Source organism: Camelus bactrianus, chromosome 2 (assembly GCF_048773025.1).
Source record: "Camelus bactrianus isolate YW-2024 breed Bactrian camel chromosome 2, ASM4877302v1, whole genome shotgun sequence".
NCBI classification, from domain to species: Eukaryota; Metazoa; Chordata; class Mammalia; order Artiodactyla; family Camelidae; genus Camelus; species Camelus bactrianus.
Genome location: NC_133540.1, coordinates 63,840,314 through 63,900,063, shown reverse-complemented (window position 1 = coordinate 63,900,063; position 59,750 = coordinate 63,840,314). Strand labels below are relative to the sequence as shown.

General features: G+C 36.1%; 1 protein-coding gene and 1 long non-coding RNA gene across 13 annotated transcripts; one reads left to right on the top strand and one right to left on the bottom strand.

Annotated features, from left to right (window-relative positions):
* Positions 1–2,070: 2,070 nt before the first annotated feature.
* On the bottom strand, positions 2,071–29,998 carry UBE2D3 (ubiquitin conjugating enzyme E2 D3). Of its 7 annotated transcripts, none has more exons than XM_074343097.1 (9): positions 29,879–29,998; positions 28,461–28,615; positions 15,621–15,684; positions 15,504–15,535; positions 9,446–9,523; positions 8,196–8,301; positions 5,639–5,732; positions 5,155–5,204; positions 2,071–3,570 (listed from the first exon to the last, which is right to left on the bottom strand). In XM_074343097.1, the coding sequence occupies exons 2-8, from the start codon at positions 28,482–28,484 to the stop codon at positions 5,156–5,158; spliced, it is 447 nt and encodes a 148-aa protein (XP_074199198.1). In that variant the 5' UTR covers positions 28,485–28,615; positions 29,879–29,998; the 3' UTR covers positions 2,071–3,570; position 5,155. The 7 variants fall into 7 exon arrangements, with proteins under 7 accessions (XP_074199198.1, XP_010951898.1, XP_074199193.1 ...); XM_010953596.3 differs by lacking the exon at positions 29,879–29,998 and adding an exon at positions 29,680–29,819; XM_074343092.1 differs by lacking the exon at positions 29,879–29,998 and adding an exon at positions 29,536–29,673.
* On the top strand, positions 29,869–59,476 carry LOC123616484 (uncharacterized). 6 transcript variants are annotated; one of them, XR_006724483.2, is made up of 4 exons: positions 29,869–30,118; positions 30,607–30,791; positions 32,003–36,462; positions 54,273–59,476. It is a non-coding gene; the product is annotated as an uncharacterized LOC123616484 (long non-coding RNA). The 6 variants fall into 6 exon arrangements; XR_006724482.2 differs by having other exon boundaries at positions 30,110–30,249; XR_012499559.1 differs by lacking the exon at positions 29,869–30,118 and having other exon boundaries at positions 30,256–30,791; positions 54,273–54,376; positions 54,459–59,476.
* Positions 59,477–59,750: the final 274 nt, after the last annotated feature.

The window sequence follows — 59,750 nt, the reverse complement described above, 5'->3', positions numbered from 1 at the left end:
CAACCTACAGTATAATTCAAAGTACTATGAATTTGTCAGATGCTAGAAATCTAATACATGGGTATACAACGTAACAAGTTCTCTTACAGTCATGAAACATCAAGATAATCATAGGGTCAAAAGATTACTGCTTAAGTCTGTTACAAGGGAGAGCTAGAACAGACTTTGGAATCACCTGGGTGGCTTTCTGAATAGGCCGCGGGGTGTCATCCCATAGTTTCTCAATCAGTAGGCCTAGAGTAGGGTCTGATGATTTTCATTTTTAAGAACTTCCCAAATGATGATATTGCTGGTCTTGGGGCTGGGGGTGGGGTGGGGTGGGGTGGTGTCACATTTTGAGAATCACCATCCTAAATTCTTTATAGACCATAGCTTTTGTTATGACTGCTATTAAGTTCAAAATAGAACTCACACATGGCATTAGGTTAAAGTGTGGATTTCATGTCAGCTGGAATTACTGAGTAAGACCAGAGTGTCTTTAAACACAGACTTTAATGGTAACAATTAAGCTCAATTAACCTTAGCTATTACAAGTGTTATGCAGATGTCACTATTAGACAATATTTAGTGACTTGCACTGGGTTCCTCATAAAATAGACAAATTCACTTAAAAGTGTATTCAACAGTCATTTAACAGTTTTGTTATGCCAACATAAAACATGGCTAATTTGAGTCACTTTCAAAATCACTAACACAACATGATCAGCATCTGAAGCATGTCAAGCCATTAAAAAAAAAAAGTGAGTGTTTCACTACCCCTGAGACCACTAGTTAACTGTGGTTCATACTTTAAAAATATTGTGAGTACACCCACACAACAAAGCAAACTAGTAAGTTGTTTTTACTTTTAAATCTGATTATCACATTGCAAACCTGCCCAGAAAAAAAAGGAGTCACTTTAAATATAATCTACCATTAACTGGTCAACTGGACTATTATTCTTATAGTTGAAGAGCAACTTAAGCACTCAAAATCTGAGTAATGCATTGAAAAATAAAGGGAACAAGAGAAGCCAAAATCAATTTTTAACTTGCGAATATTCACTTCAGTCCTATATATGGCACTAGTAATGTAAGTGTGAGGGGGACAAATTCTTGGATTCTTTTGAAAGTTTCAATTGGAGATAATCTGAAGTCCAGTGTCTATACATTCAAAAATGTTGGTTTTCCAGGTACTTTATCGTTCTCTTAAACCTGGAGAAGCCTTTATGGCTTATTCCCTTAGAAGTGACGTAAGAAACGTAGAAAGCATCAAGTCGAAGATACAGAGAACTGGACACATCTACTAATCATATAATAGTTTTAAGAAGTAATCTCTATAAATACTTATGTGTTGTCTATGGCTAAAAAGATCAACTTGAAAGCCAATCAAAAATCCAGCAGCTCTGACAAGTGTGTTTTACTCATGGTTGGCTTTCAAGAAATGATGTCTACTAAAGCTGTTATTTTGAGAGAATACAGGAGTCTCAGAATTATTCTAAAAATAGTCACAACAGTTTCTTACCTTGCGGAGAAGTATGTTACTAATTTCTCATTTGTAGTCTGAATCCAACAGTTTTAGCAGTATGACATCTACCCTTGAGTTATTTTTAAAGCAAGAGATGAAAAATTCACTCATTGGAAAATTGTATAACTGGGTTAATATTTCTTAATGAAATGCTTATTACAGAATTAACAAAGCCAAAACATCTTTGGAAGGCATGCATTTCACTTTCAGTTCAGAGAAGAACCTTATGTCAATAAATCATGTCCAGACTACATATTAAAATGTTTATAAAAATCAAGCTTTAACATTTATTTTATATCTAGCTTTCCACATCTGTGTGCAGACAAGGAATAAGATTGCACATTAAGTGTAAGCAGTGCAAAAATGTGGAAGTGGAGGAAGTCACAGATGTGCTAGAAATCGAATATATAGGACTGTTAAGAAAGAAATGGACAAATCAAAATAATTAGGAAAAAAGTAGTAAAACTATAGGGTCAGAATAAGGAAAGGTGAAGAATGATAATGCCCTTGTTACTACAGAAGTTAAATAAGTGGCACAGATAGCACTTGTCAAACAAAAAATAATCCAATAGCATTGACTTTTATTCATTCATGTTAAGTCACCTGAAATGGTATCTGTTGCATTTAAATGCTCATTAATGTAAATGGCTGAACAAATCCATTTCAATGGATACTCAATCCTTAAAAAAAAAAAAACCTCAATATCCCACATAGTTAAGTCACTTCAACACAGCCTCATGACAACTCCCACACCAAAACAGTACTTTATTTTGTAAATTTTGACCCATTATTACTCCCATGTTATGGTCTTTTCAGCTGTCAAGTGTACAAGGTGAAGAAAAATTTAAGATGGGGGTTTCACCTGGAAAATAAATTTCTTAAACTCGATATACACGTTTCAAAACTGCTGGGTCCCAAGTCCACCTATGAACTCCAGGGCTGCCAGTATCATGTGCAGCATACTAAAGCTACACTATCTGAATAGCTTATTAATTCTGCATAAATCAGGTCAATCAATGTGTCAACCTGTAACAGACTGCGCACTTTTAACTGAACATGGCAAAATATTCACTCTTTTGAACTTTACATCATCATTTGATGTCAAACAATGAAGCAAATCCCAACAGTATATACAAAAACAGCTTTGCATTTACAAAAGATTGTTTCCCATACTGATTAATCCAGGCAGCTAACTCATTGGTTTATGCAACTTTATTGAAGAAAAATAAATCAATTCCTAGCAGAGCTATTAGTTGATCACTCATCCATTGACAACTTGCATCATTTATTCAGTGCTATATTAAACAGTGTATTGGAAGATAGATTAACTAATAGCTCCAAGCCTCCTAACAATTTAAATGAAAATTACAAAATGTTTGAGACCCTATTTTGGAATACAAAGGGTGTTTGACTTCCAATTTCCATTCTCTGTAGAACAAGAACAGGTCATTCCTTTATTGACATGCATAAAATACATCACATTTTCTGTTCTGCTGATGCTATAAATTCAATACCAATTCTCCAGCCACATCAGTTATGAGCATAAAGTATATCATGTAACCTCAAATCTCTAACAGTGGAAGGCTTAAACAAGAATGGATGCTGCTAGAATAATGCTGCTTCCTTTGATGTGACAACTGAGCATCCATCTCCCTCCCCCTCAGATGATTCTTCAGCATGTTAGAGCAGTGAGGAATGGTTTTAGTCTCATAACCAAGTTAGAGTGAAGATATTGGCCACATAATACACATGCTCCATTTTTTTAAAAAATTCTGAATCTTGGGCAACTGTTCTCTTGTAACTACTTTACAGTTTCTAAAAGCAGTTATTGTCCAAAGCTGGAAGAACTTAAGTCTTCTCAGATGAGCATGTGAATGAATGGAGGGAGGTAAACAAAAAATAAAATTAAAAAAGATGAGGTCTGATAGGGGAGCAGCCGGATAAGAAAATCAAAAAAGGAACAGTAATTTAAAGTTTATTCCAGCTATAATGCAGGTTATTCTGACTTTAAGGTAGCATCACATGGCATACTTCTGAGTCCATTCCCGAGATATTCTGTTGTACCTGTAAATAAAAAAGAAATTATTTCAAAAGTTAAATAGTTCTCAATATATAAAGGGAAGGAAAGAATTTTTACCTTTAGACTCCTCTTGGAATCATCTTTAATGGCTGTGATTAGAATAAAGCCAACAAGGAAGAAAAAGCACTGGTACTCAAAGCAATGTAGGAAATGAGAAACTTAAGCTTCAATGTTCTAATACACAGAAAGTAGTGTTTTAATAAACACAACAGAATGGCACTGATTGGGGATGCTAAAAAAAAAAAAAAAAAAAAAAATATATATATATATATATATATATATATATATATATATATATATATATATATATAAAAAGACCTTTTTTCTCCCCTACCACTAAGCTAATGTTCTATTAGAAACTCTACGATTAGTATCCATTCCAACAAATTTTAATATTCAAAAACTTTTATAACTCATCATGGATCTGTATCAGAACACACACATTCTGTACATCTCCAGAAATTTCCATTAAAGCCAGACCAATTAACTAATAAACATTTTTATCTGAATCCTGGACTCTGAGAAGTTACTTGACCCTGGGTATTACCAGAAGAGAAAATGCCTTTGAGACTTTGGCACAGGCAGATTAATTCATTTGGGAAGGTGATAAAAGAGCAGCAGTTTAAGAGGTGGCTATGAGTGATATGGATATGTATTAATCAAACCCACGTGTTACTTTTAAAACGTGACTGGTGCTAACAAGCCCAACTTAAGACCCGATGAATAGGACTCCAGGAGTACAACTGGGGGCACCTTTTAAAAAGATCAACAGGTAATTCACACTCGAGCAAGATTATTACTGAGAAAGATCACTAATATTGATAAAAGCTATCAATTTCTCCCTGTATTTACAACCATGCCATAAGCTACTTACCAAAACAATAAATGTAATGATAACCTTAAGAAATGAGTATCAAAGGGCATAGATGTTTTGATTTATAATTTGAACTCTGTAAAATATCAACTAACTTCATTTCGAACTGAAAACTAAGCATGGTTCAATCACTTTTCTAAACTTTAACATATAGAAGTTCTACCAATTCATGGTTACCTCATTAAGGGATACCTCTCATAAAGCCAGCACTTTAAAACAAAGGTTTCACTTAGCATACAGGGAGCCCACAAAGTACAGCTGACACTAATGCATGCTTGTCAGTAAATGAACATTTAGTTTAGATGCTTAGGCTTACAAGTGTTTTTTTCTCCCTTAAATTAATTATCTCTTGGTAAAATTTTAACTAAGTCACCACATTCCATATAGTATTGAAGTTTAAAATATATCAATTTTAAAGTTAAAATTTAAATACTGTAGTAGTTTGAAAAAGATACTAAAATGTCCACTTCTTACTACTGCTATATAACTGCTTTGCCATGCAAAAATACTCTCAAGCAATAATGACTACTGGGTATACTTTCACGCTAAACAGATCAAGCAGTTAAATGTACAGTTTTCAGAAAACTGCCACATCTGTTACCTTTTGTTAGTTATTACAGTGCCTTAACGCATGCAGCACTCAAGTGCTGGCAGTACCATAAGTAAGCGCACCGTAGAGTGCAGTTCCTCTTACCCTACAACATAGCGTATTTCTCTGTCCACTCTCTTGCTAACCTATTGTACCTAATTGAACAAGTATACTTAGCATTAATTATAACATACGAAAAGTTATAATGATAAAGTTGTACATATAAAATGGTACATACATGAAAAATTTAAACCAAATTTTTACAGCAGTACCAGTATTTTTTCCAAAAAACATAACTTGGGTGAAGAAAAAACAGCTTTCTTCCCCAAAACTTAAAAGTGACAAAGCACTGAGCATGTTAGAAAAATAGAAACATTTTAGAGGGGCTATTTACTGTCACATAAACCAAAGCCTAGTATTTAAAAAAAAAAAAAATCACATTTCAGTAACTAGCTTTCTGCACATTTCAACTATCATCTTACCAGAAATAAGCATTGTCTTCTTGGCATTGCCACAACTTACAACAGAGAATAAGCCTAACTCATTAAGAAAAGCCACTTTTTATACTCTTTCATTACTACATACTTACTTATCTCTGTCTGTTTTATAGATCCGTGCAATCTCTGGCACTAGGGGGTCATCTGGGTTTGGATCACATAGCAGTGAACAAATGGATAAAAGAACTGGAAGAAAACAAAAGGTCTGTTACCCATCATTAGAAATTTGAATAAATAAAATTATCTAAAAGCATTATTATAAATCTAAGTCCTCAAAAGACGTTTATTAGTTTATATCTTAATCTCCGTAAGACAAAGCTTTACAGACATTTTGCTTCATAGGAGACAAGCTCCTGGTAAATAAGGAATACTAAAAATGGAGCTTTGTTGGCATAAAGTTGACTGACTAGCTTTAAAAATATTGCCAAATTCAGGAGCTCTGCCATAGTCAAATAATGCCATATTAGTTTATATTAGCTTTTAAATTAGAACTTGAGCAAGTGAAGTTTCTGGGTACTCTAAAGGGGGTGGTCCTTAAATAAGAGTACCTGGGGAACATTGTATGTTCTGTGCAATATTATTCTTAGCTGTTCAGCATGATAAAAAAAATCAATTCTCTGTCCTGCTGTCAGGGGAGTTTCACAAAAACTCCCAGCTGCCTCACCGACTATGTTTTGTTCCCTGGAATTTGTAAGATAGATACCATATCCCCAAAAGTACTGGTTAAATTAAACACTAAGATCTATTACTAAGTAAGCCTTCAACTATAGCTCTTATCCCGACCTGTTCATCAAAACATCAACTTAAAAGATGCCAGTCATCGTGGAACATGTATCTATTCATTTTGAATGCCTGTTATGTGCCAGACACTGCAAAGTTTTATACAAGTTTAAGATACAAAAGCTTAAAGTGGTATCACAACCCTTGGATGAAGATAAGAAGCAATACCATAAGGAAAGACAATATTAATGTAGTGCTGTTACAGCAAATACAATTTTAAACCCAAAGTGCAGGGGTGGGGGGCAGATATAAAAGTCAACCTACATTTACAACAGTGTTCAGTATTACAGTGCATTCCCAACGATGGTAGAAAATACTTGGAACCTAGTATTATGGCATTCTTAATACCATTCATCCAAATTGTTTTTCTTTCTCCCCCAAAATTGTTTCCAATCAAATAAAATATTGGGAACACTACACAGTCCCCTTAAAGGAAGGAGATTCAAATGCATGCAAGCACATGAAAGGCTTTATGATGTCCTGCCATAAAAAACAAAAACAAAAAACCTGTTTCAGTTTGCATTTATCATACTCATAAAAACAAAACTTTGTAAAACACTATTAACTATTTTAAGAAACAGTTTGGGGAAGTATTCAGCTAGAAAATAAGAATGCCTGGAGTTAGCTGCTATCCTCAAATATCTCAAACACTGTCATAATTCGCAACATTAAAAACTAATTTTGTGTATCTAAGGAATGCTAAGCCAATATCAAAAACTGAAAATTAATTTAAAGTTAGACTCCCATTCTAAGTGAAGTAAGCCAGAAAGAGAAAGAAAAATACCATATGAGATCGCTCATATGTGGAATCTAAAAAAAATGAACATAACAAAATAGAAACAGACTCACAGACATAGAATACAAACTTGTGGTTGCCAGGGGGTAGGGTGGGGGGGGTGGGAAGGGACAGACTGCAAGTTCGAAATCTGTAGATACTGACAGGCATATGTAGAATAGACAAACAAGATTACACTGTATAGCACAGGGAAATATATACAAGATCTTGTATCTTGTGGTAGATCACAGCGAAAAAGAGTGCGACATTGAATTTAAGTATGTTCATGTTTAACTGAAAAATTGTGCTCTACACTGGGAATTGACACAATATTGTAAACTGACTATATAACTCATAAAAAGAAAAAAAAAAGTCAGACTCCTTTCCCATTAAGTAGTTTTGTGGTAAGTGATTTTATTTATGAGGTCAAAGTGACATAAAAGCCACGAGAGTCATTCAAAAGAGAAAGAGATGGAGAGACACTCCATCTCCAAGATACCGACATGGAGAATGGACAACCTATTAGGGATGTCACAATAATGGATCCCTATTAAAATAAAGGAGCAGAACTGATCTAGAGAACTTTACCAACACTATGAATTTTAGACTTATTAGACATGAACAAGGAACCCATCATGATCACGTAACACATAACTGAAGTTTTTTTTTTAAGGTTTTTTTAAATCTAAAAAATAAACACAGGAAAGCAAAACCAGAATCTTCCTGTAAGAAACCTCAAGTTTAAAAGTTCTATTAACTTAAGGTATACATTTTAGTTAAAAGGCAACAAGTGAGTGATCTGTGCAAGTGGCTTGGTACTGTAAAATACTACAGAAATCTGTTGAAATAAACTGCTATTGTTATTTGCAAATAATGCCCCCCACTCTAATTTGAATGTTAATTTCTCTCTACAAAATCTCTTTAATCAATATTTGCTAAAAGAGCAAAAATGATGTTAACTTTTTATTCCTTTTCCCACCTTCATCAAAAAGTTGGCATTATAAAAATACTCAGGTAAGTAGGCTCAAAAATTAAACTCTTTTATAACTATTAGAAAATTAGAGCAGCTCAAGACTTTCTCTTCAAAGTTTTACCTTTAGAAATAGTTAAAGCAGGAGACCACTGTGATCTTAGAATATCAAGACAAATGCTGCCATTACTGTTAATATTTGGATGATAAATTCTTGTTGTAAATGCAACCTAAAATAAATAAAAACAACTTTATGTATTTTTCCCAAATAAAAACAAGCATCCTAGGATAACTTTGGCAGAAGACTTTAGCAAGGCTTAAAATATTACCACAATTACAAAAAATAAAATGGCTACAATGTAATTCATACACATAAAAGGACCAAATATTACAGAAACTAGTTTTTATATTCCAAACAAGATCCCATAGGGGCTCCCTCTTTTTAACTAAAACGGAAAATACAACGCTGTGGCAAAAAAAGTTCATTATCAATAATATGGTGTGTTGTTCTAAAGGTTAACTTTAAATAGCAATTTGAAACATACTTAACATTCACTAAAAAATAAGGAACTTCTGAATGTAAACCAAAATGTACAGACCAAGACCAGTTCATTTAAGGTATCAAGTTGCAGACGTGTGTTTGAGTTTGCATTTCCACCGTACATAAAACATAAATCTGAGTATCACAAAGGTATTTCATCTAAAGTCCTTGTCATATTGCACCTACAACATAACTGAAGACATTTTTAGTCAAGTGCGGACGTTCTATACATGCTATCATCCACACTCATTCATGTAGGTTAAATTTACCTTAACGGCTCTGAAAAATCAAGGCCCATATGCTTTTAATACCTATAAGCCAGTCACCCCAGTGCATTAAGCAACTAAGTTTTGATAAATTTACTGTGTGCAAACTCAAAGCCCAAAATATATTACAGTCTGTCTAAACGCAACACAAATATGGTATAATTTGCAGTAACATGTGAAAATGCATACTGAAGTTGAATATTTGGAAGCCTACTAATGTAAGACACTAGGGTTAATAATCCAAATCTGTATAAGCCCAAAAAAGGAAAAAAAAAAAAAAAAAAAAGCTTCCACATGGTATATTTGAAACTTGCAATACTAAGGATAAAGCACTTCTTATCTCCATTTATGAAGTTCAAATCTAGGTTTAGCTGGTCTTTTTAAAGGTTAAGAGTCAGCATTCAATATCAGTGACTCAATTCAATATATGTATTTTGTTATTTAGCCTCACTTTTTCTTATCACTATACATTCATGCCAATTTAGCCTTAACTTACGCAGAATCCTAATTTCTAAGAATGTTCTATCCCTCTGAAATAAAACAAATCTAAATTAACAGGTCACTTGCCTTAGGTGGTTTGAAGGGGTAGTCTGTAGGAAAATGAATTGTCAAAAAGAATACACCGCCTTGATATGGGCTGTCATTCTGTGAAAAAGAAAAATATGCTTAACTTTGCTATTTAAAATATTATTGCTAAGTGATTCATTTCTATTTTCTAAGCATTTCTCTAATACAAGACAAAATTACCTATTTACATGGAAGAGTCTAAGCTATTCCACAGTAAAGTTCATATTAATGAAAAAAACACAGTATTTACCATAGAATAACTCTAATTTACTTAGATCCTATTTTACATAAGTCACCAAAGAATTTTAGGAAAAAAAAAATCTAGAACACAAGGTTCTAGGATCCCGATTCTCACTAAGTATACTTAGCAATATAGTCTACATACAGTATTATGTATTAAACTATAATTTGAAAACAAAATCTTACATTTATGTAATATTTCTTCTAATGATAGACACACACAACACACACACAATGGTTTTGTACAACAGGCTATTCTGGTCACTGACAAATCAAAAAGTTAGCTATTATAGGTAATACAACTCCCTTCAATAGAAATACAACAGAAACAAAACAGGTGTTAAAAGAAAATGTAGTTCCAATTTTGGCTCCTCAAAGTTCTCATTTAAAACCATGACAAGTTTTTTCTTCAAAAGCATACTACTGAATTCTCCACAGCAAATCAATACATAGGATTACCAGATTTGGAAAACTGTGGAATGTTTGTTTTGTCCATTTCAACAGAAAATATAAAAGTTCAAGTTACAGCAGTACTTTTTCTCTTTAGCCGTTTTGCTCATTATGGGCATGAAGAACTCCTTAGTAAATGAGTATTATACAATGTTAGTATGAAGTAACATTTGGGAGAAACTTGCCAGGACTTTACATTTAATTTAACCAATACTAGGAAAAAGATATCATTGTTCTAATTTTCCAAGTGAGTAAAATGGGACTTAAAGTAATTTAGTCAAATATACAATTGTATAAGATAGAACCAAGATTCAAACCCAGGCCTTATCAACACCATTAAATAATGAAAGATGGTGACCTAGTCAAGGATTTTAAGGTGAAAGTTTAGAAAATTATATGGAATTGACTGATTGCCTCCAGATATGCAAATCAACCTGAAGATGTGTTTGAAAATTTGCATTAACTGAGTTACTACCAACACCCATTTTTCTTCATTAGAGAGTAAGCATGTATACAGCGCCAATATGGGCTTTTTACTATGACCACTCTGGACGTCAGAAAAATAATCTCTACAGGTCTGGCACTTTAATATAGCTCATTTAATCCCCAGCTCTCTCAAATATTAAACATTAGTTGAATTAATCTAACTTCATTCTATTTCCTAAGTAAGTACAAGGGACACAGAACAATTTCTTTTGTCGATGAGCTTACAGTCTCGTAAAGAGACATGCAATGAAATGTTATAGGTAAGAAAACAAGGTATTATACCTGGGGTTTAAAGGAGAAAGGTCAATTTACTGATAACCAAGTTCAAAGAAACATGCAACAATTAAATTAAAAAGCTATTAAGTAAGTCGTTCCTACTCCCAAGCCCCTCCTTTTCACTGTCTACAAATTTTTAATTTAAAAAACTTTGTCTACAGAAGAGCATCTGAGAAGTATAGAAAAACAAATCAAAGCAAGGCACCAGAACTGGATCTAAATTTATTTGATTAACATATCTTTGTTAAATAATACAGCTACATTAACTGTAAACAGATGCTTCGAACAGCACTCTTTTATAAAACAGGCCAATACTGAAGCCATATGTTTGTACTCAGTACAGTTAACAATTTAAGGGTGATGCTAAACATTAAAAGTTTTAATTAAACCCAATTTCAAAAGTTGTTTAAGCTTTCATAAGTTTCATACAATCAAGCACTCTATCTGACTGCTACTCAAAGGCAGTCTAATAAGATTTAGGCAAAGGCAAATTTCATTTGTTCATAAAACCTTACAGAATAAAAATATTTCAGTGTTACAAATAAACATTAAAATCAAAGAGGACAAACTGGTAAAAACCATACACTATCTGGAGGTAACCAAACTGTGCCATCTGAAAAAACTAAGGTTCTATGTTGAACTTACCATAAATTGACAGCAAATACACCAAGGAGAACAAAAATGAATACTCTGATCAGCGAATTGACCCAATCTTAGAAATATGAAGTACATATTGGATCTCTTCTTTAGAAACCTACCCTGGTTTTGCTCCAATCAGGGTGTCTGTACTGCTCCTCTCTAGTGTCTGTACTCTTTCCCTAAGGCAACCGTAATATACTGGTATTCCTACAGATCCATCTTCTGCTTCTATCTCCTGTCTCACACTTATTTTGGTAATTCAGGAATCTATCTCTGGTGCAGTTATCTACTCCAGGACTTATATTCAAATAGCTATTGAGTATTTCTACTTGGATGTCTCATGTGTCTAAATAGTAGTAAATAGGATTATTTACTCCAGAACTTTATATATTCAAATAGCTATTGAATATTTCTACTTGGATGTCTCATGTGTCTAAATAGTAGTAAATAGTAAATAGTAAAGCCACAAATCAGGATTTATCACTGATTCCCATCTCCTCACAAGTAGTTATCAAATCTCAAGGATCCTTCAAGTCTCCTGAAGCAGATTCCTCTCCTTTATGCCCACTGCCTTATTAGTTCAAGATCTTACTATCTTTTGTCTATTTCATGGCAATGGCTTACTACTGGTATTCTTGCCTTCTTGGGCTTTTCCCTCCAATTTATGTCTCACCATAATGCTAAAGTGATCTTTTCAAGATACAAGTTACTCTCCATCTTGAAATCTAGCACAGCTTTCAAGATAAAGTTCAAACTCCTGTGCTTTATGATCTGGTTCCCACCAATTGAGTTAGTCTCGTTTTTCACCTCTTCTCCAGAAATACCCTTTACTGAATATAAAGTAAGTATATTTCACATCTCCCTTTTCTACTACTATTACTTTCCCTTACCTGGAATATTCTTATCTGCAGGACCCTAGTTAGGTCCACCTTAAGCTTAAGTGTCTTTAAAAAAATAAGTAACAGCCTTCCCTTTAGTCCAAAATGCTGGCTGCACCCTCCCCCTCTTTATATACCTCGTTCTGTAGTTACTATTATCCAACATAATTTTAACTCATTCACTTAATTTCCCTCTTACACTACATTATCAAGCTCCTTAAAGAATAAGGTGTTAAGGAGGAGTTTTCATGTATCATTAGTCTTAGCAGGAGGAAAATAATACACTTAACATAAATTGAAAAAGTTAACCCTTATGGACCAATAAAACAATTCTCATGGACCAATTATTTTAATCCAGATGGTTTTTGTAGCTGATTCTGCTCAGGCTGCCAAAGGTTACATTATTCACAGATACAGTACTTTCTCTACAGCTCTATCACAGTCTAGGTGGAAGTTAGTGTCGTTCTCAAAATAATTTCAACAGTTCTCTGCCAGCTCTATTTCCAATTAAAGAAGCACGTGAATATCAGAAACAACAGATAAGGAAGTTAGTTTCTCCTCACTGCATCAATTCTCTGTGGAAATTTCCCTAACATAGTACAAATAAACCAGCCAAAGTTTAAAAACCACATAACTAGCACAATGCTCCGTCAATTCTTTCAAAGATTGTTTTTTTATCAGTATTTGTGCTTCCAAAGTATCTTACCTTCAGAGAGAATACGCCAGCACACAGGTTTTAAGAACCAAACGTTTTTGTTCAATGAGCAAGAGCATTTCCTGACTATAATCCACCAAATTCCAATAGTAACTCTCTACTGAAACCTAAATTAGATGATGCTCCACTCCTTGAACAGAAATCTTTAGTTCTGTGACACTGCCATCACTCTGACCTAAGAAGTACTCCAAAGCCAAAGTCATTTTGTTAACATCTGTTCTTCTAGCAAATCTGCAATTTATGGAATGTTATGCTGCCACCAGCCCTACTGTTTTGGGTCACATCTGCATGCCACTTAGGGTAGGCATACCAACAAAATATTATCTAATCAAACTGTAATGTTTTGTCACAAAGATGCAGTCAAAAATCAAAACAACACTGTTTCACTGATACACCTCATAGTAAAAATAACTGTTTACAGGCTGGCATATAAATTTAGGTTTTATTTATGAAGAACACAAATAAAATATGCATTTTGGGTGAGTTTTTATAATTTTTGACTCATTCCTGAAGTTACCTAACAGTAAGAATTAACTTCCTTCAAAAACAAGTACATTTCAGAGAATAATGTTACTAAGGAAAAACTATACAGTTATGGCATAAATATATTTTTTGCTTTTGTTGTTATGAAAATCAAATTATTTGTTTTAAGCAGAAAACTACTATTCCTTTATATTCGAAAGGGCGCTGAAAAAAGTTTAGCAAAGAGGAGCCATAATATAAAATATATATAAAATTAATGAAAAATGTTTCCTGAAAATAAAAGCAAATCAAGTAAACAGCTAAAACATTTGTCAGGATAAGCAATCTGTCTTCTATTCTCTGGAAAATTACTACTATAAATTCTTCTTTTATACTTCACTTTAATTTACTACTGGTGTATTCCTTACCTTTTGGAAAGGAATTAAGTAAGTAAAGTCTCAAAAGTCAAGCAGAGAAACACCACACTGGTTTAACAGTTGGTTTTACTACGTACACCATCCAATTAGAAGTTGTGATTACCAACTCTTTTGTGCTTTATTAGTACTGACAACTAATTTTTATGAGACTACCTTAAAGCACTCTTTCAATCAAAGATGAACTTCATTTGGTACAGATATAAGGCAGTTTACTGAACTATTTGCTCTGAAAATTGGTGATCTATAATGGGAAAATTCTAGAAGCTGGAAATTCAAGTGCCTAAGTGGACCTGGCAGCAACTGTAGCAGACACACACTTCATCTGAATAGGGAGGTAGCTGCTACGCCATCCGAAGCCAACTGTGGAATGAGGGCCTAGTCAGAGGGTTTTTAGGCAGACTGTCAACTTTTAAAACATTGGTGGGCCAAACTGAGTAAGCCAACAGTTACTTAAATCATGTGTATTTAAAGAAAAAAAATCACTTTTTTGTCAACAAATTAGAGAAAAGGAAGCACTTAAAACAGCAAAAACAGACCTCGAGATAATGGGAGAACAATCCTGACTCTATAGTTTTTATTAGGATAATTCCAGACACATCTCAAATCTCATTAGATTTACCGTAAGAACTCCTGAATAAACCACTTACTGATTCAGCCCATCCACTGGCTTTTTTTTCCAAGGGCATTTCTTCTTTTAGAATTATAAATAGTTACTTAGTGACCATTATCTCACCTAATATATTACTGCCATTTATGTTGAGATTAAAATACGGGGGGGGGGGGGGGCGCAGAAAATTCAGTAATACACACACACACAATTTGAAACAGAAACCCTTAACTGCCTTCCAAGTCAAAAGAAGTTAAGTATTGTGCAAGATATAGTCTTACCCCAGGATGTTTTACTGCGATCTAATTCTGTGAAATTCTTAGATGGTATCCATAATTCTGATTATTCAATTATCCAGCATATACAGTTTCTTATCTACCCAGGATAAAAAGGAATTTTGCTGTATTCAAAATATCACTTTCTACCTAAAAATATTCACATTTTGTATGAAACTAAAGGTCTTTTAAAAACAAATCAAACATCAAAATAATACAATTAAGCTAGATTTTTGGCAGTTACTCAAAGATCTTACTCTATTCGTTTAACACCATGGTACAGCCAGAAAATTAATGGGCTCTATAAATCAGGAAGCTCTGTGACAATGCTTTACACTGCTATGAATGAAAATCAGATTACAAGGGATATTTGATAGGTCATAGAAATGCTATACACTAGAACCTGGACACAGGGACATACACTTATAGTATATTGAACAAATGACTAGTTGTTTCTTTCAAAAGCAGTACAACTATGGCATATCCAAAACAGAATTACAATGCAATAAAATAAAGCTAAAGACTTAAAGATTACTAACTAGATCAATGTTACATTTTTAATTAAAAGCAAAAACTTAATTTTCAGTACTTACAGGTCCCATAATTGTGGCTTGCCAATGAAACACTAGAAAAAGAAAACACTCTTGTTATCTAAAAATGCACAAGCTTTTTTGAAACTAGCCATAAAAATCAACTCGAAAATTACTTACTATCATCCCCAACTGGACCTGCAGAACATTGTGCTGGAGGGTCACGGGCCAAATCACTAAGTTCCTACACCAAGATAGAAAATGCTGGGTCATGTAAACATAATAGAAAACACAAGCAGGAGAGTCATCTGCTTCCAGTTATTTTTACACCATTCTTTAAGGAACATATCACAGTTCACATTAACAATACCTTCTATTAGGAAAGAAAACGTAAGTCACCCTAGTCCAGTTCCCAGGAGATAACAGGGATACTTATTTTATGGACACATACCAAGACAATAACCTTGGCTAGGGGTTCCTAAAAGACACACTGATAGGAACTTTTATTATAAGCATACCTTGTTTTATTGTGCTTCATGGCCACTGTGTTTGGGTGGAAGGGAAGGTTTTTTTCCCCCCAAACAAATTGAAGGTTTGTGGCAACCCTGTATCCAGCAGGTCTATGGGCACTGTTTTTCTAACAGCATTTGTTCACTTTGTGCCTTTTAATCTTATTGTTTATTCTTACAATATTTCAAACCCTCCACCAGCAAAAAGGTTACAACCTGCTGAAGGTTCAGATGATTTGTGTTTTTTTTTTTTTAAACAAGTATTTTTAAATTAAGGTAGGTACTTTTAGACTACAGTAAACATAACTTTTATAGGCACTGGGAATAACCCCTCCTCCCCTGAAAAAAGTGACTTGGTTTATTGTGATATTCGCTTTATGTTGGTGGTCTGGAACCAAACCCTCAACATCTATCTTCAAAGTGCGCCTGTCCACCTCAAAATAAAGACAAAAACTGTCCTCTTAAAAAATGAGAAAGTTACAATCAAATATTTTCCTACCATAAGAACTTAGGGCAGTTCTTAACATTCATGTTATTTGCTGAACTTTCAGACCACCTCACAGGCCCTTGCTTCTACCAACTTAAATACTCTGTTCTTTCTAACCACACTGCCACCCACTAACCTCATTTTCCACTTAAAAAAATCTATCATGAGGCTAAGTGAGTACCCATTTTGGTTTGTTCTCTTTATCCCCTCAACTCAGTCTTGTCTTTTACTCAACACTGAGTAAAATTCTAGAAAAACCTACCTCTTTAGGTAGAAGTTTGCTCTTAGCTAAACATGTATTTTCTACAATTCCATCTGACCTTGTATTTCCAACAAGTAAGTATTTTAGTCCTTCCACAACTTGTGCAAAACCCATATGGATAATCTAGTTAGAAAATAACACTGCTTCTTTGCAAGTTTTTTAAAAATTTAAAATGATACAGCTTTATTTATATATACCTATATATAAATACCTATAGTATAGAGGTTTATAGACACTTGAGATAATAATGGTTTTCTAAGAAAAAGGCAGGGATTACATAACATTGCAGGAAGACAACTAGAGCAAATATTCACTTTAAATAATGCACTTCAGAAAACAGCAAACTGTTCAGTCTAAATTTACGACATTAAAGAAAAAAAATCAATGTAGAAGTCCTTGGGGTAAACATTTTAAACTATACATATATCAAATTATTATGTTGTACATTTATTACATTATATACCAATTATATTTCAAAAATAAAATGGGAAAAAAGAACTGCTTTAATATACACTTTGTCAATTTGCTTCTGAAACTGAAACTACAACTGCTTATAAGATTATCAAGGCAGCCAGAGACCCCAGGATTCACAATCTTAAGATGATGGAAGATCAGATCAGATCTTTATGCTTGCCTATGCAAATACACCCTCATATGTAAAATTAAGAATGGGAGAAAATTCATTCCAAACACTTTGAGATTCTGATAGTAGCAATTACAGAAGCTCTTATTCTTGAGTCAAGCAACTAGTTAAAAGAAACTATGCACAGCTTAAAAAAAAAAAAAAACTAAAAACAAAAAACAAAAAAAACTTCCAAAATACCAAATATATCAGAACTGAATCATAGGTTTTTCATAAAAAAGAGGAATTATACTGGCAACCTGAACTAATCAACTATCCAAGTGACTTTCATAGGCTAGATCAACTCTCATAAAGCATTTATTTGCATTCCTTGATCAGCCACTTTATTACAATGGCAAGCTACTTTAACACCATCAAGGTATATACTTTATTATAGGTAAGAATCAAACACAGTCTAACTGATATGAAGAGAATTTTCCCACGTTCCAAAACATAAGTTCTGTTGCTTAACTCGCCCACCAAAAAAAGATAAACCGGAAGCTAACTTACGCAGCCTAATTCCTCTTAAGAAACATATGGGTTCACAAAAATCTATTTTAAGGTAAAACTTAACTTGTTCCAAACCACCCTCCCCTCTTTCCCATAGAACAATAAAGATCTGAATTTTCAAAAATGCTATTAAGAACCCAAACACAAAATTACACATGCAGCTCATATATAGCATCATGAAATAAGGATTTTGAACATGCACATCCCTCAATATGATCGTTAGTTTGGAGTCTCATTTTTAATCCAATTTAGACCCACAATTTCACTGGCGTGTTTCCTCATCTCTAAAACAGGAATGCCTATTTTTACAGAAGTTTTGAGAGAATGAATGAGACAAAGTACCCTAGCACTCTAACTGGCATATAATGTTATTAGGTACTCAGCAAGCAGACAACTCATCTTGAAGGCAAGATTTCCTGGATAGGCACTATTTGCGTATTTGTTTATTAACAAATAAATGCAAAACCACTTTATAAATAGGTTCCATGCTATAGCCATAACTCACTTAAATCTTTTGCTTATGAGATGAATTTTTACACTTAGCTGTCTATAACATACTCTTCTAGCAATTACATGGTCATGGTATGTTATATATTAAATAGTACAAGGTCAGCAGTTCAAGGAATATTTGTGGATGGTATTCTAAAAAAATCATGTTATTAGGTTAAGCTGTATGAAATTACTAATACTTGACCATTTTTGGCCTACACAAACTGCAATTTCATGGGATTCTACCTAAAAATGTCTGGTAAGCGTGTGAATTCAACTATTACTAAAATGAACTTCTTACACCAATCTACCCCAAATGATGTACTTAATGTTTTAAGTATGTTAACTGGTAAAAATGCCTGCAGAAAAATATCTAGCAGTTACTTTTAAGTAAAAAATTAAAAATTAATGACGGTTAGTCTAACAAAATACTCAATAGTGATGTTAAAACAACTTCATAATAAATGATAAGTTTAGTAATCTATAAAGTTGACCTAGAATATATCAACATTCTACTTGAAAGTTGCACATTTTATGAAAAATCTAAATATTTTAATCAGTTTTCCTGCACTGGTAACTATGACATTTTCACTCCTTTAGAGTGAATGTATAATTTCAGCTAGTTAGCACTGAATTTCAGCTCTTTACTCCCATAATTTCAAGCTCTTATTCCACTCAGATATTTCTAAATGCCTTAGTTTCCAAGTTCTCCATGACTAAGACACCTCTGAAGTAATACTCAAAGATCTAGTATTTGGGCAATTAACTTAGGTAACCAAATCTACTTTAAAGTCAACATCAAAAAGTGACCTACAAGTACTTTTAAGGATCAAAACAGACCTTTTAAATCATACAGCACTTATCTCTAAGATGCCAAATAATTCTCACATTATGCCTATAGCAAATTAGATATAAAAACATCGCAGCAGGGAAAAAAAAATGAGAAAAAGCGTAAGTCATCTCAGATGCTCTCCTAACGCAGCAGTTTGTCTACTCAAACCTTCTTCTTTCTTGGAAATGCTTTTCTCTTACTCCAAAGGTACGACTGTAGCGTTGGGTGACTGTCAGCCACCATTAAACAGTTACTCAGATAGTGCTAATCATAGAATTTTGTTCCTTCAGCTTCAGTGAGTTCAAAGAGTAACCTAAGCTGGAACCTGACCTTATCAGTTTGTCCATCCATCCCTACCTAGGATTTTTCAAATTGAAGCTGGAAGGGACACTTCTTCCTTTTCTCATTAGGAGCTATAAGGATGTGACCCAGAGCTGCTGGCAGGCATATGCCCTAAAGTTGCTTGGTGAATCCAAAGAAAAAGAGGCCACACTGGGCAGCAGACATAAAGAATTGACTTGGCATACAGACATGCAATTTCTGTTACCACGGTTTTAGCTTGCTCTAATTCCTACAGTTATTGCTTTGATTGTTAACTACTCCAGTCTTCTTCTAATCCGGGGGGGGGGGGGGCTGCAAAAACAGAGTGAGGAGAGATTCACTCTAGGTGGAGTGCTACTTGGGCCCCATTAACAATTATACACATTTTATTCCATGAAAACACAATGTACTGCTTCAGTCTTGCTAAAAACATGTAAGAAATATAAATGAAGCAAAGCCTCAAAATCAAACTAGAGGAAGCAGGGAGAACTCATGGGTCCTACCTAGTAAAGAGTTAAACTTTCAATCACAGAAGAGATTAATTTAAATTCATTTCTAAAATAAAAAGTGTAATATTAGCTCGTTTCACCATCAAAACATTTATTCATTTACATGAAGACTGCCTTTTTGGTGTCAAGTATGCAAGGTCTGAAAATACCAAAATAGAACATGAATGCTTCCCCCAATAGACTGAGCTAATAGAAAGCAGACACATACAAAAAGAAATTGTGTTTCAACAACCTATGTGCTTAAAATAAAGGCATTCAAATGTTTCGTGAACCCTGAAAAGGTTATGGCTAACCTTGCACCTGCATTTAACAGTGACATTCAAGCTGGATCTTGATGGAGGGATAGGCAATCTAGGTAGAAAAACTAATTCAAAACCAGGCGTGTGAAAAGAAAACAGGTTGTAAAAAACTTGCTTGTAGTTTGGTATACCAGAGACACAACAGGGTACACATAAGGGAGTAGCAGATGTGGCTAGAAAGGTTTATCAGGGGTGTATCTTTTTGAGAGCTTTGAACATTATGTCAAAGACTGTCCCAAGGCAATGGGAAGTCATTGAGCTTTTGTATAGCATTGTTTTACAGGTTCTAAAATTTTAAATGGTGTAAAAAAAAAAAGTATCATTCAGAACACTGGCTCTTAACATTTGTGACAAGGACAAAGACTTCTAAGAATCTGATTAAATACTGACTCTCTATCTCCCAAACACACAAGCCCACACAAAATTTTACTTAATTTATGGGGTGTCACAGACCCTCCTTATTGTAGAAATCTGTACTATAAAGGACAGATGAGTAGATAACTACATTAGGATATTTATAGCAGTAATTCTGGTGAGAGAAGAAAAAGAACTAAGTCACTGAGGATGAAACAAGATCTTAAAACACTGATCATTTTATTACCCTTACAACCATCTTTGGTTTTCACCTCATAAAATGACTTTAGAGCCTAAAAGTTTCACAGGCTTTAGGGACAAAATTTATAAAATTATATGAAGAACTGAAATTGTTAGTTCTTTGTTTCTTAGTAAAGAGGAACAGTGACAAGGATCAGAAAGAAGAGTTCACTTATGGCACCAATAGAATCTTTGTACTCTGTTGACCATACCTCCCCACCAAGGAGAAAAGTGTTATTCAAGTGGGTTCTTTGCCAATTTTAAGACCACTGAAATAAGAAAATAGTTGGCTGGCAGGGGAGGCTGGCAAATACTAGCAGTTGCTAAAGGGTCCACTTACCTTGAAAGGACACTAAGATGGATCAAAGATACATAACTAGGGTACAATGCTAAAAACTGTACTGCCCATTAAAAAAAGTTAAAGACATTTCTTTGCCATTCCTCTGAATTGCTTCTCTTGAAACCTCCCGCACACCTGGCTAGTGTGAGAATCCAGGCCTTCTCCCACTGGGAAATGTATTTCTCCTTTCCCTTTAAAAGCCTAAATAGACCCAGTGGAAAAGGAGTCAAACAAATTTCTCTAAAAGGCAACCAACAGGTAAAGCTTAAGTCAGTGAGTGTTCTCATCTGGAGGTACATGATTAAATAGTAATGAGTTAAACAATTCTTTACATGGGACTCAAAAGAGAAAGCTTACAGTTTATTTTGAGGAGGATCTTTGATCATTACGGGACACAGTATCTTTGACAACTGACTGTTGGGAGGTAAAACATGAAAAGGCTGAAAGACACTGGCCAGAACACTGCTAAATATTTGTTTTTTGCTTCTCTATTCTCTACATCTTCCTCATTCAATGAAGTGAAATGACTAACCACAGACTACAAAGAACAGGAAACCAAGGTATTGAACACATTAAAGGCCTGGAGGAATGACAGATAAGTGTAAGAAATGGTATCTGCCTCCAAACAGCTTACAAATTATAAATACCAGAACTATTTATGAATAACGAAACTACAGAGCAGCCATATTAGATGACTCTCTAGTAAGACTTAATTAAGATCTCTAGTAACTATTATTTAAGCATTCTGCTAAACGTTGTCAATGATGGCCACTACTCATACATCAGATCAACTTAACCGAAGTCAGTATTTTTGAAAACAAAGTTTCTATTTAATCAATTCTGCTATCGAAGTGTAACTCCCTCAATAATCTTGTCTAGTTTGTCCAAGTTTCATCGTTCTGCCAAGTGCTTGCCAAAATTTAACTTGGATGATTACTATGGTTAAGACCAAGTTCACAGATTTCATCTTTAAGTACGATAATTACCACCACATTCCACAATTTGTTATCCCAATCTCTGCCATCTATCTTGCAACATCACACAAAGTCATAATGATAGGACAGATGTATTTCCTCTCATCACTTTGAGGGAAACTTAAAAGTTCATTCCATTAATTCGTTGTATTTTATTCAAGAGTCCATTCCTTTCGAAACTTTTACTTGTATCACCATGGGAATCAGCACTATAAAGACAGCCTTTGCCTCTTAAACCTATACTGAGTAACAAGCTACTACCACCTTGGGAGCTGGAAGAGATGAGGGCATGAGGCAGGAATCAAGGAGAGCTAAGTGCTTTATCAGAAATTTTGAGGCAAAAATCACCCTCAAAGAGTCTTTATAACCTAGCAAGTATAAAGATACATATTCAGACCAATAGCAGAGGTCAGAATGTAATGTTAACTGTCCAATCATGTAGACAGTTAACTCCTCTAACTGTTCTTATAAAGATTGTTTGCTATTAAGTAAACAAAATTTAAACTTTAATGTTGTGAAATTTTACATACCATATGTAGATAAAAATAGCAAGGAAGGAAACAAATATCTCAAACGCATGGGTACCGGAAGTCCTTTCAAAAGAAGGAAGTTTAGCAAAAACTTTGGGATCGGAACAATTTCATACATAGACTTAAGAATGGTCCTTTTAAAAATCATTTTAGTCTGGAATTTCTTCTGAGAAATCCCAAGTTCCTTTTATCTTAAGGATTAAGAGGTGGCTCTGCACCATTTCTCATTACATCACTGACAAGATATTAACTTCCTGTTTAGTTGTAACTATGTGAGACAAGTATGCCTGTTCATTCAGACAAGGTATAAAGAATGGCTTGAATGAATAATACTATAATCTTCTTTCTTAAGAGCACTATAAAAAAAAAAGTCACTTAAGATTACTCAAAGCTGTTATTTTGTAAGCATTATCTCTAAATGGGCAAATTTACTTTCCAAGCTTTGATCCATGAAAGCAAGTAAGGCATTTTATAGATATGAAAAACAAAAATTAACAGCAGTCCAGTGGGTGAAAACATTCAATTATACATTAGCCATGAAATTACAACGCTAGGATTAATGTGTATTCCATCCTGAAAATGAACAAGAAATCAAGTAGCAGTAAATCACAACTGAGACCTAAAATGAAATAGAATTCAACTACGAAGAGCTGTTTGGAAGTCTCTGAATGATACAAGATAATGCTGAAAGTACAGCTGCAGATAAAAATCTGATGTTTGGACAAAGTATAAAATACTACACTGAACTTTTTCCCAACCCCACATGAGAGAGCTGCAGGTACTATTTTGAGAATAAATCTTACCTGACAACACAGACTGACTAATAAAATACTAAATGTATCCATTCTTAATTACACTATACGATTTTGAACTAAGATCACTGTTACGGTAGCAAAACCAGATTAAGAGCACATTTCCGGTTAAATAAAAATTTAATTTTGCTAATACTAGTTTGTCTTGGCAAGTTAACTAAAGTACAGTGATAAAAGGGAAACCACATTGTAACGACAAAATATAGTGCAGGATAGATAAACCTATCTTTAATAACAATGGGTAAATATGGTATGAATAAATTCCCTTTAAGTTAATTAAGTGCTTCCCCTTGACTGGGACCTTATGCTGTACACCAGAAATTGACCCGTTGTAACTGACTACACTTCAATAAAAAAATAAATGAATAAAAGCTTCCCTTACTTGATTTACAATTGTGAAGTTATATAGTATGACAAACACCTATTTATGTGTTTATATGCTTGTTTCCTCCACTCAAAGCAGAGATTCTCATGGGTATAAAGAGGCTTCCCTATTTTTTATCCCCTGGGGACTAGGCTATTGTGCCAAACAGTAAGATCTCAGTAAGTATTGATTAAATGATAATCCTTTATGTCTGAGCTTCTTAACCAGAGGAAGGCTTCAGAATCACCTAGGGGACATTTCAAAATCATGCCTGTTCCCAGAGAAATGACTCAGTAAGTCTGGTAAGACCCCATGTACCTATATTCTTTAAAAAACTGTTTAACATTCAGATACAGAAATGCAACCCATGTCAAAACCTACATACACAATACCAAACAGAATGAAAAGCTAATTTAGGACTTGAGAATTTAATCTGAAACATTTTTATCTCAGTACTTGGTGTCTTCTTTAATAAGAGATTATTGTGAAATTCTTTGGAAAATTGTAGAGAATTCACTATGTGGGATCACAAAGGGCACCTGTATCCATGAGTTAATATACAACATGATAGAAATATCCAGGAAGTTTTTCCCCCAGTGCTAGCAAGAATATTCAACTTTCTACCTGTATGAATAACAACTAGAATTAGCACTGCATAAGATCATGATGAAAGCAAATAGTATCAAAGTTATCCTTATCCAAATTAAATACTGAAGTCATTAAATGATCAGCACCCCTCAGTCAACAACTGCCCCACAAACTAAGTTAGCTGGCTATACAAGCCTTGAGGATGTCTTACAATATGCAAGACATAGTATATATGGCCTATAAGCTCACTGGAAACAAGTATATTTTGTCTGATGCCCTAAGTGATTAGTCAGCACATAGTGGTTCCCCTAGTCACTGAAGACACTGACCAAAAAGAAATTCACTACTTTCAAAACCTATGTCAGCTAAAACTAAACTCTCAAATCAGCTGTAACTTAAGAATAAAGTTAGATCCCAATTATTTAAATGTGAAGTGGGAAAATTTCAGGAAGCAAGATTAAATTTAGGAATTGAAATGGTTCAAAACAGCAGTACAGCATGGTGGAGTTTAAGAGCTTGAGCCCTTGAGGTAGACTATCTGATTTGAATCTCAGTCCCTTACTAGCCATCTCACCTCAGACAAGTAACTTACTCTGTGCCTGTTTCCTCATGCATAAAATGGAACGGTAAGAGCATCCATCTTATATGGTTGTTGTGAAGACTGAGTTGACACCCATTAAAGGGCTTAGAAATAGTGTTCAGTATGTGGTAGATGCTAAATCCTAGCTATTACCAGAAGGATACATGCAAAAGAAACCTTAATAACAAAAAACTAAAAGATGACATGACAATGTAGCAGTTAACAGCACACACTGTGAAGCCTGACTGCCTAGTTCTATTTCCAACTCTGCCATGATATGACCTTGGGTGTGTTTTTAACCTCTCTGTGCCTCAGGCTTCTACTCTCAAGAATGGAAATAATGTTTTTTACCTATTTCCTTGGGTTGTTACAAGATTAAATGAGTGAATGCAAGTGTTTCAAACAGTTCTGACACACTGCAAACTCTCAAATCATGAGCTATTCTTGCAGGCTTGGTCCACGTTACATTTTGTAAAGTTCTCTTTAAACTTCTCAAAAATATATGTACTGTGGTCATTTTGTTTAATGAGGGTAGTAAAATTGTCCACAGCCCCCAAATATCAACTTGGGAGTTCGCATTTTTGATGCTTGCTGTTTAATAGTCTTGTAAGACTATAGCTTGTCCAAATAAAGAATACAGAAGAAAAGGGGGGGGGTGTTATCTGATAAGGCTGCTTGGTCTAAGAAATATTCAAACAAAAAATTATAAGCTTTAGAAAACATAAGCTTTGGGGAAAAAACAAATTCAAATGCTTAAATCACATAAACTACTTATTATTGATTAAAAAATATTCCAACAGTAAGCATTTCAGTAAAATATCAGTGAAGAATACAGATAAATCTTACTAGAGTTTGGGGGGTCTGCAAAAAAGAATAAATTCAAAACAAGTACATGACATGAAATAGCATACTAACATCAGTGTCTATGCAACTTCAATATTTCTAGGAAGAGGTGCCTAAAATAGCATCTCTCAGTTTTCCAATTGCCAAACTTGTTTGAATCTGGGATTTTTAAGTTTCACCATATAATTCTGACATTTGACAGCTGAAAACCAAAACAGATGCACAACAAAACTTTTCTATAGGTTGAATCAATAATGTCCCACATTAAACACAGTTTTTTCCAGTTTGGAAAATGTTATGTCAAGTTTCTGTATTACACAGACTTTAAAATATTACTAGACTAGAAAACTTTTTTAATTAAAGTACTAGACTAGAAAACTTCTTTAATAAAAGCTTTTGAAAATTAAAAATAGTAATAATAAAGTTGCAGTAATAATTTGAGTGCCGTGTGCTATGGGCCTGTTCCAAGCCACTTGTTAAACTTATTTAATCCTTAAAAATCTTAAGACTCCCAAATTTGTTTTGCTCAATGCTGTATCCTTAAGGGTCTAGAATAGTGCCGGCACATATTAAGCACTCAATTATTTGTAACTCATATGTAACAAACTATTCATTTTACAGAGGAACAGATAAATCTGCCCAGTCCGAGAATTCTAACTAGGGCATTTCTGCTCCAAAGTTCACACTCTTAACCATTATATTGCCTCTCTAGAGCTTTTAAATCATTAAAGTGGTGTCACATCAGCTGGGTATCACCTGTAAGAGAAAAAAAATCAATTGAGACCTTCCTTTATAAAGTGTTCTGTTCCACATGCATAAAAAGCTATGGATTTGAAATTATTCCCATCTTAGTGGCCTGAATTTCCCATAGACACAAGGTTTTGATTTGTACTGAATGTTCTTTCTATTAACTACATTGCAAAATATAACTATGCTTCTTCAGTGTGTTGCTGGCCTTCAAAGTGGTCACAGAAAGATATTTAACAATCCTTTTTACGTTAACCCTTAACTTCTAAACCCCTCCTCTCCTCCTCCATTGTCTCAAAATACAAAGATTTAAGTTTGTGTTTCACATAAACCCACAATGTAATGATGACCTAAAACAAAATTCACGATTTCAACATCAATACATTGAGTGAAGATCTAAACCATTATTCATAAAATACTAGTTTTGCCAAGTAAATTCCAAAATCATACATACTAAATAAATGTAAAATTCAGCAGGTCTATTTTCACTAAAGTCCTTGCCATTCTTTCCATGTAAACTCTTTTCAAAAAGTAATCAAAACCGAAGTTTGTAACCCACAACCTCTTCTGACTCTTAGTTTTAGTAAGGCTGAATTTATTCCATGGCATTTTTTACAAGTTAGCTGTAAATACTCCACCCTCCTCGATTGTGCAAGAACCAAACACACCACACACACCAATTACAGAAAAGGGAAATACTGTCTGAGAATTTGAGTAAGTCTTGAGCAGGAGGGCTTAGACCAGTGTACAACTTGATGCAGAAGTTAAAACATTTAACAAAGAATGTTATTTCGTATTATTACGAAAGGAGATGCCGGAAAGAGCCTGAACCAGTTAAAGCAGCCGCCATCTTAAAATGCGGGATAGAAGTTAGAGCAAGAAAATGAGACTAAACCACCGGAGGTGGAGGTTCCGTTCACCCCCGGAGCCTCGAAAAACCCTATTTTTTTTTTCAACTTGGATCCACAGTCTAGTAACAAACCTCGTTTTAAATAGCGAAACAATTTTCCCGGAGAATATTATCTGGACTGAGGCAAAAATACGTAGACCTAGCCTTCTCTTGCTGCCACTGCACTCCTTATCCCCCCTACACCCCTCCAGCCAAAAGAAAAAGGGAGCTTCCAGAAGGCTTTTTACATCAGTTTCCGCTGTGCCTCGGATAAATACCTTCGGCTGAAAAGCCCCAACTACAAAACATAGGAAGTGGCAACACTGTGTCAGCCTATCTCATCCCAACCCCACTTATTCTTGTGTAACCTGCCCAGAGTCGACGAACAGTTTCTGATGAAACTCATTCACTATTCTTAAGTTGGCAAGACTTCTACCCCGACCCCTAACAAAGTTCGGATCCGCCAGATTTCTAAGATCATCTCCACTGAGTTTCCTATGTTTGTTCCTCCAGAAGGCCTAGAGCCTTGATCTTACAACTAAAGTAAGTTCTCAAGCACGGAAAATAGGAAGCGCCATGACATCTGCTGGAGCGTCTCTCGGCCAATTCTGACTCCCAAACCGGACTAACTTACAGAAGCAGAACCGAGGCGCCTGAGATCACTCTCCTCCATCCCCAGTTTACACCGATTCCACTGAAACATACTCAAGATAACACCTCACTTGCCACAAATGTTCAGTTCCCCAGTTTTAAACCTCATTTCTTCATAAAGTATATCCGCGTTCCCCGTTCCCCAGTGAAAGAAGCGACCCAAGGAAGGATATTTTCATAATTATATCTCCCCCCATTCCAACGCTATCCTCCGGGTCGAGCCCTTCTTTCCTCCCACGACCCCATTCCCTTCTGCCCCATGGGTTACCTTATTAATCCGTTTCAGCGCCATAGTCTGTGCTTTTCGTCTGGCTCCTCACTATCTCGGTGTGTGCTCAAAGGTCCGGCCAAAACTCTTGATTATCCTGGCGGCTGGGAAGGATTGTCTCTTCGTTTCACACCGGCTCTGCCAGACACAGGCGCCTTTTGCAAAAACGGAGCAGGTCAGCACTCGCACAGGCCCCGCAGAGACCCCGAAGAAGCCAAGTCCCTCAAAAACGGTCGCGAGCCCGGGTGGGTGGGATGGCAAACCCACCGACAGCCTCTATGCCGTGCTTCGGCCCGAAGAGGGGGCGAGGGTGACGGGAAGAGCGGAGGGGTGGCTACAAGTTTGACTTCCCGGCCTCTCGAAAGGAAGAGGCGTAGGAGAAAGGGGTGGGTGCGGGGCAGGGTCCGGAGCCCAGCAGAGGAGGAGCCAGGGCCTAGTCGGCGCTATGCCGGCGTCACTAGGGCAAAGAAAGGCAAGGGGGGAGGGGAAAACAGGCGACTCCGGACTGACGCCGCGGTTCTTTCGGTTTTTGCTCGAAGGTGCGGCCGGGTAGGGGAAAGAAACAGAAGAGAGGCTCGGTGTGTCCTGCTGTCCCCGCAGCTAGAGCTATTCTGAGTCGCCCCTGACGCCACCGTACACTCCGCCTTCCAGCGCGCTCCCGCGCGCGCCCGCCTAGCCACCGCCACCACGCGCCCGTGCGGCCCCTGAAGCTCCGGCTTAGGCGCGAGGACGCGCCCATTCCCCCTCCCCTTTAAGCAGGAGAGGCCCCAGCATCTCTAGCCTTCCCACCCTACCCCACCCAACAGGCTGGTCACTCAAGCCACCCAGGGCCTGTATTTCCCCTCTTACCCGGCCGGCCAGCGGGCCGGCCTCCCTTCCCTTCCCCTAGCCGTCCACACCCACGCTCACAGAGGGGCCGGGGCCTCCCTCAAGCTGCGGCCTCGGCCTCCTCCCCGCGCGGCAGCTGGTGCCTCCCCGGCCCTACGGGGCTCACGCGCACGACACAGCCACAAGATGTCCGCTCTGACGGAACTACTGCCAGCTGCCACGCTCCGCCCCTCCCCCCTCCTCCTGCCTCTTCACCGCCGCGTATCAGTCCGCCAACGCCGCCGTCGCGAGCACAGGACGAGTCTAAGGGTGAAGGGGGACGGTTTGCTCCCCACGTCCAGGGCCGAGCGAATCTGTGCCAACCCCCTTTTCCTTCTTTTCGGAACAGCACCTTCTTACTAAACAGACCGGAGGTTGGACTGGGAGGGCGGGGGCCGGAGGCGGGTCATGGGCTGGGGGAAGGGTAGACGAACGGCGGAAACCCTCAGAGTCAGAGAAGCATCGAGAACCGGAAGGAGACCATGGGAGGAAGCGGCAGCTGCGCGGTCGAGCCCCAAGCCCCTCCCGACAGCGTCCCCCAATTTCCTCACTTGGTATTGAGGAGGCGGATCTCGCGAGAACCTCGTGGCTGGCTAATCAGAGCTGTAGCGCTGCAATGACTTAAGGGCAGTTTTGTGCACTCTTCCTGATGGGGGCCCGCCCCCAAACCCACAAATTCTCGCGAGACGCAATGGAGCACCGGCTCGAGCTGGGGCGGGCCTTCGCCGGAGAAGCACCGCCCCCGAACGCTTATGCTGGTGGGAGGGAGAGGAAATGGAATTCCCGGACTGGTGAGAGCGCGCGCCGACGCATCCTTCTCTCACGCGTCCAATCAGGAATGTGTGGTGGGAGGGCCACGGGTTAATTACTAGATACCTTTAGTCCAGGTTGACCCGGGAGTTTGAAGTTTTCGGTGGAGCAGGTGAATGATATTGACTCGTCTGCGGGTCTGGGCTGGTTAATCAGTGGGAGGAGGTGCCCCTCTAAATGGGAACGGTCATTTTAAATAGTACCGGGCGGACCGCTGATCAGCGCTCCCACGTGCGGAAATCTAGTGCTATTCTGACCCTAGGGGCTTAGAGGGTCTACCCTGGGAAGAGCGCCACCACTGACCAGGCCCCAGAATTAGAGCCGACTAGAAACCGAGCTCAACTGTGAATTGATTAGGGTGGAGGAAAGGGAGATTGGGGCAGGCTGTTTACTTGCCTCTGTAGTCAACGGTCACCATCCGCCAGGGTTAGGTGTGGGAATAGGCTTTTTCTTTCTGTTGCTGTTTCAGTCCTTAGAGTCAGAAAGTTGCAAAACTTATTCAAGAAATCAGAGTTTTGGATCAGAAAAACTAATATCCAGGGGAATAAATATAAGGACAGGGTTGCCTGTTTTAATCTGCCGATGAAAAGAATGAAGAAGGTGATTTTGCTTTCTAGTATGTCCTTCAGGCAAAGGGTAGTAAGACATTAAAAGGTAAGCACTGATTTGCTTGAAGTTTCCTAACATTCCTTAGTGACCTCACTTAAGGGAGTGATATCTTTAAGAATTACTTGGAAATATAAATTTGTTTTTAAATGTGCTTAACATTTTTTTTAGGGGAAGAGGTAACTAGGCTTATTTACTTACTTATTTTTTAAATAGAGGCACTGGGTATTGAACCCAGGAACTTGTGCATCCTTGGCACAGACTCTACCATTGAGCTATCTCCTCCCTCTAAACATACTTTGCTTTTTAAAAAGGGAAGCAGGAAGCTATTTCCTGCTGCAAGAAAGTATTTTCTAATAAAAACTTCTTAGTATGTGATAAATATGGTTCGTTCGAGTGACCATAATAGCGTCACTAGAGCAATTAGTGAAACAGTGCCTCTCAAGCTAGTATCTTAAAATTACCTAGGGATTTGTTCAAAACGCTGAATTTGATTTAGTAGGCCAGGGGTGGAGCCTGAGAGTCTGTAACTCTAAAAAGGTCCCAGGTGATACAGATTACTCGGAAGACCACCCTGTGAGTAGCAAAGCACCAAAGTGCTCACTTCGTGGCCTACTGGACCCCTCTGCCCCCTCACTCCTCCCTGAATAAGCTTTCCTTTGTTTTCTTTTTTAACCAGTCTAATATAGTAGAAACGTAGGATTAGGCAGTTGGAGTAGAGAAAGAAATCCAGGTTTGAGTTCTTGCTCCATTGGCTCCCATTTGTGTGAATTAATGTGGTTAGTTTCTTCAACACTAACGTAGGCATAATAATAGCTGTCCTTTTTCACAGGGTTATGTGGTTCAAATGTCACAATGTATGTGAAAGGCCACTGTAGACTACAATGCTGTATAAATATGTTATTAAAGGAACTAGTCAAACATTAACTGGCCATGGTGTGAAACAAAGCTGTAAGACTAATAATATTTATGAAACATTTATCATGTACTAGGTACAGTGCCTATTAACGTCCTTTTACAAATAAAGAAACTGATGCACAGAGGTACTAAGTTACTCTCCCAAGGTCACAGAAATAATAAATAGCAGAAGTAGAATTTGAACACATGCAGTTAATGTCAGAGTATTTATTGAATGAAGTATTTATTGTCTTTTAGTTTAGAAAATAGGAAAGTAGGATGTTTTATATTTCTACTTTGAATGCTATCTGAATCTAATTTTATTTGACTTATTTCTCGCTCTATTTGTTTTCCTCTTTCAGGAGCCAAGGTACAAGAATGGTACAAAACAGTTCAAAGGGAACTTACAATATCCAGAAGGTCCACAGAGAAAAATCCCAGAGAAGCTAATTTGTACTACCCTAATATAAACAAGCTTCAGCATGAAAGTATAATGGACCATGTTAATGCTTTGAATTAATGAGCACAGCAGACTGGGACAAATTTGAGGTCAGAGTTCTTTATTTTTTTGTACCACAAACCGTGTTAGCAGTCTGATTAAACCATGGACTCTTCTCAGGATAGTGTTTTAAACGTATACAATAAAATGCATAGCATTGCAAAGGAAAAAACTTTGAAATAGAGTCTCAAAATACTAAAAACAAAATTTTAATATAGGAATATATGTGCTTTATTAACACAGTAAAATCTAGTGGTGTGTCTAATAAAGACGAAATTTTTGAAATAATGATGAATGTAAAATTTCCAGAGTTTGCAACAGTTGTAATGTGATATAGAGATCTGTGATTCCTATTGGAGATACAGACATAGGTGTAGCTCTTTGTGGCTTTACATTCATAATTGAAGGAAATGCTAATTTTCCGTTAGAGATCAGTAAAAATAAAGATGTAATTTTTTTTTCCCATTAAAGTTCACACACACCCTGAATTCTATCCATGGACTTAATGTTAAAAAATCTTGGGTGGAATCAGGTAGACCTATTCCTGTTGGTAAGCTCTGAAGGGATTGTGAAATTTTAACACAGAAACATAATTGATACTCATAATAACAGTGATTTATTAAGAAGACGTTTACCACCAGTATACTCTTGTAAAGAAGGCATGGAAATGTGTAATAGATTTAAGAAATAAATTTACCCCATTTGTTGATTTCTTGGATTTTTTTTTTTTTTTTTTTGGATACCTATAAAGGTAGTACCCTATGGAAAATTTACCTATCCAGAATGATTCATTTCGCAAGCATTCTGGATAACTTAGGTTTTACTGTATCACTCTTATTACATGTCTTTACAAATAAGATGTAGAAGAATTGCAGTGAAAATAATAACTAAAGATGAAAGAAATAAAAATACTGTATATTTAAAATTCTTGATAACAAGTGTTAATAATTATTATTTGAAGTACTATGTGCTGGGCCCTTTAATTCTTTATATCATCAGATCCCCATTATACAGATGAAACATTCAAGGTCATACAGTTACTAAGTAGTACAGCCAGGATTTTACCCTAGGCAGTCTGACCTCAACGATCTCATTCTTTTTAAATTGAAATGTAGTTGAAAAGCTCTCACTCTTAACTACTAAGGTGTTTTCACTTGTAACTACTAAGGTGTTTGATTATTTTTTTACCCTTTGACTATTAGCCAACATTAATTTGCCCACTAGTGTAACAAATAAATATTCGCTGCCTCAAAATATTTCCACCCACTGTCTGAAAGGAATTTTCTAAATTCTTCCTTTGCTGTGGTATTGTTTATATCCAATGCCACCTTTAAAATAAGTGGGCTACCAGTTGGGGCTGGAAAATGGTTTCTTTTACAGAAATTGTTGTTGTAATAGAGTTTTGCTTAGAAGATGAAGAAATCCACTCATACCTTTCTCTACCCTACAAACATACTTTCATAAATGAAATTAAATCTTTGTTTTGTAATGGTGCTGCTATATTTTTATATTTACCATTATCAGGATTATGGAGGAAATGACTGTGTTTAAATAAATCCTGATACATGAAGTTCTAGATTATTCATGTTTAATGAAGGGAAGTGATTATGTAATTCCAAATTCCTTTTTTTGGCACTGAAGTGAATTTATTGGTTGATTACGCTTTCTGCTTTGTTTGTATTTACACTAGCAAACTTACATTTCTACTCAGTTTTGCTAAGGTTAAAATTAAAAGGACCATGGTCTAGAAGTATTTTGATGTTTTAGGAGGCAGTTTAGGGTTAGCTCAAACTTTAAAACGCTATTCACGTATCTAGTATTATAAGGAATGCATTTTAGTTGCAAATAAAGTTAAAGCTGACTTTCATTCATTTTACCTATTTGAATTATATGATAGAAATGTCTCCATCTGAAAAAAGAAAGGAAAATAATCTTTTTTTATATTGCAGTGTGCAATGTGCTAAAAAAAAATTATGGTTTTATATACTGCAGCAACATTTTACATTCAGAAATTAATAAAGGTACAAATTAGGAAATGGTACTTTATTTCATGCTAAGAGCATCATTTTGACCTTAAATTAAGATGGGTTTTGGCACATAATGAATCTTGCAAAAATGTTGAAGCTAAAAATAAATTTGAGCATTTTCCACAGAAAAATTGTATGCATGAATGTTCAGAGTAGTAGTATTCATAATAGTCAAAAGTGGAAACAACCCAAATGTCCATCAGGTGATAATGGATAAATAAAATGTGGTGTATCCATATGATGGAATAGTACTAGTTAATAAGCAAAACCAAAATACTGATCCTGCTACAACATGTATCTAGATGAAAAAAGCCAGGCACTTAAAGGCCATGTATAATTCCATTCATATGAAATGACTAGTAGATTACTTGGTTGTCAGAAATTAGGAGGAGGGGGAAGGGGAATGACTGCTAATGAGTATGGGTTTTTTTGGGGGGGAGGGTGATAAAACGTTCTAAAGTGAGATAATGGTGATGGTTACACAACTCTGTGAATATACTAAAACCCACTGAACTATACACTTTAAAAGAGTGAATTTTATGGTATGTGAATTACCTTAATGTAGTTTTTTTAAAATAATGAATTAGAACCAAAATGTGAAATCAGCCTGAAAGCTTATTACCAAATATTTTCAATATCTCATAGTACTTTTCAGGTCTCTGATGATAAATGAGATATGGCATCCTCATGAGATACAGCATCTTTGTAAAATGTAAAATATTTACAGCCAGCAGGAGATTTTTCCTTCAGTACAAACAATGTAATTTAGATTCAGTTTTAATATAATAACAAGCATTTGCTGTCAATTAGTCTTAAATTTGGAGGCATTTTCATCAATATTACTTGCTTTATGAAACATAGTGATTAAAATTAATTTTAAATAGCATTGTATTTTATTGAAAATTAAAGTTCATAATTATGACCAGAAATAGAATACATCTGATTTTGATATACTGTAAATATAGAAAAATTTCTTTACAATTTCAAATAAAATCAGGTAGTTTGAAAATTGGGGGTAGATTAGCTAGATAAAGAATTTGACAAAACTAAAACAACTCAGTAATGAGTTTGATGTTCTTTATTCAAGGGAAAACAATCTATGGATGTTTCTACAGTGTCTCATAAGCACTGCAACACTCTTTCCCTTCCTGAGGGATTTTGGTCAAGAGTGAGTTTTATACAGTGTTAGAAGCTGTATCGCCTTAACGGCATGACTGCCCAGGAGGTTGGGGATTTCCTTATAAGGCCAGCAAGTCCTGTTTTCTAGGGTCAGGTGAGCTAGCTAAGCTGAACTGCAGGATCGTGATTGCTATATGTTAGGTTTCTTTGACAAGTGTTTCATATAAGTGCAGGCTGACTTAGATTTAGGTTTGTGGCTTGGGCTGGGCCACTGGAGTGGCTTCCAATTTTTGGGTTCTGATATACAAATTAACTTTAAAAGTACTTAAGTAAAAATAAGGAATTCAAATTAAAATTACTTCCCAACAATAATTATAATCTTTGTTTCAATAATATTCTAAAAAATCTAAAGTAAACAGAGATTGAGACCAGAAATGACCGTTGTTGTACCCATATTGAATTTGATTGTTTTAAATATATGTGAGAATTCTGTAGTAAGATAGTGCTGATAAATTTTAAATTCTGCTTTTAAAGAATTTAAATTAGGATTAATTATCCAAATGTTGAACATAGTGGTTTTAAAGGGTCAGATCTATATAGTGTCTGAGTGGCTTAATGGAAACATTTATGTGAGGCTTTTAGTTTTTAATACATACTATCTAGTACTTGTTGATTTTTTCATTGCAAGGAAGCAGTGATTTAACATATGGCACAATAAGAAACAATGAAACTTACTAAGAAACACTCCCCTACATCTAAAAAAATCTTGAAGAATTTGGCTTGTTTGGTGTCGAAGAAGTGTTCAACTGTTGCAGAGATCCCATCATTAAAGCATAGTAAATCTCAAAGTTAATGACTAAGTGATGTGAATGGACTTTATCATATATACCTAATAAGAACGATATGATACAGATTCCCCATCTTACCAAAAGACCTATACAAAAAAGAACCCTGGGTGCTACAATGCTTGAAATTCAATTCTCCAACAATTTAAACAAAAAGATTAAGATATGATTAGATATTCACAGACTTGTGTGAATTTAGCTTTTCCTTGTTTTCTTTCTTTCTATTCTGCACTGATGGAGAGAAGAGGATGATTACTCTGGACCACTTTAAGGGTAGGGCTAAATGCCTGCCCCTGGCTTGGATAGGGCTATAATTCGGGACAACAAGCAAGGTAAGGACATTGGAGACTAGGTGCAGAAAGAAGTCGGAAGGAAAATGTCAAAGGTAAACTGTCCTTGGGCGAAGTGGAACTGAAGAAGAAACCTTTTTTTTTCTTCTTCTTTATTCAAGCACTACAAGGTCTCCTACCTTAGAGAACAGAATTCAGGCTACCACCATTATGCTGGTTCAGTTTTCATAACTTAATTGCCTGTTTTGTACTTGCTAGCTTAAAATCTAGTTACTGTTAATACTTCATATATAATGCATTCTGCCTTCCAAAAAACTTCCTTGTTTACAAACAGTTTTTTAAAATGTGGGTTTATAATATGTGACTGCTTTTGATGTAAGTTAGGGTAAGACCAAGAGACTTACCCAGTGTGACAGTCAATGATACTTAGGTCTGACTTGGCTAAGTATGGTCTTCAGGTTTAGGCTGAAGGTTAATGTAATAGAGCTCTGTTGATAGAATCACTTCCATCTTCTTTTTTTTTTCTTTTTTTTTTTTTTTTTTAATATTGGATGTCTATTATGTGCTAGGCACTGAGCTAGATGCTGAAGATACATAGATGAAAGCCAGATGCTACCTTTAGGAAAATTTTTTTACCTACGGAGACCACTGAGGATCAGACAATCACCGTAGAGTGTGTTCAATGACATAAATGCATGCACAGGGTAATATTAATGTACTCAAGTCATCTAGAGGTGGTTAGAGAGTTTCTCTACAGAAGGGAGTTATGTCTAAGCAAATGAAAAAGGAGGCATACCAGGAAAAAGAAAAGGTAGGAATGCTCCTAGGCAGAGGGAACAATATGCAATCTCAGAGAACTTGAACTTACTTTGCAAAGTAAGTTTTTAAGGTTCTTTGGAAAGTACTTTGACTGCAGTAGTGTGTGTGTGTGTGTGTGTGCAGGGGTGGTGGGGAATGAATGAGAGAAGATATTAAGAGACAAAACATTGAAAGAAAAAGCTGGATATCTTGAGGGCCTTAACATGCCATGTTAAGTTCAGATTTTATTCTGAAGGGTATGAGATAAGGGAATTGAATTTAGCATAAAAAGTCTCGATCAGATTTTAATCACAAAAAGATAACTATGATAGCAATGTGGACGATGTAATGAAAGTATGTGTTAGGATGGAGATTAGAGGTAAAGAGACCACTTGGGATGCTACTGAAATAATCTGAATGAGTTGTGATTGTAAGGAAGACCTAAAATAGTCGCAGTAATTGCACCCATAGTACAGGAGGTAAATTTTGTGTATTTACTGGGTCGAACTGACCTTAAGATAAAAAATTTTTGAGGCGCCCCTCTAGTTATTTCTTATTAGAATATAACAATAAAATCATATGTATATATACACACACATATACATGTAAAACATGACTGAATTATGGTAACATTGTAACAAAAATAAACATAATACTTGGTATGAACTCCTTATGCTCTTAACTCTGAAAGAACTATGAAACTAAAGTTCATGTATTAAATGTGGAAAAATGTAAACTAGTAAAATTAGTATCCATATGCTACTTGATTTTTATTTGTTTACAAATTCAGTTGCCTCTTGAAACAATTGTAGAGCTGACTGCTACAGTTTTAGTTTCTTTTAAATTTGGCATGTCTATACTAACTGCTGTATTCCCTATAGAACGACCAGTTTTCTCTGCTAGAACCTTTAGGAGACCTTTGTTCTTTCTTTCACTGCAAATTGTTATCTATTCTGTGCTCATTTGCCTAAGACAAAGTACTATTACATGGTTCCGACAGGATCATAACCTAAATGCAACGCAGGCTCAGGAATCATGTGTCAATGCTTAGCTGTAAGTGGGAACCAAGGTGAGCTAGACTATATTTATATTAATTATTATAGATTAATGAAATAAATCACAACATGAGGAAAAATATCTGATAAAGAATCAAAGATTCTAGTTTGAAATACACTGATATAGAGGTTATAAAAGCCCGTTTGTAACATATCTACAGTTGAATTTGTTGAGTCTGACCTTGTGACTCTCTAGAGTCAAGAAATGCTAGGCAGGTAGGACCGATAAACTAATAAACTAGATTCTAAAGTGAAGGTAAAGGAAGAAAGAAAGGGCTTAGATGCATTTTAAAGTTCATTCCTGTTGTGGAATTCAGACCATAATTTCTTACAGACAAGTAGTTAATGTCTCCAGGTCAGTCCACAAAGGACTGTTCTCTAAATCCAGCCTTTATATGTGCTATGTTCTTATGAGAAAATGCTCCATAGAGTTTCGGATTGGTATCGCAAGAATGATCTATCCTCTGCCCATCAGAATGAAGCCTCCTACCTTTCTGTTTAGTTAGCAGAAATTCTCCTTGCTTCAAGCAGCAGGAGTTAGTTACTTCCAGTGGCTTAGGACAGATACTCAAACAGAACAGGAAGAATTGGACTGAGGGTAAAAATCATATTTAGTGGTTGGATGAAATTTTCAGGAAGTTGGAGATATGTGGCCAAGGAATCTGTACATTTAACCTCGGGTGTCACTTATGGTTGAGTTGGCTCTGGGATCCCCTTTTCTTTTTCACCACCAGATTGATTCACTCACATTCCTCTCCACCGCCAGTATCAATTGCTTTCTTACAGGAACCTCAAACTTTCTTCCTATCTATCCTGTTCCCTATTGAAAGTATAATCTCACAGGGTTTTTTTCTTTCCTATATTTTTGTCCCTAAAGTAAATATGTATCCTGTTAAGCTTTCATAAGGGTTTTTATTTCTAATAATAAGACTTTAGTATTTACAGATGATTATAAGCAAGTTGCTGACGGCATGAAGGTCAGCAAGAGAGTGGCTAAAGTGAGAAGAAGGTAACGAACTCTCACTTGATCCTGGTTTCCTTTCTACCACCACCCCAAACCCCTACTCAGCAAACTAGACCCAAGAGAAAAAGTCACAAGATTCAACTCTATTTAACGGAAAATGAGAAATGATTATTGTAATAATTTCTTTGATGTAACAAATCAGTACAAACTTAGTGGTTTAAAACAACACAGTTACCTTACAGATTTGGAGGTCAGAATTCTGAAATGTATCTCACTGGTCTAAAATCAAGGTATAAGCCAGGTTCACTCCTTTCTGGAAGTTCTAGGGCAGAATCTGTTTTCTTGCCCTTTCCAGCTTCCAGAGGCCACCAGCATTCCTTGGCTTATGACCCTCTTCCATCTTCAAAGCCAGCAATGGCTGGTTGAGTCTTTGTCACATCATAGCACTCTGTCACACTCATCTGCCTCCTCTCACTTATGTAACGACCTTTGTGATTATATTGGGCCCACAGGGATAATCTGCCCACTTGAAGGCCAAATGATTAGCAACCTGAACTCCATCTACAAATTTAATTCCTCCTTGCTGTGTAACATAACATATTCACAGGTTCCACGGACTAGGTGTGGACATCTTTGGTGGCAGCAGGGAGAAGGGGAGGACATTATTCTGGGGACTACAGCTATTTATAATTCATTGGGTACTCTTGAATTGGGGAGTAACTTCTTCCCTTTCCTCCATTGATTCCCACTTTATTCATCTGAAAAAATATTTGACCACATACTCAAAATATCCAGTGTCAAATGGTATAGAAAGTTCAAATATACTAGGGATTAGAAATTTGTGAACTAAATTTTGTCACTGAGTCATCTGTCACTGAGTGAAGTGGTGTTGACACAGTTAAAGTAGGTTGGGGAGTGAATCGAAAGAGAAAAAAATGGAGAGCTTGGCTATGATTTAAAAAACTGGAAGATAGAGTATTAGCTTAGAGAACTTAGGATCAAAGGAGGATTTTTTTTAGAATGAGAGATTTGAGGATGTTTATGGTCAAGCAAGAGTCATGAGGGTGATGAGATACACAGGAGAGGGATTAATGGGTGGAACCAGTTCCTTCACAAGATGTGGCTGTTGGTCAGAAAGTATTTGATTCTGTACAAGGTTGGTAAACCTATAGGGGACTAGAGGGAAGAAAATTAGAATGGGTAAAAAATGAAGATAAATTTTAGGTGGGAGGAGGCAGGAGGTTGACCATTAATATTCAATGTTCTCAACCTGGTAAAATAGGAAGGAGGGCAGTGCGATGACAATGAGTTGGGCATGTGAAAAGGAGGTAACAGTGGAATCACTAAAGATGGAAACTGAAGAACTAATGAAAGAAAAGAAAAAAAAGCCTTACTAAGGGCCTAAGATAGATCGTGAATTTGTAGGGGCAATTTTCCATATGGTTGTATAATTGTTTTCCCTCAGCTTTTAGAACTCTCACGTGTGTGTTTAATACCCACTGGATTTGTTAATAGAGGCTTGCATTCCTAATCGATGTGTGACTATGTGCATAAAAAATCAGTGCTTTTAAACAATGGTATATAGTTCAGTATATTATATTGGTACTTTTTGTGTGTGTGAAATGAACAGCTCTTCTCAGAAATGAAGTTCACGTCTCAAGAAACTGAAATGACAGAACAGAAATTTATATGCCAAATGAGAAAGAGAGGGAGTGTAGAAAGAAATGAGAGGCATTTTACATTTAATCCAGATTCACTAGGAGATATTTATTGAACACCTACTATGCATCAAGCTCTGACTTAGCTTGTGGATAAAATTTACATGATTTTCATACTTTTTTCCCCAGGAGTCCTTAAGTCTGTAAAACTAAGAAGCTGCTTGGGTTGGAAGCTGAAGCCTTGCCCACTCAGATTCTTTATTGCTCTCCTCTCCTTCGATCTCCAATCCCCACTTCTACTCAGGATACCTCAGATGGTTCTTTGGGTATCTCCAGTGTTTATTAAACACAGTTTGAAAAACCAAAGGTCTAAAGAATATTAATACTGAAGCCTCATTATAAGAATAATAGTCACATGTAAAACAAATAATGTGAAATATATTAGGGATAAATGAAGATAGGCACTCAGAGAATCTGGCCTCACGACAGACATGTGATAGAGACAACAGAATTTCAACTGGCCAACATCTCAGTACAAGCCAGCAATGTGCTTACAGCTGCCCAAAGAACCTATACAGTTGTACCCTGAAAGATGGGAATGAGTTGTCCAGAGCAAGGCAGTTGCCACTTCCTCATCTCTACTGGTCATACCACAATAGATTTATGTTTTTTCAACAGCTTTCTTGAAATATAATTGACATACAGTAAATTGTGCATAAAATTCACAATTTGATGAGCTGACATATGTATACACCCGTGAAACTGTCACCAAAATCAAGATAATGAACGAATCCATCTCCACAAGTGTCTTTGTGCTCCTTTGTATACTCTTCCTCTTGTTCTTCCTATCCCCGTCTCCCCTTATCCACAGGAAACCACTCATCTGTTTTCTGCCACTATAGATTAGTTTGTATTTTCTAGAATTTTGTTTAAATAGAATCATATAGTATGTCCTATTTTCTTGTCTGGCTTTTTTTCACTCAGCATTATTGTCTTGAGATTTATCTATGTTGTGTCTCTCAATAATTCATTATTTTTGTTTAATTGCTGAGTAGTAGTTCAATTGATGGACATGCCACAATGCCTTTATCCATTCACCTGTCAGTGGACATTTGGATTGTTTCCACTTGTTGTCTATTACAAATACAGCTGCTGTGAACATTCTTGTACAAGTGTTTGTGTGGACACGTGCTTTCATTTCTCTTGAGTAAATAGCCAGAAGTGGAATGGCTGGATCATATAGCAGGCATATGTTTAGCTTTTAAGACACTGCCAAACTCTTCTCCCAGGTGGCTATACCTTTTTACATTCCTGCCAGCTGTGTATGAGTGTTCCAGTTCCTCATGACTTGTTAGGATTAGCCTTCGCAGTCTTAGCCATTCTAATAGGTATGTGTGGTATCTCGTTGTCATTTTAATTTGCATTTCCCTAGTGACTAATGATATTCAGCATCGTTTCATGTGCTGCTTCCATGTACTGCTTTGCCATCCACATACCTTCTTTGAAGAAATGTCTGTCTATATTTTTTCACTCATTGCTTGTTGGGTCCCTTTTGTCAGTATTTATTTACAGGCAACACAGATTAAACATGTTTAGCAGCCTTAAAGGATTTTAAAAAGTAACAAAGTCATAACAAGATAAAATATGCATGGGGGAGTATGAAAAAGGCTTGAATGACTTTATGAGACGGTGGAATTTAAGGGCTGACTATATAAATCTGAGTATTAAGTGTGTTTTTCACTATTAGCTAGCAGAACCACCTCAACCCATATTGGTTAGTCCCTAAGTTACGTCTAAAACTGAGAGTGTACGCAGTAGTACACCAGAGCTGGCTTACGCTGCCTTCTGAGTACCAATTTAAAAATTTTAAGGTATTTTGCAGGCTGACTGTTAAACATAGCCATTATCAGAAATTACATAAACTGGCAGTAAAATCCAATATATGAGACTGAAAGATAAATACTCAAAACTAATTTTCTAGTCATTTTACAATATTTTTTTATTATCCATGTTTTTATGGTTATGTCTATGGTGTCTACATGGTGGAAGTATTATAATTTGATGGTATACCCCTCTTTCCAACTCTTGTGTTCAGTGATGTCTTGTGGTAGCTTGAAATGGGTCACAGTGGGAGTATTTACCCCAGAGAAATTTGCAGACATCACAATCAGAGCTTTTTTTTGGAGGTGGGTGTGAGGGAGGACCTAGTTGTCAGTACACCAGTAAAGACAGAGCCCTTCAAACTATACTGACTTAATGTCTGTGATGAATAATGGAAGCTTCAGTCACATGGAGAATTCACCTTTATGAAACATTTAATTCCTCAAAAACATCAATATTTTTGCTGCAGAATAAAGCTTACAACATCTGTTTTTCTTGCTGCTCAGTTTTTTCTTACTTCCAAGTTCCCTAAGGTTGAGAATGCCAGAGCCTAACTACTGGATAAGGGAGGATGCTAACACATTATTTCTGTGATCTCAAATTTTAAAATACATAAATTTTTTTTGGGGGGGGGAGTAGAGCTAGAAAGGATGTTAAATACAGAAAGTCGTAGTGGGCAAAAAAATAAGAAAGGCAAACAGCTCTATATAACCAAGTTTCAATTCAGGTAGGAATAGGGGAAATTAGACTAAAATGAAAAGGAGTAAACAGTGATACAAGAGGAAGTCCAAATTCAGCAGAGATGCTGGATGTTATCTGGAATTTAAAGTTACAGACTTGGTAACACAGTATAGCAGTCTAAAGACAATCACACTGCAGAGGACAGATTCTTAGTACAAAGGATGAAGTGACTGCTGTGGTTGAGGTCCATTACAGTTTATTTTTTAAAAGTACTAGGAGAAACTAAAGATTTCAAAAGGAACAGAAACCATCTTAAATTTCAGGATCTAAATGAAAGGCATATAAATTTAAAATATAAAAAACTAAACATATGCATACGGCTTTCAATAAGACATTTTTTATGTCTCTCATAAAATTCAAATAGAGGAAATGTTTGCCTGGATTATAGTAAGGTCCTAGTAGGGACAACTATTTAGAGTGATGCACATAAAGAATAACAGTTTGGTATTAAGTTGGAGGGACCAAATAATCCTTAAACCAGTCAATGCTCTATATAATCCCTTTACCAATAAATGGGACAAAATAGGTAAAACTTTATCAACTTAATCAATAGGTACAAACTTTTTTAAGTTAAAAATGAGGAGGGAATACTAATTCCAAAGGAGATAACTTCTTTCTAGGAACTTAAAATCTGATGAAGGAGACTGAATGAAATGATATCAGATGAAAAATACCTAATATATGAAACTATTAAATGTAATAGAGAACTATCTGCTGAACATTTCTACAATTAACATTAAATAAATCACTATTTTTCTCCCTTTGTCCTAATTTCCAAAATTGGGCCCTCTTCTGACTGACCTATTTAGGTGAATATATTTTCTAGTCATCAAGATTCAATATTGGAGTAATTTTTTTTCTTTCACTCTTTTCTTATCAGTCTCTACTTTAGGCCTTCAAATGCACATTTAGACCTTCCATTTCATAATATACATTTAAAAATATGTCATCATTATATTTGTATGACCACTCTGTGAGTTAAGCAGGCGTTAACATTTCATCATTCTGCTGAAGGCCTACAAGGTGACTGGCATGTAAACAGGAAGCAGAGTAAGACAGGTTACATGACTTGCCCAGGGTGACAGGACGAGTCATTACAAGTCCTGTGATTCGAATGTCAACATTCGTTTCATTACACTATGATGCCTCTCACCAACTCATATTTGGTCCATTACTGTATATCCTAGTGGGTTTCTGGGTCTTTACTCTTCTGTCTGTCTTGCATATCACTATCAGGTTAAACATAGCTTTTATTAAAAGATATCTCAATAAAGAAGTTTTCCAGTGGTTTCCTATTATGTAGATAATAAAAACCAGAATTTTATCTCTGCTTTATATGTGAAATCTCTAATCATACCGGGCCCCTCATGTTCCTTTGAATATACTTTTAACTTCCTGAGACTGCCTTTGCCTCTAACAGTGTTTCCCTTCTTTGAGTTACAGATCCCTGAGTAACAGTAATTGCAGGGAACCTGGACATTACTATATATTATATAATACATAAATATATTTATTATATTACTTACTTATGTATAGTATATAGACTCAACATATGTACAACTACTACGTTATGTGTTTTGATGGAGAGGGGACGGAGTATCCAGTAAAATTTCTGACATTAAAAAGAGTCCCTGCAACCTAAGTGTTCATCAACAGATGAATGGATTAAGATGTAGTGTGTGAATATACATATATGTGTGTGAATACTACTTAGCCATAAAAAAGAATGTGTGTGTGTGTGTATATATATATATATATGTATGTGTATATATATATATATATATATATATATATATATATATATATATATATATATGAATACTACTAAGGAATGAAATTTTTGCCATTTACAACAACATGGTTGGACTTGGTACTATGCTAAGTGAAATAAGTCAAACATAGAAAGACAAATATTGTATGATTTCACTCATATGTGGTATCTAAAAAAGAAAACAAACTAGTGAATATAACAAAAAAGAAACAGATTCACAGATACAGAGAACAAACTAGTGGTTACCAGTGGGGAGAAGGAAGAGGAGAGGGGTAAGATAAGGAAAAAGGATTAAGAGGTACAAACTACTATGTATAAAATAAATAAGCTAAAAGGATATATTGTATAGCACAGAGAATGTAGCCAATATTTTATAATAACTATAAATGGAATATAATACTTAAAAATTGAATCACTATGTTGTAAACCTGAAACTGATAAAATATTGAACATCAGCTATACCTCAATGGGAAAAAAAAAAAAGAGTCTTCTGCAATTCCACTGCAGGTAATGAAGAATTAGGTGGTTTTGATTATGTTTCTGCTGAGAACAACTAGAAAAGCTGAGCTAAAACAAAAATACACATGTTTAAAGGCATTGGAAAGTTGCCAAAACAGTGAGGATTGCAGGGCCAAGATCTAGTAGAGGAGGTGGGCTGGAGAGGTGCTTGCAGCATGTCTGTTGGAGGAATCTGTCTCTTAAAAAAGCAACAAAGAAGGTGAATGGCGCTTTTTGCAAGCTCACAAGCCTAAGTGGCGATGGAAAGGGAGAAAAACTGGAACTGGTCTCACTAAGAAAGAGATAAACACCTCAGTCTTTCAGTTGAGGTCCTAATGCACTGTACCGTAGGAGTCAGAGTGAACTGAAGATAGCTTGGAACTGGCAGGGACTGAATCATCTCAGGCCCTAACTGGACTGTAGTGAGCTGAGTCTGCTAATGGCCCTAGTCTAGCTGCCTAATAGAAGTAAAAGAAATCCTCTCAAAAAGAAAATAATGGTATCCAGAGCCTCAAAATGCCTCTACAATATTTTATATACAATATCCAGCATATATAAAACAATACTTGGGTGTGTGAGATGATATGATAAGACAGAGAAGAAACCACAGAAACAGGACCCACAGGGATTATGAAATGATGACTTTAAAATACAATGATTAATATTTTCAGGAACTTAAAATAGAAGAGTAAGAAGTCTGTAGAGAATAGAAACACAACTGAATGGAATTCTATAATTGAAACATATAACAAATTAAAAACCAAGTGGTTGGATACAGCAGCCAACTATACAGAGCAGAAGACAAAATTAGGGAACTGGAAGAAAATTCAAAAGAAAATATGGTAGAAGGGGAGGGTATAGCTCAAGTGGTAGAGCACATGCCTGGCGTGCACAAGGTCCTGGGTTCAGTCCCCAGCACTTCCTCTAAAAATAAATAAATAAACCTAATTACTTCCCTCCCCCCCTAAAAAAATAAAATAATAAATTAATAAAATATTTTTAAAAAGAAGAAAATACACAGATTAACAAGGAGACAAAAGGATGAAAAATGGAAAAAAAATTTTAAAGTGGAAAAGATACTTAATATAGAGTTTTTTAAAAAGGTCTAATATAGGTATAATTAAGACCAAGAAGGAGAAGAGTGAGAGGTTCTAACAAAGTGACACTGGAAGAGATGTCTCAAATAAAAAGCATCATGCCTCAGATTCAAGAAGCACTAAAAACCTTAAGAAAAAGGCAAAGAAAATCACACCTAGGCACATCATATTAAAGCTGCTGAAAACCGAAAAAGAGGAAAATGTTAAGCATCCATAGATAAAAAAGATCACTCTATCGAATGATGATAAGACAACTGTTTCGCAACAGAATCTATCTTCAGAGTACTAAAAGAAAATACCGCCAACTTACAGTTCATATTCAAATAATAGAACTTTCAGAAATTAAGGTAGTATAAAGATATTTTCAAACAAACAAACTGAGAATCTATCACCAGCATCTCTGCCTTAGAGCAGATGATCTCAGATAGAAGCTGTCAGATTCTGGAAGGGATGGAGAACAATGAAAAGGAAAACTATATGGGTAAATATCAATGAATATAAACTTTACAAAGCAATGCTGATATATCATGGTGTTACACAGATTTAAAACAACACATGAATTGAGAGGCAAGGATAAATGAAGTAGTCTAAGGTGTTCACATTGTCCAAGAAGTGGATACAGTGCTAATGTACACTGGACTTTTAGATGTGAAGGATGCACATTCTAATTTCTAGAGTAATTAATTAAAGAATAGTAAAAGAATATGTAACTAAAAAGCCAATCAAAAGTAAAATATGGAATAAAAAAGCCTGATTTATCCCAAAGAAACTAGAGGAAAAAGAGTGAAGAACATGTGAGACAAACAGTAGGATGGCAGCTTTCGAGCCCTATATATTAGTAATTACCTTAAATATGAACTGATTATCCCAACTGAAAGACAGAGACAAATCACCTTGGATTTATAAAGATACACCTTTAACCTGTTTTCAAGAGACAAATCTTAAATATTAAAATGCAGAAAAGTTTAAAGTGAAAAGATACACAAAAACTAACAGAAAAAGACTGTGGCTATGCTAATATACAAGTAGATTTTAGGCAGGAATTAATACAAGAGATAAAAAGGTCATGTGTCAGGAGTCCTAACAGGAAACAAAGAACAAACAGGATCATTTAAGGAAGGTTTACTTACAGAGGGACTAATTACTAATGTGTGTAACTATCCTTGTATCCTTGTAACCCAGGGCTAACTGCAGGGGAACTGTACCTCTCTTAAGCCCCAAGAGGAAGAAGAAGAAGAGGAAGCAGTTAACCAAAATCTGGAAGGAAAAGAATTGTGAAGAGTTCACATGAGAGAGGCAATGACCTTTGGTCAAGGGACACATCCAGTTCAAGGCAACCTCTACAGTAGGGAGCCAGGGGGAATATATATGCTCACCTCACTCTTTTCCACCATACAGTCTCCTCCCGTCAGCTACGAAGTCATCATGGGGTGGTGTCAATTCAGTTATACTCTCATCTGAAACCAAAAACAGATACATACCCCAGAATTCTTCATATATGGTAGAGGAGAAAAGAAACAAGTAACAAAACATAATCATAGTTTCATAAGACCTGTTTTAGCTGGTCATGAGGACAAAGTTCATAAGCATAAGCTTTCTTTCATCACCTATTCTAGGTTTTTCTCTCACTCCGCCTGCACCTAAGCAAAAATCGAATTCTTTACCAGATGGGGTGACCAAAATATTCATTCTTATAAGATGAATCCTACTGGAAGTCCTTTCTGAGTTATCCTATTTTTTTTTTTTTTTTTACTGGCCAAGAGAATACTAATAAGCATCTTGGTAAATACCATACATTCCATATATAGTCCTATTTACTTCACTGTGTAGCAGCAATCCAATTTCCCCATTTATTTTATTTTATTATTTTTTAATGGAGGTTTTGGGGATTGAACCCAAGACCTCATGTATACTAAGTACTGCACTCTACCACTGGGCTGTACCTACCCAACCCCCAATTTCTCCCTGTCTAAAAGGATCTTTCACCCCTGCCAGTAGTGATCCCCTTCTCTTTCTGTTGGTTATTGATAGAAAAAGCCCAAATTTAGTTCAAAATTGGTAGATACTGACAGGTATATATAGAATAGATAAACAAGTTTATACTGTATAGCACAGGGAAATGTATACAAGATCTTATGGTAGCTCACAGTGAAAAGGAATATGAAAATGAATATATGTATATTCATGTATGACTGAAAAATTGTGCTCTACACCGGAAATACACACAACATTGTAAACTGACTATAACTCAATAAAATTTAAAAAAAGAAAAAAAAAAAAAAGAAAAAGAAAAAGCCCAAACTTGCCAGCAAGCAGTATCTACTTCTAATTCACTGAAACCATGTTTCCTAGGAAGCATTCCTCCCTTGATTACTAAAACCTCCAAAACCACTAAGTCCAAAGTTTCAGGGACCAAAAAATTCTTCAAGTGGGTTATTAAGCATAATAAGATAACCCAACACAAGTGCATACATACGTACACCAAAAGACATACACAAAAATGTTCATTGCAGCTCTCCTCAAAATAGCCAAAAAAAGGGGAAACATCTCCAATATCTATCAGCAGTAGAATGGATAAATAAATATGGCGTATTCACAAAGTAGAATACTATACAGCAATGTAAATGAATGAACAACTGCTCCAGGTAACAACATGGATGGATCTCACAAACAATGATAAAGGAAGCCAGACACCAGAAGAATACATTATACATTCAATTCATATACATGTTAACCATTGTCAAATCTAATCTTTGGTGTTAGAATTCAGGATAGTGATTACCTTTAGGAAAGAAGAAGAGTAATGACTAAGCAGGGGCAAAGTTACTGATGTGGGTGGTGATTACACAGTTATCTTCACTTTGTGGCAAGTTGTGCTGAACAATTATATTTGTGCATTTTTCTATATGTCTATTGTGTTTCCATTTAAAAGCTTATTTAAAAAAATTAATATAATTGCCCTCCTGTGTATAATGTATAATTTCTCTGCTTTTAAGTTGTTTTTCTTAGTTTTATCAGTTTGACTATAACATACATAGGTGTAACTTTCATTATAATTTTCCTGCTTGTGATTTACTCAGCTTTGTGGATTTGTTAACTTTATGCTTTTCACCAAGTTTGGAAAACATGCCATCGGTATTTTTTTTTTTTTTTTACAAAATCAGTCATACTGACAATAGAGGGACTACTCTCATCTCCACTTTGCATACCTTTTGGGGAAGGTGGTAGTATATATTGATTACTGATTTTAGGCATATACTTCATTCTTTAGGTCACTACCCCAATTTATAGGTTGTTGTATCCCCGCTGGCCTCATAAATGGAACCAGTTTTCCAATTTGTTCTCCCCAAGTTCCTGTCTAGCCTGTCAACTCATAAGGCACTGACAGTGAACCAGTGTATACCCTTACCTCAGGCTGCGTCTCCTAAACTTCTTCCCCATGGAAGGATTTCCCTTTACTATTACATGTCAGGGCCACTAAAGAGTGGTGGGGTGTGTCATGACCACTCACATCCAGCTATTGCCTGCCCACTGCACATCCTTTCGTGAATGAACAGGACTCACACTTCTTTCTCTGCCGTTAACTGGTCAGAGGGAACTCCTTATGAAGCCAGCGTATGTGGGCTGGGGGAGAAGTGCTGAAGGACTTCAGGGGCAGGGGCTATAGGAGTCTGAGTCACCTGCATCTGGTTGACTTGTGGCCGTGTCCCCAGTCTCACAGGGATGGGCTGCTGCTGTGCTCGTCCAGCTGTATGATTTGGCGAACCGGATAACACCAGTTCACGATGGGCGGTTTTATTATTCACATGGTCATTTGATGTCCTATGGTTAGGTGTTCCATCTCTACCAGGTAGCAGGAGCTGCTTTTCAAATAAACAAGACAAAATGGTTTTTTTTTTTTTTTTTGAAAACAAAATGTTCAAAGAAACAAAATTAAATGCTGTTTGCTGAGGAAGACACATCCTTATTCCAAAACCAAAGGGTCTATGTTGTAATTGTCCTACTGGAGCATATCCAAGGTTTCATGTAACATCTCTACCACATGAACTTCCAATACCACTGGATCTGCCCAATCATGAGGCCCAACTGGCAAGACAGTTTGCTCTGGGCCCCACTCAAAACTAGTAGTCTTATAGTTACCCAGGAAACAGCAGGGTGCAGGGTGACCTGCTCTAACCTATATTTTGTTGCCTCCAGAACCCAGAAAGGCCTGTTACACATTTTCTCCTTTTCCTTTGTGGTAGTGGTAGAAAACACAACGACCCATCACTTACCTGAAAGGATATCCTAATATGTCTTAGGCCACTGCAGCTCTCGAAACTTACAGCAGGTCCTGGAAGTTTTGCAGGGTTTATCTTGCATCTTCTGGCATGCATATGTCTTACCAAAATATGCAGAATGCTTGCTACTCCTTGTACACTAGGTTCATTTAATATAATTTCTTTGCTATAATAGACCAGTGTGACACCCTATGGCACAGTGAGCTAATCAAGGTCCCTTCATATAAGAGACAACAGTAAAGTTGACATAGCTTTGAGACAAGACAGTTAGGATTTACTGTTGTCCCTTCCGTTTAAATGCAATCTGCTTCTGATTTTCTTTATTGATTGGAATGGGGTAGGGGTGGGGGCGAGGCACATTTCCAGATCAATACCTGTATATCATGTCAAAGTCCATATTAATTTCTTCCAATGAAGATACCACACTTGGATACCACAACTACAACTGGCATCCCCCCGCACCTGATTAAGCTTTGCAATAATCCACTGTCATTCTTCACTATCCATCTGTTTTTTACACTACCATCTCTATGACCCATCTGGTGACCACATAGGGAATTAAAATGGGAATAGGATATGAATCATCATGCCAGCATGGTGGTGCTAATTTCTTTCACTGTCTTGGGAGGGAGTGGTAGACAAGCAGTTCTGAACTTCCAAGTAGTCCTTCCTACCGTAACACTCACTCCATTCATTGGTCAGGAAACCAAAATGAAGGTTGCTTCAGCTATTAAAATATATTTATTCTTACTATACATCTGGGACTGGAGAACTAACCTCAGTATGGGTCTCTCTGGGCTCAGTGTTAGCCAGACTCAGCCCAAGACTCCATCTGTCATTTGACTTTCTTAGGCCCCCTATTCTAACCAATAAATGGCCACTGGAGAAGAATTAAGGCACTGATTCCCTAATTTGCTCACTGGAGTTACCTGGGGAGTAAAAAATACAAATGCCTAGGTATCGTCCCAGAAGTTGAGTTAATTGGCTTGGGGTGGGCGTTAGAATTCTAAGGTGTTCTTATGTGCAGACAAGGTTGGGAACCACTGGATTAGGACTCATTCATGGTTGTACTGCTGTGGCTGCATTGCAGGGTTCTTCCTCAAAGGGATCAAATCTCTCCCCATCATCAAGAAGTACCAAGTCTGTGAACTGGATGGGATGCTTCAAATTCAACACAAGTTGGTTTACATTACAGAATTCTTCCACCTATATAGATGTCAAACAGCACCTTAATAGGTTAATCTCTTTCATTTCTAGGGACCTCATGATCATTTAGCCATCCATTATCACTTCTCCCTGTGGGTCAAAACACTCTGGTTAACACTGTCTTCTTTGGTTTACTATGGTAATTGTGCCTACCTTGTCTCTGATGGTTATATACCATCATGCGGTCTCCACCACTGTGGGGTATATTTGACCAAGAACTCGTATCCAGAATGTATTAAGAAGTCCTAAAATTTAATAAGAAAAAGATTGACAACTCAACAGAAATATGGGTTAGTGACTTGAACAAGCACTTCAGAAAAGAGGCTCTCCAAGTGGCAAATAACATAAAATGATGCTCAACCTCAATAGTCATTGGGAAAATGCAAATTAATGCCAAATGAGATACTACTATACACCCATCAGAATGGCTAAACTAAACAGACTGACAATACCAACTGCTGCCCAGGGTGTGGAGAACGTGAAACTTTTACTGCTGGTGAGGATATAAATAACTTTGGAAAACTGCCATTCTTTACAAAATTTAATCCTACCTCTCAATAGAAATGTCTGCCCATGTACAGCAAAAGACATATAAAAGAATGCTTGTGGCCCCATTATTGGTTAATAGCCCCAAAGTAGAAATAACCCAAATATCCACAATAGAATGGATAAATATGTAGTTTATCCTTATAATGGAATATAGCAATGGATATGAACAAACTACTTTACAAACAACACAGATGACTCTCACAAATATAATGGTGAAATATACATTTAATCTCATTCATGTAAGATTCAAAATCAGCCAAAACTAATCTATGGTGGAAGTTAGTAAGAGTGGTTCACTTAGAGAGGAGGGGCAGGGCAGTTACTGAGAGGTCACATCAGAGGATTTCCATGTAACAGGTGATATTCTATTTCCTGGGTGGTAGATACAGGGGAACTTTTACTTTATGATAAATAACTTCACTTATTTCTGCAGTATGCTGTATTTTTTTAAAGGGTGGTCCTAGTAAGTTTGGGAACTACTGGCTTATGCCTCCTTGCCCCTTCCATCAATTCAAGTACTTTTTCCTTCCAGGCCTAGTTCAGATTCCACAACTTGTGTGAAGCCCAACTACTTCAGCTAGAAATGATTTATCTTCCTGCCTGATTTTTATTATATATCTTGGGAGATAATGTAATATAGTAGAAATAGTATGGGCTAAAGGACATGGGTTTTATTCTGTAAGGCAATAATAAGGAAGAGAGTGACATGGTCATATTTGTATCTGCTCACCATGAACTTGTTTAATTATTTTTACTTATATTTCTTTGAATGTATGGACAAATATAAAAATTGACATACATATTACATGTAAGTGTAAATATTACACGTTAGATTGCTGTAATATTTGATCCCAATGAATCATGCCTCCTTTCTTTATGCCTCTTTGCAATGTGCCTTTGCCAGTTTATCAAAAGATAGTTTATTTCCCCACATCTTAAATCTAGGCTAGCCTTGCAACTTATCCGGCCACAGAATGCAGTAGAAGTGACTTTGGGCAACTTCTCTGGAAGAGATTTAGAGAGGCTTTGCAGCTTCTTTTTTCCCCTTTTGGGACACTGGGCCACTATGCTGCGTAAGACTGGGATGAAAGACCATGTGAAGGGGGCTATGTGAATGAATCCAGAGAAAAACAGCAGAAAACGTTCTAGCCAAAACAGCATGGTGAGAAATAATAAATCATTATTGTTGTAAGCCATTAAATGTTGTGGTGGATTTGTAATGCAGGAACAGATAACTGTGGGGGGAAGATGCCCCCTTTCCTTCGTTACCTAGCTCACCTGTTAATCTAGTCTGCTGTGCCAGAGGCTGCTATTGTTGCTATTGCTCCTTTCTCTATTCTTCCTTTATTACCAGAACTCCCAAGTTTTTAGCTTGGTACAGTGTTACACAGGCAAGGACTATACTTCCGAGCCACCACTGGAGCTGCAGCGACGTGACTACATTTTGGTCCATGGACTGTAAGTGGAAATGATGGCTAAAACTTCTGTGACGTGCCCTTAAAAAGAAGAGGTATGCTGCTTTTCCATTTCCCATTCCCAGATGTATCAGGAGCTGGAACAGCCATCTTGGGCCATGAAACAGAAGCCACATATTGAGTGCAGCAGATTAACCAGCCAGAAGGAGCCTGGGCCCCGAACACCTGAGGCTGCGCTGTCAGTCTTGAACTGATTATTCCTGGACTGTTTCAGAAGAGAAAAAAATAAACTTCCATTTTGTTTAAGTCATTATTATTTTGCCCTTAAAGCAACCAAACCTATATCCCAAGTAATATTTATTTTCCATTATTTCCTCCATATAATTATATACAAATACACATGTGTTTATATATTTACAAATAAAAATATTTTCAGTGTAAACATGCACACACAAATATGCAAACATTTATGTGTGTTGATGATGATGTTTTATAGACTGGGATCATATTATACACACTTTTCTTTATCTTGTTTTTTCTCATTAGCATAGTATCTAGTGGAAATCACAATTCAACTCATATTGTTTTATTTTATTCCTTTTGATAGGATGCATAAACTGTAATCCACTCAGCCATTTTCCTATTAATGAGCTTATACTTTGTTACTTGTTTTTTGCTACTATGGATGATGCTGCAATGAATACTCTTATAGATAGATCCTTATGTATTTTATTTCTGTAAGACAGATTCCCAAGAATGATACAGCTAAGACAAATCATATCTGTAGTTTAAAAAATTTTAACACAGGTTGCCAGACTGTTTTGCAAATAGGTTGAAAAAGTTCACATTTAAACCAGCAATGTTTAATACCCTTTTACTTGGATCCCTACCAGCAGTAGGTGTTATTGGTTATTTAACATTTTGCCCAATCTGAAAAGATGTTTCACTTCACTTAGAATAGGAGAAATGCACAATAAAACTATACTAAGATTAAAAATTTTCACTTAGTCCCAAATCCAAAAGTTTTGATAACGTACTCTAATGACATGTTGTGGGGGGCACTCTTACTTGTTTATATAACACTTACAGAGGCAAATTTGGCATTATCTGTCCAAATCACACATCACACATCCCTCTTGACCTAGCAATCTTCTTTCTGAGAAATCTTGTAAGTGTGAGACAAAATTATACACAGTATTATTCATTACCACATTGTTTTTAAAAGCAAAAGACTGAAAACAATGCAAATGTCCATCATAAGAGCTCGTAAAATAATTTCTGGCATTTTTGTAGTGGAATACTATGAAGCTGTTGAAGGATAAGGACTCTCATTACAGAGCTACTTACAGAACTCTAAGTTGAGTTGTGGAACATAGTGCATATTATGATAACCTTTGCTTTAAAAAAAAGGAGAATGAAATAAACTTGTGTTTATATAGAAAAGCTCTGGGAAGATACATGAGAAACTAATAAGAATAGTTGTGAGATGGGTGGCATTGGCATGGGAAGTGGGTGGAAGGGAGATATGTGGGGGACACTAACTCAAAACATAAATACCTATCTATCTATCTAGATGCACACCCACACATACCATCTGAATGAATGACTCCTCAAAAAGGGAAGAAAATGAAAAACAGTTCCAGTGGAGTGAATTCCCCAGTTTCCTTTATGTGACTTTTGACAAGTCAGTTTACTTATTTGATCCTTTCTTCAATTGTAAAACCGGGATAAGATCTGCTTCACAATGCTCTGGTGAGTACTAAATTAGATGTGTGCTCAGCTCAGTGTCTGTCACACAATAGGCGCTTAAACATGAGTTGAATAAAAAAAATGGTGTGCCAATCTGTTAGGTAGGCCTAATTGGCAGTTCATTATTTTAATTTGCATTTGCCTGATTTCTTCTGATTTTGAGCATCTTTTCACATTTGGATTTACACTTTGCTGAATTCATATTCCCAGCCCACCCACTTTTCTGTTGAATTGCTTGTTCCCTTGACATGAATTTCTAAGAGCTCTTTTAATATTGTAGATGTTAAACCTCATTGTAAATATTTTAAAAAATTTATTGTATATCTATTAACTTTAACTACGTTAAAGTTTTTGCATACAAGTTTTATTTCTTATACTGACAAATGCCTACCTTTTTTGAGCAGAATGTGTATTCTGCTGTTCTTGGGTGAAGTATTCTGTAAATGTCAATTAGATCCAGTTGATTGACGGTACTACAGAGTTTAACTATATCCTCACTGATTTTCTGTCTGCTAGATCTATCAATTACTGAAAGAGGGCTGATTAAGCCTCCAGCTAAAATAGTGGATTTGCCTGTTTCTCCTTGCAGTTCTATCCATTTTTGTCTTTGCTGCCTTAATGGTCTGTTGTTAGACCTACACACATTAAAGGTTGTTACATCTTTTCGGCAAATTGACCTCTTTGTCGTTATGTAATGCCCCTTTCTATCCCTGATAATTTTCCTTGTTCTGAAGTCTGTTTTGCCTGAATATAGCAACTGTAGTTTTCTTTTGATTAGTATTAGCATAATAAAATCTCTGTCCATTCTTTTACTTTTAACCTATCTGTGTTTTTACAGTGGTTTTCTTATGTATGGTTCCTGAGGAAATAGAGATCAAGGGCTGTTGGCTTCCACTCTCCAAATTAACCCTGGCTAAGTACAGAAACAGGAAGCAAGGGCTGGAGAAGTAAAATCAAAAACTGTAAGGAAACCCTTGTTAGGGTCAGAGTAAGTTGTTCAGTATTGTTCCTGCTGCTCCCCCACCAAACGGCCTACTTTGGGACAATCAGTGCCAGACAACTGATGACTACAGAAATCATCAGCAATAGATCAGGCTTCCTAGTGTAGGATAATATAAAGGGTCTGTTAAAGTGAGTTGCTGATTAAAAAAAAATGGTGCGGGCTGACCAGATACTCTAGAGCAGTGGACCTTCACTTCACCACTCCTTCCCCAAACCTCCAGGATTTCGGTGGATTACAACAGACTTCTGCTGCTGGATTATGAGTTTCAAGGCAAATTCTTGCTAGATGAGTTGTCCAGTGAAACAGGAGCCAACAGAGAGCACTAAACTCTTCTGTGGTGCCTGGAGTCCTCTGCTCTCTGTTCCTTAAATTTGTGGGAAGGGAACTAGGGTCTGCCCTTTTGCTCATCCTCCACATCCATTACCAGAAAGAGCGGTAGAGAGTATGAGCTTGTGGACCAAAATACCTAGACAGCTGAGGAGTATAATCACTATATAACACAACAAAGTAAAACAACATATGCCAACTGAAGCAGAATTATAGGAGCAGATATTTAATTAAAAAAAACAAGTTAATATTTTAAAAAATTCAATTATTCATTAAACAAATTTTTACTGAGCACCTACCAAGTGCCAGGCACTAAGGATTCATCAGTGAACAAGACAGATAAAAATCTTTGTGAACTTTTCTAGTCATGGGAAATGGCATGGGGAACAGAGACAAAAACATACAAACAACTAAATATCTAACCAAATAATTTTAAAATTTCTAGGGTCTTTCCTTTGTTGTTCCAGTGCTTTCATATCTGGGAAAAAATCTTCATCCAGAGATTTTAGCTTTACAATTAAAGTATTTTAAATTATAAAATAATATCGTACATGGTAAGAAATTCAAATAAAATGAAAGCAGAAAGTAAAAGACCTCATTAACTCTTCCCCATACTCCTTTCCACAGAATTAGTCATTTTTCTGTGTCCCCTTCCAGAAATTTCCTATGCACAATCAAATGTGTGTATGTGTATAGTTTTAAAAATTTATAATAGGATACTATACATATTTTCCACAACTTGCTTTTTTAACATATATGGATCTATTCCAGAGACAGAGGTTTTAAAGGACAGTAGAAAATTCATTTAAAAGGCCAAATTATAGAGATAATACAAAGATCAGTTTTTGCCAGGGGTTTGGGGTGGGGGTGGGAGGGGAGTAGGGGTGAACAGGTAGAACACAGGGCATTTTTAGGGCCGTGAAACTATTCTGTAAGACACTATAACACTGGACACATGACATTATGTGTTTGTCAAAACCTACAGAACTGTACAACAGAAGGAGTAAACCCTAATGTAAACTATGGACTTCAGTTAATAGTAATGAATCAATGTTGGTTTATCAACTGTAACAAGTGTGCCACACTAATGCAAGATGTTAATAATAGGAGAAACTGAGTGTATATATGTGTGTATACAGTAACATATGGGAACTCTATATTTCCTGCCCAATTTTTCTGTAAACCTAGAACTGCTCTAAAAAATAAAGTCTGTCAAAAAACAAAAACAAAAACAAAAAAACACCCTTCATTTAGAACAACTGTTTTTAAAGCCTTGTATAGGATATTTTAGAGTTGGAGGCTAGAAGTCAAATATCAGGCAGATCGTTGCTATGCTAGGCATAAAATGAGTAGTACTAAGTTATCAAAGTAAATTAGTTTGAACAGATTTGTTAATACCTAAGAAAATTATACCTTAGAAAGTCTCTAGGAATTTTCTATTAGGCAATTCTATATACTGCTTGTTTTCAGCACCACAAAGTATTATCGAAGATTATTTTTAAATAGTTTTACCATTTGTTATTAATTTACAGATACCAATTTTTTTCTCTAGTTTTGCTTTTATTTCCAGTTTGTTGCATTTCCTCTTAATGTTGTGGGTAAGGCAAGGCAGTTAAAACATGGTTCCTTATAAACAAAGGGGAAGTATAACATAATGCCAAGCACCAAAATAAAAATACTCTTTTAAAAAAGCTTTGTTTACCCCTTAAAAATGTTTGAATAAATAAACTGAAAGATGTAATAAAAATCCTCTTAAAAAATTTGCTTCATTTCTCATGTAATAATCATTAATTTAACCCCAAACTTAAATCATTAATTTGAACCCAGGAGGGTAAGTCTCCTCTCACTTTGTTCAAATGTATTAGGCATTCCATTAATTTTATCTTACTGATCCAGTCTATCTGTCTGCAATCCCTTTTACCGCTCTCTTACTTTAGGTTTCTGATTTCCTTGATCACATGTCCTACTTCTTGGTCTAATCCTCATTGTAGGGGACACATCCTCTATTAGCTTCTTGAGAAAGGATGAACTGTAAATTTGAGAACTTTTAGGTTTGAAAATAACTTTATTCTAGCCTTATGTTTGATTGATAGCTTGGCTTGTACACAATTCTAAGTTAGAAGTAATTTTCCTTAAGAATTTTGAAGCACTGCTCCAATATCCTTTCACTTCCAGAGCTGCTGTTGAGAAGTCCAACTCATTCACCTCTGTATGTGTCATATGAAACCTGTTTTATTCTCTCTATAAACTTGCACAATCTATTCTTTGTCTCTCTACTTGTTATCTTTGTAGAGAAAGGGGAGACAGGAGAAACATAGAGAAAGAGCTCGAGAAATTA

Coding starts and splice junctions, on each gene's coding strand:
- UBE2D3 (XM_074343097.1), bottom strand. CDS start 28,484: ATGGCGCTGAAACGGATTAATAAG. Junction 15,536..15,620: donor AGGTCCAGTTGGGGATGATA/GTAAGTAATTTT, acceptor TTCTTTTTCTAG/TGTTTCATTGGCAAGCCACA. Junction 5,733..8,195: donor TGCTTTAACTATTTCTAAAG/GTAAAACTTTGA, acceptor GTTTTCTTCCAG/TTCTTTTATCCATTTGTTCA.